Below are 72,089 nucleotides of genomic sequence, written 5' to 3'. Positions count from 1 at the left end.
AGTCGATGATTAACGCCATTATTAGTATAAAAAAATTCCAGTATATTCCATAGTTTGTAGGTGCTATAACTTTCACGCAAACCAATTGCCACTTTTTGGGGATTTTTCTTTCTGTCAAAGACATGTAGCAGAATATATTTTAGGCAAAATGTATGAAGACACTTTTATTTATTTTTTTAATTTTTATTAGATATGTTTTATAGCAGAAAATAAAAAATATTGTTAATTTTTCATTTATATCGCAAAAAAAAAACACAAAACCGTGGTGATAAAATACCACCAAAAGAAAGCTCTATTTGTGTGAAGAAAATTATATAAATTTTGTTTGGGTAAAGTAGCACAGCGGCAAATAGCAAAAAATGACCTGGTCATGAATGGGGTACAGTCTTCAGGAGATCAAGTGGATAAAAAAGAATATAAATGTTCGGGAAGGTTTTTTCAAGGCTCGCTTCTCCTGGGACTTCTGCTCCTACGAAGCAGCCTGTGCTACTGAAGATCTGCTGCCGTTAGGCCTTAGCATTTGCTTGGTTGAGGGCCTCAAAGACATCTGCTGGATAACACCTACCTTAGAAAACTAGGCTGGAGAAGGACTTCCTTTCACTTAAGAATTTTCCAGGGAAGCTGGTTGGAGAGCTGTCTCCGGAAATTGTGAGTAGACCTTTTCCTAGAGCTTCAGGTGTACCTGTGCTTTGAGGGTTAGAGCTCAATGGTAGCTACAACTGCTTTTACAGACTTTCAGATGGTCTGGCTGTCTCCTGTACCTCTAACAATATCTAAAGTGTCACTAAACCCACATCATAAAAAACTATCGATAAATGGTGTTTAACATGCTTTTCATACTTTTTTAGTTACTATGAGATTTGTTCTCTGTATTCTGAAAAAAAAAAACAAAAAAAACAGTTTTATACTGCTGGTCTCTAACTCCACTTTCTGTTCATGTCCCCAATTCAGCTAGGAATTTTGCAGCTGTGTTGGCAAATCTGCACATGCTCAGTTTTCATTGTATTTTCTACCCTGAGCATTTCTCCCCATCACATCTAAACAGCCCCAGTGACTATAGAGTCACACATGTGGGAGTTTATACAGTGATAAATGAGAGCCCACTCCCTCCCTCCTCCTTCATGGCAACTAACCAGCTAAATACAATAGAGGCAGGATTTTACATGTAGATTGATGGAGGCTTCACCTCTCTTATTCTAAGACACAGGCTGGAGGGGTGTGACACAGCCTATGGCTGGAAGATATCCATCCAGTCCATGTTATTGCCAAAAAAATAATAAAGATTTGATTTCAAATATATATTTGTCTGACTACTTTAAACATTTTATTGATATTACTTATTTTTACTCTGTATTCCAAAGGCTGTTTTTTAATATTTTGAATGATGTGACCAGCAGCAGAGGACTAGAAGCTCCTTCTGCTTATATTTTCATGCAGACAGGCTAGAAAAGAGTTCTGTCATGTGACAGCTGTATATTGATTAGGAAAAAGGTACTTAGATGTTTTTTTTTTAATTAAATAATTACAGCGCCATCATCTATATAAAGAAATAGAAAGGACAATGTCAATTAAACAGTGTGTTTTAAGTATCACTTTAAAGGCTTCTGCTAAAAAAGTATTCTTTAGAATCTGTCCTCCTGTACCTGCTTCAGTTATTGGAGTTTTGTGCACCCTTACCCCTCTTTCTTGTTCAAGTACTGCAATAAAATCCAAAAAGACATCTCCTAAACTGTGTTTGTTGGTGCACTCTGGAACTGGTATCTGTGCCTGACAGCCCCTGAACAGGTAAGGGAGACCTAGTTTATTTCCAGTGGCCTCTTAGGAGGTAAGCACTACATAATGCAGATGCAACATTTAAGTAATCTCTATTCAAATAAGCATGCTGAGAACTATAGATAGAGATGCCTAAAACTTGGGACATACTGGCCTGCAATCGCCCACAATTGGACTCCTGGTTATTCAGAAGATAAGGAAAATATAGAAATGTAACTAGCGGAGAAGCCCGATGCCAGTTTGGAAATAAGATCTGTGTCCCCTGAGTAAACCTTAAATGTATAATGATCACGTTTGAATGGAATGTTCATTAGGAGAGTAGCAAATGATCTAGTGTTCTGAGAAAAAGCTTTATAAATGTACAGAACCTATAAAGTATTATTACAGCGCTGGTTAGCATTTGACTGATGTGCACATTTTATTGCGAGTTAGTTTTGCTAATTCCAGCTTTAGCTGAGCCAGTTAACAGCCATAAGATTCCCTCATGTTGCAGATTCAGTTTAGATAACTCAGAACAGTTTCACTCAAGTGGTTTTCATAATGTATGCTTCTAAGCTGCCTTCCAATAAACACTTTACATTAAATGCTCTGATTCCCCTGTGTATGAGTGAAACGGTTCAAGTATGATGCTAGATAAATACTACTTCAAGTATTTATTTTTACTTTAAATTTAGATGAGTTTCAAATATATACATTATATTTAACAGGAACTGTATTTTTATTGCCCCCTCCCAGTATTGGTATTCATGTTATAGTTTGAAATAAAACAGACCTTCCGTGTCAGAGAAATGGACCTTCCTTTAAGCATGAAATGTCCACCTTAAAGGTACACTCCTGTCATAGTTGAATAATTTGCATTTAAATTCATACAGTGTACCAATCAAGTGGCTATGATTTATTTCTCACTCAGAAATACCTTCCCTATTCTATTGTCAGGGATAGTTAAGCCCCTTACACACGCAACGATTATCGGCCGACCGATCGTCCGTCTTTTGTCCAGAGTTGTGTTTTGTTGGTTGGAATGTGCTCTAGACTGCACTGGACTTTTGTTGGCTGACAGAAAGTGACGTCACTACGTCCGACGCTACAAAAGAGGAAGTGAGTTTTTGGCCGTGACCCTTCTGGGCATCTCGCTGTGATTTCGTTAGCATTTGTTTGGTTAACGACATTTCGCTAGTTTCCGAGAGATCTTTCGAGAATTAATTATGGAGACCGAGGATTCGACTCTTGCTGTAGTTTAGCTGGGAGTTCTGGCTCTGAGCCAAGTTATTAGCAAGAGCAAGAAGAAGCGGACATCCTGGACCAAAAATTGGTTGCTTAACCGTGATCAATTTTCCCACATGTCCTTGCTGAGGGAGCTCCAAGAAAATAATCCTGATGACTTCAGGAATTATTTGAGGATGACTGATCCCATCTTTCACCGTCTTCTTGCCCTGGTGTCCCCCTTTATTCTGAAGCAGGATACATGTATGCGGGTTGCAATTACTCCTGAGCAAAGGCTAATTGCAACTTTGAGATATCTTGCAACAGGGAGAAGCCTGCAGGATCTCAAGTTCACCACAGGTTTCTCCCCCCAGGCTCTTGGAGTCATCATCCCTGAGACCTGCTCTGCTATCATCAATGTCTTGCAGAAGGACTATATCAAGGTATGTTTTTTTTTTTATATTACATTCCATGTATTTGTCATATCAGTCTTATTTAGATTATTTTGGATGTACATCAAATTACAGATGTCATTATTTTGTAACTACCCTCTGTCCGCATGCACATAGTAGTAAAGCTTTATATTTTCCTAACCATTTGTAAAATGACCCGGTAACCACCCCAGCATTCTCTCCTATGTGTCCCTAAACGCATTTCCTGTTAACAGTATATTGAATCTGTGTCATTTTCTGACTTTCCCAGAACCAATTATTCCTTTACAAATGTTTTTGTACCTAGTTTATGAGTTATCTTAAAGACATCAGTCCATCCATTCCAACCTATGATTGTGTATGTTTATTTTCTGATGTAAAAACGTTCAGTGGGCACAAGCCCTTAATGATGTTTAAAGGCATAGTTTTACTTATCCACCCACCCATGCTAAATGTAAAAGTCAGCATATACCAAAGCTGTAGTTGGTGAATTACAATATTATCACATTAGGAGGTGAAAAATAAATGTATGTAGATGTCATACCCCAAAATGCTAAAGATTTCCTTCATGTTGTTTTTATCTTAAAGTTGCATAAGCATTTAACAGACAAATGTGTGTGTGTAATAATGTGATGTGCTCAAGCACTAATTGGATTTTCATTTTTTCCCCACAGTTTTCCTCCAACGCAGAGCAGTGGCAGGAGATTGCTGGTCAATTCCAGGAGCAGTGGAATTTTCCCAATTGTGGGGGTGCTATTGATGGGAAGCATGTCTGGAATAGTTCCACCACCGAATTCTGGCTCATATTTTTTCAACTACAAAGGCTTTTTTAGCATTGTCATGCTAGCCATAGTCAATGCTAATTATGAGTTCATGTTTTTGGACATTGGGAAAAATGGCCGCAATTCGGATGGGGGAGTTATTGCACTCTCAACTTGCCATCCAGGGAGCAAACCATTAAGGGGCTGAGTTTTGTCTTTCTGGCAGATGATGCTTTTGCGCTTGGGGAGCATCTTATGAAGCCCTTCCCTTAAGAGGAACCTCACTGCCGAGCAAAGGATCTTCAACTACAGGTTATCCAGAGCTCGAAGAGTGGTGGAGAATGCCTTCGGGATCATGTCGAACCGTTTTAGGATTTTCCTGACTTCCATTCATCTGGCACTCTACAAAATCGATCATGTGGTCCTGTGTTGCTGCATTTTGCACAACTATTTGCACAGGAATGCTGAGACCTATATCAGTTTGCAGCAAGTGGATACTGACCCTGCCATGCCAGGGCCAAGTGGAGAGGCACAACCACGTGTGCAAGTGGAGTCAATGACATCAGTGGAAGTCGCCCGTTCTGGATTGGCATCCCAAAGTGCCCGTGATATTAGGCAACAATATCTGGAATATTTTGTGGGGAGAGGGGCTGTTTCGTGGCAGGAATTTCTGCCTGACACATTATAATTTTGATATATATAATATTCTTTGTGCAATAAAAAAAATATTGCAATGATTCTGTATTGTGTCTTATAATATTTTGGGCACATATCAAAATCAACATTTTTTGGGTTCATCATGTGTTATATATGTGTGACTTTAGAAGGGTTAATACATTCATCAGTGTGTTTATCTACTTTTGTCTCTCCCCAGCTGTTCAAATGCGATTATGGCCATGTGTGTTTTGTTTACCAGTGGTCAAAATACAAGGGCCTTCAGCACCCCTGTTAATTTCTAAAAACCCTCTCACATTGAAAAGTAGGTCACACCCAAGGTTCATCCAATGTCACCTTACATTGGTGGTCATTGGCCAGAAGGTGCCCATACTATATATTTTTTGTAATACATTAGTGTAATAACAACTTACCTCCACCTGTTATGTTGTGTTAATTTATGACATCCTTCTCACTGCCCACCAATGTAAGGAGATGTCAGTGTTATGTGAAACTTGCTCAGTGTAGAGATATAAGTGTTATATATAGGTAATGTAAAGTGAAATAGACAAACGAAGCAGCAATACACTATATATTACACTGATCTCCCTACACTGATTGCTAGTGCCCATCTCAATGCCATATAGAATCCTAGGAGTGCTAATCCTTTAACCACTTTACCTCCGGCCACTGTGCTGCTACTGCGGCACAGTGGCTTGTTATCGTCCAGCGACGTAGACCTATGTTGCTGGACTCCTCCCCCTGTAGGCGGCGCTCGCGCGCCGCCGGAGGCGCGCTCCCGCTGTTTTCATTCACAGCGGGAGTCAGGCCAGGGGTGGAGCAGCGGCGATCGCCGCTGCTCTTCCCCGATCGTCGGGAAATCTAGTTTGGAGAGCAGCCCGCCTGTGTAAACAGAGCGGGCGGATCTCCTAAGTGACAGGGAGTGACAGATCGGAGTGTTCAGCATAGCTGAACATCCGATCTGTCCCTGGCTCACTCAGTCACCTCCCCCCCCACACGTTAGTAAGCACCAGGCATACATTAACCCCTCCCTCTCCAATAAAATTAACCCCTTCCCTGCCAGTGTAATTTTTACAGTAACAGTGCATATATATAGCACTGATTACTGCAGTAATGTCACTGGTACCCCCAAAAGTGTCAAAAATGTCAGTCAAGGGTCTGATCTGTCCGCTACAATGTCGCAGTCCCGCAATAAAAAATCGCAGAACGCCGCCATTACTCCTTAAAAAAAAAAAAACACCAAAAATGATAGAAATCTTTCCCTTAGTTAGTAAACGCAATAACTTTTGCGCAAGCCAATCAAAATATGCTTATTGTGATTTTTTTTACCAAACACAGGTAGCAGAAAACAAATTGGCCAAAAATTTAAAAAAAAATTGATTTTTACATATTTTTTGGGAGGAATTTCATATAAAAAAATGTTAAAAATATTGTTATTTTTTCAAAATAAATGCTCTTTTTTTGTTTATAGCGCAAAAAGTAAAAATCGCACAGGTGATCAAATACCACCAAAAGAAAGCTCTATTTGTGGTAAAAAAAGGACGTAAATTTCGTTTGTGTACGGTGACGCACGACCGCGCAATTGTCAGTTAAAGTTGCACAGTGCCGAATCGCAAAAAGTGGCCTGGACGTAAGACAGCAAAATCCTCCGGTGGTAAAGTGGATAAATAGAACCTGTATATTTGTAGACTGATTGCCACTCAGTTCACAGATATCTTTGTGCATTCAGTGTACTAGTGAATATCACTTGTTAGATGTCCACTGGTCCTGAAGGAACAATCATTTTGGCCGGCTGATAATTATACACACAATCAAAATGCTTTAATTAACATTCAAATATGTGAACAGGACAGCCATCATACATTTTGTGCTACTTTACCCAGCTTTAGACCTGCCTCCGCCCACTGAAAGTCAAAGAAAGATTCAAACACACATTGTTGAGTGTAAACATGTTTTAATAAAACACATTCACAGGGTTAGGTTTAGGGTTAGGGTGTTGTAAAGTGCTTCATATGCATAGGAGCCCTGTATAAAACAGTAAAAACTTGGGGACACCTTTTGCAGATGATGATGTCTCGGCCAAAAAATAGGCCATAAAATGTTGAACGATCATCGGGAAAACCAAAAGATCCCAATAAAAACCCCAAAAATATATACATAAATAAGATTAAAATTTCTCTAGCATGTCAACAAAGTCGCGCATTTTTGTTTGTAATGCTGTAGCAGCCTCTTTCATTTTCTCCAGCTCAGAGCAACATTGTAAAGCCTCAACTGTCATCCTGGCTATTGTGCAACTAGGAATAACATGACCTGTTAATAAAAAATAATATATTAAGTACATGCCAAGCAACTAGATGAGGTCATAATATCTAAACATTTGGGGTCAAGTTCATCTTAAACTAATGAAGAGTTAATACCTACCCTGCGCATTGTGTGTAACCAGCTTGCCCTCATGACACCAGTGGCGTCACTAGGGTGGGGCCAGAGGGGGCCACGGCCCCTCCAAAATTAGTCTGTGCCCCTCCATGTGCCCCCCCAATTAATACGAGCACACTATACTGTACACACTGACAGGGCCGCCATCAGGGGGTACAGCCGATACAGCTGTAGGGGGCCCGTGCACAGGGTTGCTATTGCCGACTGTGTGTCCGAGTAGGAGTGGGCCAAGCACGGAGCCAGTGATGTCATGGCACTGCTCTGCTCGGCGCCTTTTACAAATAGTTGAGGACTGAAGGGGGCGTGGCCGAACACGGCATGAGAGGAAGAACCGGAGCTCCAGTCCCGCTGTAGCCTGTAGATCTTCTTGGCCGCAATACTGCCTGGATATGCTGCTCCATCCTCTGCCAGTCTGCCTGCAGCTGCTCTCTGTCCCGCTCTGACCTCCGGTGCAGTCTCCTCCCACCAGCCCGACATCCCGAGGAGACTGCACCGGAGGTCAGAGCGGGACAGAGAGCAGCTGCAGGCAGACTGGCAGAGGATGGAGCAGCATATCCAGGCAGTATTGCGGCCAGGAAGAAGAGAAGAAGATGGAGGGGTTGTCCCTCTCTATGCTCTGTATGTCCAATGTGGAGGGTCTGCAAACACTGCACCCCAATGATCTGTACAGGCCCAGATCTATGTGCAGAGGTGACAACTCACTCAGGTCCTCCCTGCTTCTGTGATGTGACCAGCCTGGCAGTGGCACGGTGGAAAGACACAGCACCAGCTCAGCACTGGCACAGAGGACACACCACACTGAGAAGATGGACACAGTGAGCAAACAGGGCAAGTCTGCTAAACCAGTCTGAAAATCTCGTGTCCTATGTCTCTGCTAATCTCTTGCACCATGTCTGCCATCTCTGACCATCTCCTGTACAATATCTGCAGTCTCTAAACCGTCTCCTGTAGTATGCCCGCTGTCTCTAAACCGTCTTCTATAGTATGCCCGCAGGCTCTGACCATCTTCTGTAGTATGCCCGCAGTCTCTGATCGTCTCCTGTACTACGTCTGCAGTCTCTGACCGTCTCCTATAGTACCTCTGCAGTCTCTGACCGTCTCCTGTAGTATGCCCGCTGTCTCTGACCGTCTTCTGTAGTATGTATGCAGTCTCTGACCGTCTCCTGTAGTATGTCTGCAGTCTCTGACCATCTCCTGTATCATGTCTGCAGTCTCTGACCGTCTCCTGTATCATGTCTGCAGTCTCTGACCATCTCCTGTATCATGTCTGCAGTCTCTGACCATCTCCTGTATCATGTCTGCAGTCTCTGACCGTCTCCTGTATCATGTCTGCAGTCACTGATCATCTCCTGTATCATGTCTGCAGTCTCTGACCATCTCCTGTACTACGTCTGCAGTCTCTGACCGTCTCCTGTAGTATGTCTGCAGTCTCTGACCATCTCCTGTATCATGTCTGCAGTCACTGATCATCTCCTGTATCATGTCTGCAGTCTCTGACCGTCTCCTGTACTACGTCTGCAGTCTCTGACCGTCTCCTGTAGTATGCCCGCTGTCTCTGACCGACTCCTGTCGTATGTCTGCAGTCACTGACCATCTTCTGTAGTATGCCCGCAGTCTGACCATCTCATGTAGTATGCCCGCAGTCTCTGACCATATTCTGTAGTATGTCTGCAGTCTCTGACCTTCTCCTGTAGTATGCCCGCAGTCTCTGACTGTCTCCTGTAGTATGTCTGTAGTCTCTGACTGTCTCATGTAGTATGCCCGCAGTCTCTGACCGTCTCATGTAGTATGTCCATAGTCTCTGACCATCTCATGTAGTATGCCCGCAGTCTCTGACAGTCTTCTGTAGTATGTCTGCAGTCTCTGATCGTCTTCTGTAGTATGCCCGCAGTCTCTGACCATCTTTGTAGTATGCCCACAGTCTCTGACCATCTCCTGTAGTATGCCCCCTGTCTGACTTTCTCCTGTAGTATGCCCGCTCTCTCTGACCATCTCCTGTAGTTGGCCCGCTCTCTCTGACTGTCTCCTGTAGTTGGCCCACTCTCTCTGACTGTCTCCTGTAGTTGGCCCGCTCTCTCTGACCGTCTCCTGTAGTATGCCCGCTGTCTCTGACCGTCTCCTGTAGTATATCTAATGGGAGAGAGGCAGAGGGGATAGAGGCTATGAGGAGATATGAGGGACAGAGACTGCCTGTGAAAAGATGGAAGCTCCTGAGGCGACAGAGCTTTTATAAAGCAGTGTGTCCTCCCCACAATGTCCTCCTCTCTCTGAAGGTGGGTGCACTGAAGGACTCAGTGGGACAGCCAGTGGGCGGGCCTAGGGAATGTTGGTGGTCAGCCCAGGGGGGGCCTTGGCCTAAAGCTGTGTAAGGGGCCCCAAAATTTCTGATGGCTGCCCTGCACACTGACACTGTCTGTGACTGTCACAAAATTGTCCCGCCGCCGCTCAGCGCCTCTAACACACAGCAGGACAGCGAGCGGGCTGGGCGGACCGGCACCCCGACGAGCGAGCGGAGGGGGCGGTGCACAGCGGAGCGGCATTAAGTCAGGGAGAGATGCGCACCAGCCCGCCCCAGCCTGGCCGAAAGCGCGCGCGGGAGTGGCGTGACTGGCGGCGGGTGCGGGCTGTTGTCCAGTGTGTGTGTCCACAGTGTGAGAGTGTCTGTCCTGTCGGGGACCAGGAGTCACTGTCCGGGACGGTCGGGACTCGGGACCAGAGTGGACCACTGACCAGACGGTGAGGCCGCGAGACGGCCAAAGGCAAGACACACTGGGCCAGGCTACTCTCTGGACTGGAGTCTGAGTGGAGTGGACTGGCAGCCAGCAAGCATAGGCCTTAAGGCCTAAGACCAGCCCAGCAGCAGTGAGTGACCAAGAGCAAGCCAAGGCCAGAGGAGGAGGAGTGGAGGATTCTTGCAGACTGTCTGAGGAGCAGTGGAGCACGCAGGAGGAGTGACTGAGGAGCCGACTGAGGAGCCAGCCAGGCCAGCAGCCATCAGCACTGCAGCAGCAGGACACCAGGAGCAGCTTAGAGGTGGCACTCTGCCTGGGAGGTGAGTCAATGCCCAGCCCAGCCATTTGTAATGCATCATACCACCCTCAAGCAGGGCCGATCCTAGGGTCACAGGCGCCTGGGTGCAGACATTTTTCTGGTGCCCCCACATGGGGGGGTTAAGAGCACTGAGGGGGGGTTAAGAGCATTGAGGGGGGGTTAAGAGCAATGGGGGGGTAGGAGCACTGAAGGGGGGGGTAAGGGCACTGAGGGGGGGTTAAGAGTACTGAGGGGGGTAGGAGCACTGAAGGGGGGGCTGGAGAGCACTGGGGGGCCAGCAAAATAAGTTGTATAGGAGGGGGATGGGGCAGCTGCATATAGATGAATTTATCTTTCCCTATTCTTCCTGCAGCCACTGAGAGGAGGATAATCAGACATTCTGCGGCTGCAGAAAGAATAGGGAGAGATGAATTCCTCCATATGCAGCTGCCCCATCCCCCGACATGCCTCATGTACCCTATTATTAGGCTATATGGGACACGTCCCCTCACACATTGAGGAGCAGGGCACGGAGGGCTCAGGGCCCCCCTCATTCCAGGATGGGGTGGGAACAGGGTGCATAGGACATGTCCCCTCATACACATGCCTCATGTACCCTACTATCAGGCTATATGGGACATGTCCCTTCACACATTGAGGAGCAGGGCACAGAGGGCTCAGGCAGGGCCCCCCTCATTCCAGGGCGGGTGGGAGCAGGGTACATAGGACTTTCATGTCTCCTCATTCACATGCCTCATGTACTCTGCTATGAGGCTATACAGGACTCGTCCCCTCATAAAATGACTCACGGTACATGGGACTCGTTTCCTCACACAGAATGGGAGCAGGTGCAGCGCAGCGCAGTGTGCACATCCTCGGGCCTCTCCTTGTAGACATTGTAGAGCGGGGATTCATGGCAGCTGTGAGGGGGCCTGTGGCGGTGTGCCTGCTGTATATGAGAGGAGGTGGAGGGCCAGTTGTGGGAGCCCGTACGAGGGAGGTAATCTATTCCGAGTGTGTAGAGCGCACAGGAGGGAGGAGAGCAGCATCCTGCCAGGTACAGTGATATGATGGAAGGAGGGAGAGCGCGCTGTGCATGTTCTTCTATGTGCTCAGTGCCATCCATGGATGTGCAGCAGCAGAGAGGTGTACATAGGAACACACACCACACACACAGAGCACCTCAGTGAGGAGGCGAGCCGTGTACAGTGTGTGCTGTGTTATCCTACAGCACACACACTCGAGTTGGGCACTCACCTTCTTCCCGCTGCAGCTCCACCCCCGCCCCGCGAGCAGCGTGGACTGAAGGAGCTGCCTTCTCCTTCACACCGGCTGTACACACCGCCCGCCCACCACTGCCACTGGAGGAGGGGAGGACTCTGTCACTGGAGCTTCGGCGCCCCTCCTCCGCCTCAGCTCACGGCGCCTGGGTGCGGTGCACCCCGTGCACCAGCCCAGGATCGGCCCTGCCCTCAAGCACATCCAACAATTGTCAATGTGGAGGGACAGTGCTTGACTTGCCAAGCTGACATAATTTTACAGCTGAACAATGCTGTAAAATTCTGTCAGCATGTCAGCCCACATTGTCATTTTCAGGGGTATGAGGGTGGTATGAGATGCAAATGTGCAATGGTCTCACATTGAGTCCACTGCACATTTGCATCTCATACCACCCTCACCCCTGAAAATGACAATGTGGGCTGACATGCTGACAGAATTTATTTTACAGCTGAGCTGAACTGCTCCACTAGTGTGAGTGCCACCTCTAAAACCAATGTCCCCGGGCTTGCTTCTTGTGTGCTGGCTCACTGTGTTTGGTTCCATTGCTGCGTACTGCTGCCTCGCCTTACAGGTGACTCCTCTAATCCACTGTCCGCATGCTCTGGGCCTTCAAATATATAAACATGAAATATTCGTGACTGATGCCCATGGTCAGGAATATTTCATGTTTGTTTTTATTTGGCCAATTTTTCACAAATATTTCATGTTTTATGCTATTGAAGGCCCAGAGTGTGTGGACGACATCAGTGGAGTCACCGGTAAGGCGAGGCAGCAGAGGAGCTAGACACAGACAGCACACAAGGAGCAGGCCCGGGGACATCGGTTTTAGAGGTGGCAGGTAAGTGGAGCAGTGAGTCCACTGCACATTTCCTTTCTCGCACCGCCCTCACGCCCCTGAAAATGACAATGTGGACTGATCCGCTGACAGAACTTTACAGTTGAACATGGCAAACATGTATAATACATGTCCGTAAGTTTGCTATGTCCAGCTGTAAAATTCTGTCAGCGTGTCAGTCCACATTGTCATTTAATGTTTATGCTTTTATTATCCATTGTCAGTAATATTTCATGTTCATGCATTTGATGCCCATTGTTAGGAATATTTCATGTTTATGTGTTTTGATGTCCACTGTCAGCAATATTTCAGGTTTATGCTTTTGATGCCCATATTGGGGGGTATATATATACATATATATATATATATATTGTGTGCATATGTATATGTATTAGGGATGCACCGAAATTTCAGCCACCGAAATTATTGGCTGAAAATGAGCCTATCCCATTTCGGCCGATAATGGGTTAACATGTGTATTGTATTTTCAACAAATAAAACAAAGTGAATTTGTAACAAGGCCTCTGGAGTGCATTCTAGATAGATAGATAGTGTGTGTGTATATGTGTATGTATATATATATATATATATATATATATTGCGTTTTATAGTTGGCCCCCCTACTTTTGTCCCTGTCCCCATATGTGCCCCCCCTAAATATGAAAGCTGGAGACGCCACTGCATGACACCTATACTACTATGAAAGTACACATTGCAAACATTATGTTCTCTTTACACTGGTGTCTGTGGCTCATAAACGATTCCACCTGTTGACACAAATAGCTCACTACCTACACCTCTTCCTCCCCCATGTTAATGCACTTTCTAATATGTACATTAGCACTGTATGGTTTCACACCTTGCTAATGTAGCAAACAGTGATGTTGTGTGAAGAAAGTGTGCATGAACAATAAGAAAACCTGCAAACGTTGAAAATATACAGTATGTTAGGTAGAAAATGTGAATCAGGTGCGCAAAACTACTAAATAATGTGTCAAATATATAATCATATAGTGACAAACCTACACAAATGGAGTAAAATTTTGATGATTTGTTACTATATGATTACATATTTGACACATTATTTATAAGTTTTGCCCACCTGATTCACATAACAGGTAGTTCCTTTGAAGCATTACATCAAATACACCAAACGAGAAATACACTAGAAACATTATTTTAAAAATACTTACTTGGGCACTGCTGGCTCCCCAACACTTGTTTCATGTTCTTGATTTTGTGGAGACGCACTTGCAATTATGGTTGGAATGCTGGCAGGGGATCTTGTATCCGAAATTTCGACATCAGATCCGGCTGGAGGTGACACATCCCATGGATCAAATGAGGGAACCTCTGCAATGTCCATTTTGTCTGAAATACAACAATAGAAGGTTACACAATCATCGCAAAAAACATATTTTTTTTATCCCACTAAAAAAAAATCTGTGCCTACCAACCTTGCTGTTGCTGTGGTGGTATGCTTCTTTGCTGCACACTTGTTGTCTCCACCATGCTGCACTCTGGACTACTGTCCATTTCCTCCCTAGTGGTAACAGTGGGTTTTCTTGGTTCTTTATCTACATAATAATAAAAATGTTGCATGTAATAAAATTCACAGGAGGGAAATTTTCTAGGACATGGTGCACTGCTTGACAGCTATTTTCACATAAAATATTCAGACATGTACATGGTTACCTCCTAAAAAGTAGGGACATTAATGTTTGACTCAGCTTAGGAAACAATTACCTTTTTGGGAATGTGTCACAGCATCTGGGCCCATGTCCTCTGGTTCTTCATCCAATGTGGATGGAGCAGACACTGTAGCTTCACTTCTTCTCATCTTTTGACGTTCTTTTTGTTTCATTTTTCGTTTTTGCCCTATTTAAAGGTTACAAAAAGATTATGGAACAAATATGAGTTTTTTTTAAGAAAATTCTTTGCAATAAAGAAAATTCTTTGCAATAAAATGCATATATAGTTTACTGTGGATTCCTGTCTTTTAATGTAATATACAAATAAATCATCAAAATATCAATAAAATCAAGACATGACCAATAAAAAAAAAAAGGAAAGTTTTCATATACATTATTATCTATACATTTCTATACAACATACACCAAATATACCCAAAACATATTGCTTGAAAAAAAACTTTTGCTTACTTTTTCTCAGGATATGATGGATGTGACCAAGCTGTTCTTGCTCCCGATGTTTCAAATCTGACCATCTTTTTCTTATTTGGTCCTTTGATCGCTCCACCCCATAAATCTTGTTTAAAGCTGCTATCACCTTATCCAGAATTCGGTCTTTTCTGGAGTTGGGCCTTTCATAGTTCTGCAGCCTGCCATCATATTCATTTTTTTCAAGAATGGCCACCATCTCCACCATTTCACCCTTGCTCATAGGTGTGGCTTTTGTTTTTTTCTTTGCCCAACCACTTCAGCCTTCACTTGAACTCACATGTGTGTGTGTCGCATGCAGCTTAATATTCGGCACGCACACGCCCCTGCGTCAGCGCGCCACTGGAGGCGGAGTTGATGCATGCGCTGTATTTAAAGGACGCCAGATTGTTTGCTCGCCGATTCGCCATCGGACAGATCGTTTTGAGGAGCACGATCGATCGGCGAACCACGATTCTTCACCACAAACAAAGATATGACTTTTGATTCAAAAACGGGTGTTTTGGGCCCTATACAGCTTATATTGGGCCTATCTTTATTATGTGACAAAATACATGCTCTTTGACTATGTTTTGTGTTGTGTTGTGTCTTGCAGACATATATACATCATGGTAGATAAATTTACATCTCCAGATTTTCTACAAATATTCATTGATGAATATAGAAAATTGCCTTGTTTGTGGAAGGTCAAGAGTAGGGATTACTCTAACAAACAAAAGAAAAACGAGGCATATCTAAAATTGGTGGAATTATGCAAACCAATTTGCCATAATGCAGACATAAATTATGTAAAGGGCAAAATCGGTAACCTCCGCACCACGTACAAAAGGGAGCTGAACAAAATAAAAAAGTCGGAGAAGTCTGGAGCTGCTGCCGAGGACATCTACATACCAATGCTCTGGTACTTTGAGAGCCTGCGGTTCCTGACGGAACATGCAGAATCCAGGCCATCCCTGTCAACGCTCCCTTCCACATCGGCAGAGAGCTCATGTGGTGCAAGCCAGGAGGAAGATATCCTGGAGCCAAACTTGACACAGGTATAGCATTTCACAATATATTGTCTGCAATAAACATAATGATGCAATAAAAATATTATCAAGACAATAATTCACCCTTAATGTAAAGTCTGCTATTTGGTTAAAATAATCCAACAAACATGACTTTTTATATACACTATAACATTATAATAAATTGTTCATTTCATCAACAGGAAAGTGTCACTGTGGAGGAGGCAGGTGGCAGCCAGAAGTCTGTGGAGGAGTCTGGATCCACACAACCTCCTGCAAAACGCCGCATGAAAACCAAAAACTTGGAGGATATAACAACGACTTTTCTCAGCCAGGCCTCTATAGCCCTCAAGAGGAAGCCTGATGAGGAGGAATCATTTGGATCGCTGACCACAAACAAACTTTGCCAAATGAAGTTGCAGCAGCGCCAAAGGGCTGAGCTCCTCATCCTGCAGGTGCTCAATAAAGGGGTGTTGGAGGAACTTCAGGAGCACACCCACCTCTCTGATTCTGACCCACCCCCTCCACCTCCACCTCCACCACAGCAACCCCAGCCACCACCTCCACCCCAGCCACCACTGCAACATGGCAGTCAGTGGCAATATGCCCCTGATCCCCACCTACCCTCATGGTCACATGATTACACTTATTGACAGTTATAAATGCCCCTAATTTATAACCTGTTTTTTCTGTTACCCCTTTTTATTTATTTATAGTTTATATGAGGAGGAAATGCCCTTTTTATTTTAATATTTTGAGAGTATTTCTATATTTATGTTGGAATTTCTTTATTTATAAAATAAATATCATGATAAACAAACTACTTGCCTATCTTTATTTTTTAAAATGTAGGATATTGGGAGTAAGCAGCAATATATGTTTTAGACATTAATTCCAAAATGAATAAAGGGACACATCAATAGTTAGATATTTGCAGTCCTAAAACAAAGAGAATGGTGAAGAGTTTTAAATATTTTATTTTAAAAATACATGCACCATATAGAATAGCCAAATGATTATCATCATCATAATAGAACACATGCCTCTTTAATTGTAAAGTATAGAATTATGAGCAGCAGCTTCCTTCTTCTCACATTAACCAAGATGAGCATGTGCTCCTCATTTCATATATTTTTTTGACTGCCGCGAGACGAAAGTTCTTTCTTGATACAATGGCTAGTTTTCTTCAGAATATTCTTCAGGGTCGTTATTTGCTTCCGATCATGCGTGTTCCGATTAGTAGATTTTTGTCTGGCGAAATCTGTACTGACTGACGGAAAATCGGCCGTTGTGTTGACGGGCAACAAAAATTTTATAGTCTGCACACCAGATTCTTTTCGGCCGAAAAGTCGGAGTCGGTTGTCGGAAGCATCATACTAACAAGCCGAAAATCGGCAGATCGGACGTCGAACGAAAATTCCCTGCCAATTTTCGACGCGTGTGTACGAGGCTTCAATCCACACTGCAAAAAGAGCTATATTTCCTTCCTTCCTCTGATGCCTATAGATACAAGCCTACTGTGCCCATTGGTAAATATGGTAGTTCAACCACACCAGAATCCTAAGTAAAAGTGGGTCTCTCTTTCTGCTGTTCTGTATGTTGTTCCCATTTATTTACAGACAAACATTTGTCTGAACTGGCAAAACAGACTTCTCTTGGTAGGAAGATCGCTGCATTCTTGTGACTTTATGCTTGGGACAAACAGAAATTTTCTAAATTAAAATGGTAAATAAAATAAAAATAATCAAAAAATGAAAGAAAAACCTTGATGGGCCACTTTTTCTGCGATTTGCCGTCTTTGTTTTTATATATTCACGCAATATATATGGTAGGATATGTTCTTCTGGGTAATAAGGGTGAAAACTACTTCAGCTACTTTGAGTCAGTCTGGACTTCAGGTGTGTTGCTTTATTAAGGAGGATGGGGCTAACACCAAGGCATGCCTGCTTTCAATTTATGGCCTCATGCACACAGATATGGTTAAGCATAAAAAATGCATACTGTAAAAAATATGTAATTTTCCTGCAGCATTGAAAATTTACTGACTGAGCACATTTTTTACTGACATCCTGAAATATGACAAAAACTCCTGTTATAAACCAGGGCAGTTGATATTTAAACAGTATAAACAATATGTAAACGATAACAATACTGCCTGGCTATAAAAATAAAAACTCAAAACAGTGTGACAAAATGTGAGCATGATTAGAATTATGAAAGACCTGGGGCACCCTGGGATAAAACAGAAAAATAGGTTCTGCGGTGTGTGTAGCATGGTGCAGCAAACGGTATACGTATTAAGGTACTTCAAAGGGAATCATTATAAAAATTATAATTCAAAATATTCCTAATTACTGAAACACAACTGTCAGCCTCACAGACACAAATAAACCTCAGGACAAAGTATAATTTTGAAGAAAATAAATGTTTCCATTACATATGATTTTATACACAGAAAAAGACTATCATTTAGTTTGACTGAGCCTACCTCGTCACCAGTCACCTCCACATCAGAGTCTGCAAAGTAAATACACTATGGTGAGGGGGGACACTGATGTAAGATGGGTGTGAGGACACTGATATAAGAGCAAACCTTTATATCAGTGTTACCCCCTTACTTTAGGATCCCCACTCCCCTCTTACCTCAGTGTCCCCTTTTAACATAGTGTATTAACTCCCCCCTTACAACAGTGACCCCCCACAGACTCTTTTCCCCAGGGCAGTCTCTCTGTGGTGTAGAGTCAGACAGGGACCTCTGTAGCAGTAAATTATCCCTTTGAGACCAGAGAGAAGGCTCCTCCTCCCCTCCAACTCCCCCTCCTTGCAGTTTATTTTCAAAATTTGTGAAAAAGGTGCCAAGCGCCATGACGTTACCATGCGTCCAAACCCGTGGCTCACCCCTCCCAAGGCTAAGCCCAGGCTCGAGCCAAGGCCTCAGCCTACTAATAATAGGGACAAGAGTATTTTTTACTGGCAGTTATTTGCTATTCACGCACATTTAAGCATAGCAGAAAAGTGCCCTTATTTTTACAAACTGTCTGTATATTTTCCATTGGTTGGCATTGTAGGACGTACAGCGAGCATAGAAGTGAATGGCTGTACACACCTGTACTTATGTAAATGCCAATGCTTCCCTGCATAAGCATGCACTTGTGCATGCACGTACAGCGTAATTTACTGAATAAGGAAGAGTTGTATTTGGGCGTTTACATTAGTACAGGGGCCTACAACCATTTACATATGTGATCGGCTGTGCGCTCCAGCTGCAGCCACCTTGCCGTGGGAAAATTACTTTTTTTTTTTTTTTTTTACACTAGGCATATTTTATACTTAAACACATCCATGTGCATATAGCCTCAATAAATCTATATATATATATATATATATATAGAGAGAGAGAGTGCCTTGCGAAAGTATTCAGCCCCCTTGAACTTTGCAACCTTTTGCCACATTTCAGGCTTCAAACACAAAGATATAAAACTGTAATTTTTTGTGAAGAATCAACAACAAGTGGGACACAATCATGAAGTGGGACGAAATTTATTGGATATTTCAAACTTTTTTAACAAATAAAAAACTGAAAAATTGGGCGTGCAAAATTATTCAACCCCTTTAATTTCAGTGCAGCAAACTCTCTCCAGAAGTTCAGTGAGGATCTCTGAATGATCCAATGTTGACCTAAATGACTAATGATGATAAATAGAATCCACCTGTGTGTAATCAAGTCTCCGTATAAATGCACCTGCACTGTGATAGTCTCAGAGGTTCGTTTAAAGCGCAGAGAGCATCATGAAGAACAAGGAACACACCAGGCAGGTCCGAGATACTGTTGTGGTAAAGTTGAAAGCCGGATTTGGATAAAAAAAGATTTCCCAAGCTTTAAACATCCCAAGGAGCACTGTGCAAGCGATAATATTGAAATAAAAGGAGTATCAGACCACTGCAAATCAAAGAAGACCTGGCCATCCCTCTAAACTTTCAGCTCATACAAGGAGAAGACTGATCAGAGATGCAGCCAAGAGGCCCATGATCACTCTGGATGAACTGCAGAGATCTACAGCTGAGGTGGGAGACTGTCCATAGGACAACAATCCTGTATACTGCACAAATCTGGCCTTTATGGAAGAGTGGCAAGAAGAAAGCCATTTCTTAAAGATATCCATAAAAAGTGTCGTTTAAAGTTTGCCACAAGCCACCTGGGAGACACACCAAACATGTGGAAGAAGGTGCTCTGGTCAGATGAAACCAAAATCGAACTTTTTGGCACCAATGCAAAACGTTATGTTTGGCGTAAAAGCAACACAGCTCATCACCCTGAACACACCATCCCCACTGTCAAACATGGTGGTGGCAGCATCATGGTTTGGGCCTGCTTTTCTTCAGCAGGGACAGGGAAGATGGTTAAAATTGATGGGAAGATGGATGGAGCCAAATACAGGACCATTCTGGAAGAAAACCTGATGGAGTCTGCAAAAGACCTGAGACTGGGACAGGGATTTGTCTTTTAACATAAAGCAAAATCTACAATGGAATGGTTCACAAATAAACATATCCAGGTGTTAGAATGGCCAAGTCAAAGTCCAGACCTGAATCCAATCGAGAATCTGTGGAAAGAACTGAAAACTGCTGTTCACAGACGCTCTCCATCCAACCTCACTGAGCTTGAGCTGTTTTGCAAGGAGGAATGGGCAAAAATTTCAGTATCTCGATGTGCAAAACTGATAAAGACATACTCCAAGCGACTTACAGCTGTAATTGCAGGAAAAGGTGGTGCTACAAAGTATTAACTTAAGGGGGCTGAATAATTTTGCACGCCCAATTTTTCAGTTTTTTATTTGTTAAAAAAGTTTGAAATATCCAATAAATTTCGTTCCACTTCATGATTGTGTCCCACTTGTTGTTGATTCTTCACAAATAATTACAGTTTTATATCTTTATGTTTGAAGCCTGAAATATGGCAAAAGGTCACAAAGTTCAAGGGGGCCGTATACTTTCGCAAGGCACTGTACATATATATATATATATATATATATATATATATAAAAGTTTAAACAATTGATATCGGTATTTTTGTGCTGATTAGCAGGATAGTGGGTTGGGGGTTGGGGATTTTTATATTGCAAGAAGGAGAAGGATTTTGTGTATCTGTGAATTGCCGTGTTCATAATATGTGTCCTTTAGCTGACATATGGGAGTGGTGCAGTGGTAGATATTAATGAATTGTCAAGCAACGCTACACCCATGTCAGCAGAAGTCCTGTGCATTAAAAGTTTACATAAAAAACTGACACTTGCACATGAGGACAAGAATGTAATTTGAACGAGTTGTCAAGAATCCCTGCCACTGCCAGCCTTCTTTCTGACAAATTAGGTGTATTGCAGAAATAGGGACCCATTTGGTTGCTGCATGGAAGAATCTAATGAGGGGTGCACTTTTAGAGTAAGGTGGACAAACTCTTTATTTAACATGGTTAGCAGCAGAATACATATAATCCGTGCTAAACTCTAATAGTGGTTAAATAAACTTGGTTAAAAGGACAGTATTGAATATATACATGATCAAAAGCAAAAATTTATATTTTTATAAAGATACCAATATTTGTAAAGTAACCTACATATAAATCTATTACAGTGCTAGTAATAAATTCCAGGTACAGTAAGTTAGTAAAAATGTTTTAGTACACTTTCTAATAGTATACACAAGATATGCTATAATCCATATCAAATGAATTTTAGAATACATAAGCATAAAAAAAGGAGTTTGCCTATGATCTAAAAGAAATTAGTACCCTGCTGGTACCAAACTCGTGTTTTGATGGTAGATCAGATGAATGTTGGATGAATTGTTTATTCTGGCTGAGAGATGAGTCAGAAAATTAAATAGGAGATGAGCTGAGTTCTGCAACTCAAGAAGGCAACGATCAGTGGGTTTCACTGAACTTCAGACCCAGTTATACCGTGCTCTGCAGCCATGCCACTTACATCATGCAGCGCATGATTGCTTACTTTTGTTTTGACAGGATTAGTTTGCAGGGATGAGGACATCCTATTACTGGTGACAGCTATTGTTTATGGAAATTATTAGTTGAATAGTCTTAGGGAATTTTATGTAATATTCATAAAGCCTGATTTTGTTTTCATTTTTGCATCCTTGATGTGCGTATAAGAGATGTGCAGTTACACTGAGAATATCTGGTCTTCACTTGTCTCCTAGTGTCTTTGGCAGAACTGGAACATCTCTATGTATGTTCAAAAATTGGTACTATCATACATTAGAGCAATGTTTCTTAACCTTTTCTTAGCTGAGACACCCTTTAGAATTATGCACAATCTCGGGGCACACCAGTCTTAGGCTCCATGTACACGGGACGTTGTTAAAAGTCCCTTTGAATGCTGGAATTTTTAGGACGTTTCAAATGTCCGTTCGGTCGCGTTTGTACCTGCGTTTAGCAGGCGTTTGCGTTTAGAAGCGTTCCTAGAGGTCAAAAAATTTTATCCCCTTTAAAATGGAAAAACGCGAACGCTAAACGCGGGTCATCGCGTTCGGACGCGTTCGGATGAGTTCAGGCGCGTTCGGACGCGTTTGTGCGTTTGGAACGCCGGGAAACACACTTTCGAACGCAAATAATTGCGTTCTAAAAACAGTCTCTGAACGCAACTGCCTGCAAATGACTGTAAACGACCTGGTGTACATGGACAGATAAGATAAAATGAAGATGGGTTCAGGGGCTTCTGAAAAAAACGCCCAACTGCTCCTAAATGGCCATTTCCAGCGTCCCGTGTACATGGAGCCTAAAATGTCATTTGTGACGCACAGTTCAGTGGTCAGTATGTTGTAATACAGAGTTTAGTGGTCAGTATGTTGTGAGGCAAAGTTCAGTGCTCAGTAGGTTGTGTGGCAGAGCTCATTGGTGCAGAGTTGCCTGTACAATACTCAAATAAGTGAGCAGTATGTAGTGTTAAGGTCAGTCAGTGAATGGTAAGTAGTGGTTGGGAGGTCAGTGTACAGTATGTAGCGGCAGATCGGCCAGTGAGCAGTATTTAGCGGCAGGGTGGTCAATAAGCAGTGTAAAGCAGGAGAGAGGTCAGTGACCAATTTGTAGTGGCAGGGGAGTCAGTGATCAGTATGTAGTGGCAGGGAGGTCAGTGATCAGTATGTAGTGTCAGGGCAGTCAGTGAGCAGTATGTAATGACAAGGCAGTCAATGAGCAGTATGTAGTGACAGGGCAGTCAGTGATCAGTATGGAGTGGCAGGGCAGGCAGTGAGCAGTATGTAATGGCAAAAAAATTCAGTGAGCATTATGTAGTGACAGTTAGTGAGGAGATGCATGGAATTCCTGCTGGAGAAGCCTCTCCCTATCAGCCAACTTATCACATCATTGGAGATGTGTTGGAGTACATAGTTTTTTATTTTATTTTATGCAACAACTACATCAATAACAGTATTTAGTATATATATTCATCAGCCGGTAGATGGCATTGTTTATAAGTTTTTAGCTGACTCTATGGTTAAATGCTATGTCTTTTCTCCAATTTTCACTGTTTGCAGTTTAGCAGCAATGCCCATGTTGACTGTACACTGTCTGTTCTGTAGGGCTATATACAGAATTTCTAACAGGTTATGTGCCCAGACACCCGGAGAAAAGCTAATATCCCAGTCATAGCAAGCTACAGCTACAGTGCAAGATACTGCAACGTAAAGAAAACTAAAAAAGAATAAAAGAAATAGGCCAGTAACACAGCTGCAACAAAGCTTTCATTTGCAAATCTGACAAACCAGAACTACCAGCCTTGGAAATCCAAGATGAAAATACTGTAAATAAGAGAAGATAAGTGGAAATGTATAAATTAAGTCAGGTCAGAAAACCCTTCAGATGAGTGTATAAAGATAGAACAAAAAGCTCAGAGCACAATCTCTCTTAGCACAGAAGATGATCAAACCATTAATACGTGTAAGTGTGAAACTGCTAAAAAAAATTAGGGAAGGATTACAAAAGGTGCACTAAAGAGCTAATTATTATTATTATACAGGATTTATATAACACCAAGAGTTTACGCAGCGCTTTACAATATAAATGGGGATAGTACGATTAAATTACAGTTCAATATAGAAAGAATAGGAGGGCCCTGCTTATGGACCTTACAGTCTAAAGGGAGGAGGAGGTGGTGGTATAAAAGGTAATAGCTGCAGGGAATGATCTCATAGAGGTGACTCGGGTACAGTTCTTATGTGGAGGTGGGGTAGGCTTCCCTGAATAGGTGTGTTTTAAAGAAGAACCTAAAGGAAGACAGGGTAGGAGCTGACCAGACATACTGGGGCAGGGAGTTCCGGTGGATGGAAGAGAATCTGGAGAAGTCCTGGGGGTGAGCATAGGAGGAAGTAACAATAGAGCTAGAGAGCAGGAGGTCTTGGGAGGAGTAGAGAGGTTGATTTGGGCGATATCTGCAGATGAGGTTGGTGATGTAGCTGGGGGCAATGTTGTGGATGGCCTTATATGTTGTGGTTAGTATTTTGACTTTTATACGAAGGGGTAGGGGAAGCCAGTGAAGAGATTTTCAGAGAGGAGCAGCAGTCACGGATCGGTTAGTAAGATGTGTTAGTTTAGCAGCACCATTCATAATAGACTGAAGAAAGGATAACCTGTGTAAAGGTAGGCCATTGAGGAGGGAGTTGCAGTAGTCAAGGTGGGAAAAAACCAAGGAGTGAATTCGTTGTTTTGTGGTGCCCTTAGTCAGAAAGCGGCAAATTCTGGAAATGTTGCAGAGATTAAGGTGGCAAGATTTAGTCAGTGATTGGATGTGGGGGCTGAATTAGAGATCAGAGTCTAGGGGGCATGGCCGGATCATCCATGTGACAAGAAGTGCTTCAGCTCAGCTCCGCTATCCTGTCAGCTCCTATCCTGTTGTGAGACTATTTGTAGCAAAATAAAATTGCCTGTGCACTCCGCTCCCGCCTCCCTCTCCCCTCGGTGACAGTCTACAGTCCCCGAGGCGGCTCCGCTACCATGACCAGGAAGAAAGAGGACGCGGGGTTCTTCCGGACAAGCAGGCCCAACATGGTGGCCCCCCACAGCGCGCGGGAAAGGACTGGTCAGCCTCTACCCTTTCTAAACTGGAGAAGTTCGCCCATGATCCGTCTAAGCCCAAGCCGTCTCAGAAGTCATCACTATCACCTCCAGGACCGTGGGCCAGCACCCCACCTTCGGCAGCCGGTCTTGCACTTCCACAGGGAGAGTTGGACTTCCCAACATTGGAGGCCGCTGTGAGTACTCAGGGTGCACCTCCTTGCGAGGCAAGGGATATGGCGAATATTCCCCAGAGTGAGCCCACGTTGCAAGACATCCTGACTGTGGTTCACACGTATGGTGGCTCCCTTCATGACCTTTCTGTGGAAGTCAAAAGCATGAAGGAGGGTATCTTACATATCCAGCAGGATATGCAGAAGATTAGAGAGCGGGATACAGCTTTGGAGGGCCATGTGAGCGCAGTGGAGGATGAAATGCCACCACTAATACAAGATGTTCGTATGAACTCAGCTGCAGTGTTAGATGCCATGAATATGCTAGAGGACATGGAAAATAGGCTGCGCCGCAGTAACCTGAGATTGGCATTCCTGAAAAGGCTGAAGGCAAAAATCCTGTGGATTTTATTGAAAAATGGTTACTAGACACGTTTGGCAAGGATAACCTCACCCCCTTCTTTTCTGTGGAAATAGCACATATGGTGCCATTCCGGCCTCCTCCACCAGGGGGCCCTGATCATCCATTTTTACTCAAGCTCCTCCATTATAAGGATAGGGACATTATCCTGCGTTTAGCCAGACAGCAACCCCGTATGGAGATCCAAGGCACCAAGGTCTCCATTTACCCGGATTTCTCCGCTGCCTTGCAGAAATAGCGTGCAAGATTTATTGATGTGAAGAAGCGCCTGTGGGCCATCCCTCTGGCTTATTCCATGCTCTATCCGGCTAAGCTGCTGGTTGTCGCTAATGATTCTGTTCATTTCTTCGAAAGCCCCGCCATGGCCGCTAATTGGCTGGACAGGGAGGAGAGGCAGCTGCGGACTGCGGCTGAATGATTCATAATGTTCTATGCGGAATTAAGTTGATCTACAAGAGTCTCTACCTACTATTCCAAGGAGCTTCTGAGGAACTATCACCCTTCTGTTGCTGGATTGCTCTTTCCTTTTTGCCTGCTTCTCCCTTATTTGGGTAGGGGTTCTATGGGTTCTGGCCCTCATCTATACCCCCCCTGTATAGGTGCTTAGTACTGTCCCTGCGGGGCATAGGTGGGTAGGTGGGTGATGCCCATCCGGGTTTTCTACCCACAGCATTCATGTGGTTACTGTTTATGTGTTGTGTGTCTTTTTTTCTTATTTTTGTATTTTTTGTATTTTTCCTTTTATTCCTTTTGATGCCCCTACCTGGTACGTGGCCATGTACCCTAGTATTGACTGCCTTGTATCTCTGCCTTACAATTCTCCTTCATTACTGCCAGTGTCCTCTAGTACGGTGCTGGATTTTTACTATGCTGGCGCTGATCCAGTCTGGCCCATCACTTATCCCCGGTCTTGTATGGTCTTGTTATTACTCATACACTCTAACTCATGGTTCCAACAGAACTCTCCTCTCCTGGAATGTGAGGGGGTTGCAGGATGCGGAAGAGGACTACTGTTTTTACCTTTCTCTCCCATTATGCACCCGCTTTTGCTTGTATTCAGGAGACTCATCTGACTGCCTCAACGTTGGGGTTGCTTCGTTCTGCGAAGTACCCCGTGCAATTTCATGCTACGCATACACAATATTCTAGGGGTGTATCCATTTTGATTTCTGCTGCAACCAGATTTGAAACCTTGGACTCCCTAGTGAACCCGGATGGGAGATTTATTTTTTTATTTGGTATTTGGGACTCCTGTAAATGTCTGCTTGCTAATGTTTATATTCCACCGCCATTTACATTTGAGGTGTTTGAATGTCTGTCTCAGTTTGTTGTCAAACATCCACAAGTTCCGGTTCTGGTTCTTGGGGATTTTAATAATGTTTTCCACCTGTCCCTTGATATTCATAAGGAATTTGCCCCACAGGGCCCCCTTTGCCAGATGTGTGTGGGAGATGGGACTGTTTGATTTGTGGCGCTGTAAGTTTCCCTTGGAGGTTCAGTTCTCCTGTCACTCCCCGTCTCATTCGGCCTTGTCCCACATAGATCTGTCCTTGGGTTCTGATTTGCTGTTTCCCTGGCATCCGGAGGTTTCCTACCTAGCGCGGGGTCTATCTGATCACTCCCCTGTGTGTGTTCAGTTGGTCTTATGGATTACTAGACTCCCTATGCATTGGAAACTAAACCCCTTTTGGCTTCCACTTTTTACTAATATTGATCTTTTTCAAGCTCAAATTGCAATTTTTCTAACTGACAACAGACATTATACTTCTCGGGGTGTTGTATGGGATGCATTGAAAGCTTTTATAAGGGGCCTTTGTATAAAATAAATTTTTGGTATAAAAACTAGGAGTAGGCAGTGGGCCGTGGACACTGGCGCTGCAGTACTTAAGGCTGAACAAGCCTATCTGCGGGACCCCACGACCGACAATCAAAATGGCTGGCTGGCCGCTCAGCGGTTTTACCGCTCGGTGCAGCAGCAACAGGCAGATAACAGTTCAGTTCTCAGGCCCACTTTGAGGAAGGGGAAAAAACCTGCCATATGCTCTCCATTATCTCTCGAGCACAACGACCTTCTTCGGTGGTACATAGGTTGGCTTTGCCCACAACTCAGGTGGTCACGGACACACCTTCCATTTTACAGGGGTCCCATGCATTCTTCCAAGACCTGTATACCTCCAAGGTGTCCTATGACCCAGAAGACCTTCAGGAATTTCTTGGGGGGTTGCATCTCCCCACTATCTCGGCTAGGGACAGGGTACGTCTAAATGCCCCTATCACGTTAGAGGAACTTCAGACAGCCTTGGCTACCATCCCTAACTCTAAGGCTCTGGGAGTAGACGGGATTCCTATGGAATTGTATAAAATATTTGGGGGGATGCTTCTGCCTGAACTCCTTGCCACGGTCACTGCTTCACTGGAGGGGGGCTTATTACCCGCTTCCATGTACGAGGCGGTGGTGGTGGTTCTCCTTAAGCCTGGGAGGGACCCGGATCACCCTGAGTCTTACCGGCCAATCTCACTTCTTACTACGGACTTGAAATTGCTAACCAAGGTGTTGGCGATGCGCCTTTCTAAGGTGATTGCCAATATTGTACATAGGGATCAATCAGTGTTTATACCTAATAGGTCCACGGCCATCAACCTCCGCAGGTTGTACCTCAACATGCAAATTCCCCCAGATAATTGTGGTCATAGGGCACTGCTGTCCCTGGATGCCCTAAGGCTTTTGATAGCGTTGAGTGGCAATATCTATGGGTGGTGCTTGAGAGCTTCGAGTTGGCTGATACCTTTATCTCATGGTTCAAGCTGCTATATGGGGCTCCTACTGCTTGTGTTCGGGTAAATAATGTACTCTCTCCTCCATTTGCTTTGCATAGAGGTACGAGGCAGGGGTGCCCTTTGTCTCCGCTCCTGTTTGCACTGGTGGTGGAGTCCCTTGCGGCAGCTATTAGAGGGGCTGGGGGGAGGATAAGTTAGCATTGTACGCAGATGATGCTTTAATTTTTCTGGGTGACACTGCCAGGTCCCACATTGATTTGATGGCGTTGATTCATAGGTTCGGGTCCTTCTCAGGCTTCCAAATTAATTGGGATAAGTCGGTACAAATTAAGATTGTTGACCAATTTCGTTATTTGGGCATAACTATACACGCCAATCTTGCTAAATATGTTTTGCCTAATGTATCCCCGTTATTGCAACAAATTAAGGATAAATTGTCTAGCTGGACTAAATTACCTTTGTCTGCAGTGGGGAGATGCAATCTTATAAAAATGATTTGGAACCCGCAATTATTATACGCCATACACAATGCCCCTGTCTGGATTCCCATTCATATTTTTAAACAGTTTAATACCGTTTTCCGCTCACTAATTTGGAAAAAGCAGACGCCCCGTATCAAGCTAGAAAAGCTGCAGGAGGCTAAAGCTGGCCATACATGTTCAACTTTTGTTGTACAATTTTCTGTTAGATCTACCACAAACCACATAATGTGAGGTCAAAGCTAAACAACACATTCACTTGAATCTAATTAGGCATGCCTTCGTACTACATACTTGAAGGTAAAGTTCAAGAAAATTGGACAGAAAATTGTAATAAAATTGTATCATGTTTGGCCAGCCTAAGGAGTCTGGTGGGTTGGCGGTTCCGAATCCCTACTTTTATTATTTAGTGGTCCAGTTGCAACATATCACGGGTTGGTCCAACCGGGATGATTCAGATCCCATTAGGACTGTACTTGCCACAGTTCTGTCCACCGGCAACCTCTTAGAGGCCCTGGAGGCGGGGGAACTGAGTTCTTTCCCTAGCTGTCCTATGATTTTGCTGCTGGACAAAATTTGTCGGAAAGCTAAACAACACTTTGGTTACGAAGGGTACTCCAAATACTCTTGCATTGTCAATAATGCGAATTGCCCCAAACTGGCTAAATTAAAAAACTTTGTGGAATGGGACAGGTATGGGGTGTCGTATATGACACAGTTGTATCGGGGCGGTATCCCTAAAGTTTTTTAAACGCTTAAGGGGAAATTTGACCTTCCCAATTTGTTGTTTTACCAATACCTGCAACTGCGTCATGCTCTAATGGCCCAGGCTAGGGATTCCTCCTGGAGGTTACAGCATCCTACTCTTCTTGCTCAATTAGCGTCATTCGCGCTTAGAAGGGGACAGATCTCCTCCCTGTACACCTCTCTTCTAACTCTAACTAACGCTCCAATGCTATGACTTTCAAATGTAGAGCTGGGTGGTCGGAGGACGTAGGCCTCATCTCCTCGGAAGAATGGGCGGGTATAATTGACAATCTTCCTAAAGTGTCCCTATCCTCATCACAGAAGCTTACTCAATTGTTTATTTTACATCGCACCTATCACACCCCACAAAAATTGTATGATTAGCATAGTAGAGACTCCCCTTTGTGCTTGAGATGCAAGATACACACAGGTACTCTATTGCACATGTTATGGAAATGTCCGAAACTGACGCTTTACTGGACGGAAGTGTTGCACTCCGTCAATACGATTTGGAGTGTCACTCTTCCTCTGGATCCGAAATTGTGCATCCTGGGTTGGTTAGATGAGGAGCTGTATTCCCCGGGTGTGCATACTGCCATCCTTAGAGTGCTGTTCCTTGCAAGGAAACTCTTGGCGCGGAGATGGATATCACCTATTGCGCCTACACATGCAGAATGGGTCAAAGACGTTAATGCCTTATTGTTGAGAGAAAATCTTACTTATAAACATAGGGTGAACCCACAAATATTTGAGCGTATTTGGGCAGAGTGGATTGACGTCCCTGATTTTGCCCCGGTACAGTTGGTTTCTAATAGGATATTGGGTGGAGTTAACACCTCTTCCTGCTAATGCGAATGGCATGAGTGGCTCTTGTACATTGACTGGGCAAGGAGATCAGTTAACTGGTCTTACGGAGCTGGCACTCTACATCTGTAACTAATCCCACATGATGAAGGCACAGTTAGGCAGTCATCCTCCCCCTCCTTTTTTTTTTTCTCTTCTTTTTTTGGTGTTGTTGTTCTCCCGCCCATCCTCAGAGGCCAGTATGTTCCTTGCTTTCTGAGGTTAACAAGAACCAAATTTATACTTACTTTGTCAATTTGGCTAGCGGCCCATGGGATCCTGTGTTTAACTTTGGCCTAATGTAGTTCTGTACTAGGTTAACATATGAATGTGTTGGGGTTTCATGGCTGTTAAGGGACTGGTTCTGGGGTCTTCTGATCTGACCTCGGTCACTACTGTCCCCTGACGGTTTTTGCATTTGACACTGTTTGATCCACGGTGTTAATATGCGAAACTGCACTACATTCCTCTACTGATACTGTTTAGTACCTACTGAAGGCGAATTTTGATACTGTTTACATGCCTGTTGAATGATGGTGCAGTAGTGACATGGATGCATATTACATGCCATTAGGTACTAAGTTGTTTTTTTTCTTACTGTTCTTGTTTTTTTTTTTTTGCTGTTTGTTTGTATTGTTAAAAGTTTTTTCTTCAATAAAAATGATCTGATAAAAAAATTAGAGATCAGAGTCTAGGATTACAACCAGCACCCTGGCGTGTGTGGATGGACCAATGGCTGTGCTGTGGTTCTCAATGGTAAAGTCATGGGGGGGGGGGGGATCAGGGAGAAGGAAATATTACAAGCTCCGTTTTACAAATATTGAGTTTTTAGGAAGTGGTCTGACATCCATACTGATATGTCGCTCAGTAAGTTTGTGATAAATAGGGAGATTGAGGGGGTGAGTTGAGGAGTCCAGAAATAAATCTGTGTGTTGTCAGCATTAAGGTAATATTGGAAGTCATGGGGGGGGGGTTTAACTGGCCCAGGGAGGAGGTATAGAGAGAAAATAGGAGGGATCCAAGGACAGAGTCTTGGGGTAACCCCAACAGAAAGAGGGAGAGGAGTGGAGGAGATGGCGTTGTATGTAACACTGAAGGTGCGCTGAGATACGTAGGAGGAGGAGAACCAGTTAAGAGCAGAGTCACGGAGGCCAAGAGAGTGGAGTTTGTTGGGACTGGGTGGTCAACTATGTAAAAGGCAGTATAAAGGTCTAAGAGTATGCGTATGGAGTACTGGCTGTTGGTTTTAACAGGTAATAGGTCATTGGTGAGTTTTAGTAGGGCAGTTTCAGTTGAATGTTGTGGGAGGAAGCCGGACTGTAGTGGATCAAGAAGGTTGTTGTCAGTGAGGTAGCAGCTCATACGGTTGTGGACAAGGAGTTTAAGAAACTTGGAGGCAAACAAGAGCAGGGAGATGGGTCTTAAGTTATTCAAACAAGTGGGGTCCAGTGAGGGTTTTTTAAGTATGGGGGTATCCAGTGCATGTTTGAGCAGGGAGGGCAAGGTGCAGGAGCAGAGGGAGAAGGTGAAGATGTGGGTTAGAGAGTTTAGGATAGAGAAGGAAGGTAGTCGCATTAAATATAAGGGAACAGGGTCCAGGGGACAGGTGGTGAGGTGGGCCATGGAAAGGAGTTTGGCAACTTCCTCCCTGGTAACAGGGTTGAAGGAGGAAGTATTGAGTGTGGTGTTGGACCTGGTGTGTCGATTGGGGGAGGAAGCTGGACACTGGATATCTCATCATGAATTGTGTTGATTTTGTTTTTGAAATGATTGGCAATCTCCTGGGCAGTAAACAAGTTGGTAGGTGGATGCAGCGTGGGATGAAGTAAGGAATTAAGGATAGAAAAGAGTTAACTAGATTTGGAGGAGAGGGTTTTGATGAGAGTGGTGCAGTAGGTTTGTTTAGCAGTGTGGAGGCAGGAGTTGTATTTGAGAAGGGCAGAATTGTAGAGGGTGAAGTCCTGCAGGGATTTAGTTTTACACCACTGTCGCTCAAGAGTATGGCTGCATCTCTTGAGACTTCTGGTGTTGTCTGTTTGCCAGGGTTGTAGCAGATGAGGCTTAGTTCTGCATGTAAAGAGAGGCGTGAGGAGTAGGAGACAGGGAGAGTGTGAAACATACAAGGTTGTGATCAGGTATATGAAAAGGGGTGTTAGAGAGGTTGCAGAGAGTGCAGAGTAGGGAGAATATAAGGTCTCGAGTGTGGCCAGTGAGTGGTGGCTTTTTTCCATTGTGTTAAGTAAAAGAGGAGGTTAAGTTTAGTAGTTGAGAAGTGGCTGAGGTGTTAACATTGAATGGAATGTTAAAGTCACTGAGGATGATGGTGGATACTTCAGAGGAAAGAAAGTAGGGTATCCATGTGGAGAGGTGGTCAAGAAAGCATGACACTGGGACTGTAGGCCAGTAAATTATTGCAATCCCCAGAAAAACTGGAGAAAAAAGATGAATGCAGTGCACTTAAAAATAACAGAGGCAAAGAGAGAGAGAGGTATAGAAAGAACCAGGAAGATGCTTTGTGGGGAGAGGAGAAGTCAAACTCTGCCTCCTTTTTGTCAAGCTGGATCAGGGTGAGTGAGTCCAGAGGAGGCCACCATAAAAGATGGCAGCTGGAGAAGCATTGTTGGATTCCTGGAGCCAGGTTTCGGGAATAGCAAGTAGATTGAGTGAGTTGGTGATGAAAAGGACACTGACAGAGGCAAGTTTGTTAGAGACTGAGCGGGCATTCCAGAGGACACACAGGGAGGCTTACTTGTAGAATCAGGGGAACTGAGATAAGAGAGCGGGAGTTACGGCTACTGTCTGAGAAGGTAGACTACCAATTCTGGGGTGAGAGTTAACTGGAGGAAGGCCAGGGTTTGGGACAATATCCCCAGATGTTAGGAGTAGTAGCAGGGTGAGGGCAGTAAGGTGGGAGTGGAATTTATACAAAGGCAGGTGCTGCAGTGAATTGTAAGATGTGACATTATGTGGGCTCAGAATGAGCAGGAGGTGATAAGTGGTGCAGCAATATTGAGAAGGCAAAAGTGAGGGAGATATGTACAGGTTGTGGGGTGGAAGGGGGGGGGCAGTAAAGAAATAAGAGTTTGAGGATAGAGGAAGGTATTGTCAAAAGAAGATTATTATGAACATGTTGCAGGGTGGAGAGAGGGGGAAAAAGAAGGATGAGGGAAAGAGAAAAGATGGAAGGGAACTTCCAGACAACTTGGTGTGGAGCACTAATGTTTGTACTTGCTTTTGTAGAAGTGCCTTAACTAAAGTGCTGTGTTGAAAGTGCCAGGCACTTACTGTAAGGTCAAAGTGGCACTTTCAATCAGGAAATTGACCAGAAGCAATAAAGGTATCCCAGCCAAACATCTGTCCTATGTTGCTTGTGTAGCATTAAAATCAGAGCCAGATTCATAGGAGGAGATGCAAAGACTTCCAACTCATAAATCCCAGCCAAAAATCTGTCCTATGTTGCTTGTGTAGCATTAAAATCAGAGCCAGATTCATAGGATGAGCTGCAAAGACTTTCAACTTATAAGAAACAAAAGAGGATCACAGCATTTGACAAAACAAGAAACAGATTAATAGAACTGAGACCTGAAATGGGATTAATATAATGAGTAGTTGCTGAGTGGGGGTGTTGAAATACAATGTTCATTTGTATTTTATGCAACAACTACACCAATATCAGTATTTAGTGGAGGCATAATCATCAGCCAGTAGATGCACCTATGGTTAAACTCTATGTCTTTTCCCTGATAATAAAGTTTGTTTCCTGTTTGCAGTTAAAGCAGTTGTAAATCACTGCATTAAAAAAAACAACAACAACTTTCCTCTGTAAGACAATTGCATAATGTGCTAGTATACATCGCATGCTAGCACATTATAAAATACTTACCTTGGAACAAAGCCCTCCAGCGGCACGCTGTCACACTGACAGGGATTCCACCTTCCCCTAGTCTTCCTTTCGGGATACAAGGACTCTGGCTGTGTGAGTGGCAGGAGCCGCGATGACGTCACTCCCGCGCATGTGCGTGGGAGACTTCCGTACCGGCACGGTGCTCTGAAGGTCCCGCACGGTATGCCAGACCTTCAGAGTGCATGCGCCAGTGATATTACAGTCTGCATCAAGTGCAAATATCTTCTAAACAGTGCCTGTTTAGGAGATATACATTTTACCTACAGGTAAGCCTTTGTTAGGGATACAAGTGGTAGCCTGATGGCAGAGGAAGGCCCCACGTGTGCTGGAGGGCGGAGCTTAGACGGGACCCCCCAAGGTAAGTGACACAGGCTAACCTGAGGTGCGGAATCTAAGTATCCACCGGTTTTCGCCAGGGCCTCTAGTGGTGAGGATGGACTTTGCTGCGTGTGGATACCAGGTCGCAGTCCTCAGGGTCGCCCCACCAAGGGAGAAACCGGTCAAGATCCGAAGGCAGATAAGCAGACAAGGGAGATCCGAGAGAATGGTCAAACAAGCCGGGGGTCAGGACGGGCAGCAGGTCAACAAGGTCAGGAACAAGCCAAAGGTCAAACGGATATCAAACAGGTAACAGGAAGCAGGCTTCAGGAACACAGGAAGAGCTGCAGACAAGACAGCGAAGACACAGTGCTTCTGAGCTGTTTAAATAAGGCAGCCTGTTTGCCAATTACTGCAATTAGTCTGCTCTAGTTTAACCCTTTGGATTGCAGAATCATGACAGCACATCAGTGTGCTCAGGAAGCATTCCTAACATTGCCCCCCCCTTAAAGGCAACCTCCGGGTGCCCAACAAACTGCTTTTCTGAGGATGGGCAAGAAAAAATGCCTGGATCAGGTCTCCGGCATGAATGTTACTCTCAGGTTCCCAGGAATTCTCTTCCGGCCCATAACCCTTCCATTTAATAAGGAACTGAAGCTGGTTACCTCTTTTCCGGCAATCAAGTACAGCCTCAACTTCGTACTCCATGTCGCCATCCACCATCACTGGTTCCGGAGGTCCAGGGCTTCTGCCGGGGAAGGCGTCGGGAACTACGAGTTTTAAAAGAGTGACATGGAACACAGGATGGATCCGTAGGGTATCAGGTAAGGATAACTCATAGGACACGGCATTGAGTCTTCTTTTAACGGGGAATGGGCCGATAAACCTGGGAGCCAACTTCTTGGATGGGCATGCCAAGCGGAGGTTAGCTGTGGATAAAAAGACCTGGTCACCTGGTTGGAGAATCAGTTCTCCCCTCTTTTTCCCATCAAAGATTCTTTTGGATGCTATCTGAGCCTTGGCCAAGGTGTCCTGCAGAAGTTTGTTGTTACTCGTGAAGAAGTCAATGGTGACCTGAACTGCGGGCACTCCGGAATCAGATGGGAAGTCGGGCAGAAAGGAAGGATGAAACCCATAATTGGCAAAGAAGGGAGATTGGCCGGTGACAGAATGTCGTGAATTATTAAAGGCAAATTCCGCAAATGGTAGTAATGCTACCCAGTCGTCCTGGACGAAGGTGGTAAAGCACCGGAGATATTGTTCCAGGGTCTGGTTCGTTCTCTCTGTTTGCCCGTTCGTCTGCGGGTGGTAAGCTGAAGACATAGATAATTCAATTTTTAGTAGCTTACACAAGGCCCTCCAAAAGCGTGACGTGAACTGTACCCCTCTGTCCGAGATAATGTTCTTGGGTACCCCGTGGAGTCGCACGATCTCCCTAATAAAGACTTCTGCAGTTTCTTTCGCAGAGGGGGTACCTTTGAGGGGTAGAAAGTGGGCCATCTTAGTAAGCCGGTCTACAACCACAAAAATGGCGGAGCACCCGGCCGAAGGTGGAAGTTCCACGATAAAGTCCATGGCGATAGTTTGCCAGGGCCGGTCAGGGATGGGGAGTGGTCTGAGGAGACCCCACGCCTTATTTCTGGTGGTTTTACTCCTGGAGCAAGAAACACAGGAAGACACATAACTTCTGCAGTCTTTTTCCATTTCAGGCCACCAGAAGGTGCGTTGCATGAGGTCAAGGGTCCTATGAACGCCAAAATGGCCAGCCAGAGGGTGGTCATGGCAGGCAGCTAGAACCGAAACTCTGACTCCCTCCGGGACAAAGATTTTGTCCTTAGCCCACAACAAACCATCCTTGCGTGACAGGGGTATCCCAGGAGGACCGGAAATGTTGGCAGAGGCTTGCTCAAGATGGGATTTCAGGCTAGTGAGCAGGAGCAGGAAGTTTTTCTCTGACAGGATAGTGTCAGGTACCAAATCTTCTTTAGGATTATCAAACATCCGGGACAGGGCATCCGGTTTGACATTTTTCGACCCGGGACGATAGGTAATATGGAACGAGAATCTGGAGAAGAAGAGTGCCCATCGGGCCTGGCGGGGTCTAAGTCGTTTTGCAGATCTTAAGTATTCAAGGTTCTTATGATCGGTAAATATAAGAATCGGGTGTGATGCTCCTTCCAGTAGATATCTCCACTCTTCGAGAGCGGCTTTGATAGCCAGGAGTTCCCGGTCCCCGACATCATAATTTTTCTCCGCGGGAGAGAGTTTCCGGGAAAAGAAGGCTATTGGGTGAGTTAAGTCTTTAGTTCCCTGTCTTTGGGAGATGACTGCCCCGACCGCAACTTCCGATGCGTCTACCTCCAGGAGATAGGGTAAGGCAGGATCCGGGTGACTCAGGATAGGGGCAGAGGTAAAATGTTTTTTAAGAACCGAGAAGGCGGACTGAGCCTCTGGGGTCCACTGGAAGCGGACATTCTTCTTAGTAAGGTGAGTAATAGGGGCTATGATGTTGGAGAACCCCTTAATGAACCTCCTATAAAAATTGGCGAAGCCAACGAAGCGCTGTACTCCCTTTTTGTCTGATGGAGGTGGCCAGTCCAGAATGGCAGAGACCTTCTGAGGATCCATCTCTATTCCATCTGTGGAAATTATTAACCCCAGAAACGGGATACTGTTCTGCTCAAAAACGCACTTCTCGGCCTTGGCGTAGAGACCATGCTGGCGAAGGCGACCAAGGACATTTCGAACGTGCTCGCGATGCTGCTCTAGGGATGTTGAGAAGATTAGGATGTCATCCAAGTATACGATGACGAAGATATCCAACCAATCCCTGAAGATGTCGTTCACAAAGTGTTGGAACGTGGCAGGAGCATTACAAAGGCCAAATGGCATTACCAGGTATTCGAAATGTCCGAATCTAGTGCGGAAAGCAGTCTTCCATTCGTCGCCCTCCCGGATGCGCACCAAGTTGTACGCCCCACGAAGATCCAGCTTAGTAAACAGGACGGCAGATCTGAGTCTCTGAAAGAGTTTGGGGACTAGAGGAAGGGGATAACGGTTTTTAATAGTAACTTTATTTAAATCCCTATAATCAATGCATGGTCGGAGAGTGTGATCCTTCTTCTCTACGAAGAAGATACCTGCCCCTGCTGGAGAGGTAGAGGGACGGATGAACCCCTTCTTCAGACTTTCGTCTACATAGTCTTTTAAGACGTCCAGCTCACGTTCAGAAAGTGGGTAGATCCGGCCGAACGGGATTTCGGCTCCTGGGAGCAAGTCGATGGAGCAGTCATATGGACGGTGGGGGGGCAAGGTCTCTGCTCCCCGTTTGCTGAATACATCCAGGAAATCATGGTATGCTTTGGGCACCACAGAACATACATCAGGTTCAGATTCAAGACAGAACAGAGTCTTGGGGAATTCAGGAGGAGCGGGTAGACAGGAATTCTTGCAGTACAGAGATGGGAACTGGATGGTGCCTGTGATCCAATTGACTTGTGGGTTATGTGCTTGCAACCACGGTAATCCCAGGATAATGGGAAATAAGGGGGATTTGATAACATCCAAGATAATCAGTTCCTTATGGCCGGAGGAGGAGACCATAGGAAGGGGAAAAGTTTCTTGGGTCACGGGCCCGGATTTGATGTGGGAGCCATCAGCCAGGAAGATGGTGAGGTCCTGGGTCTTGAGCCGGAGAGGTACGCCATGTTGCAGGGCGAACGAGCGATCAATGAAACAACGGCAGGCTCCCGAGTCAATGATTGCTGTAACTGGGACGGGTCCTTCCGGAAGCTGTAATGACACAGGAAAGGCTAGGTGGGAGGAACTGGTAACAGATGCCACACAACTGGATGGTGAGGCCTGCAGGAACTTATGGTATTTTGCCGGGCAGGAGCGCACATAGTGGCCAGCTTCACCGCAATACAGGCACAGGTTACCCAACTGGCGACGGCGTCTCTCCTCCGGGGACAAAGCAGGCCGTATGATCCCAAGTTGTATAGGTTCGGGCGTATCTGAGGCGACTCCAGCAGGAGCGGGGTTGGTAGGAGCTGACCCAGCGGAAGAAAAGTATGCAGGAGGAGCAACTGGTAGCGTCCAGGCTGGTCTGAACTGCTGCGGAGATCGTTCTGCTCTGCGTTCCCGTAGCCGCTGGTCGATTTGAATGGACTGGGAAATCAAATCTTCCAAGGCGTCGGGGACACCTACCCGTGCCAGCTCGTCCTTCAGTCCTTCCGACAAACCGAGACGGAACTGATACCGGAGTGCTGCTTCGTTCCAGGACGTATCGGAACTGAGGCGGCGGAAGTCAGTAACGTAGTCTTCTACGGGCCTGCGACCCTGCTGAAGAACATGAAGCGCAGCTTCTGCGGTGGAGGATCGCTGCGGGTCATCATAGAGCTGTGCCATGGCCTCAAAAAATGACCGTAAGGAGTTTAAATGGGGGCTGCCCTCTTCAAGGAGCCGATGAGCCCAGGACTGGGGTTCACCTAGGAGCAGGGAGATAACAAACCCCACCTTGGTGGTCTCCAAAGAAAAGGTTTGAGGTTGCAGGGAGAAATACAGCTGGCAGGCGTTGCGAAATGCCCGGAATTTACCACGATCCCCGGAATATTTTTCTGGAGCAGGAACTCGAGGTTCTGGTGACAGCATCACTACGGTAGGGCCAGAAGCAGGTCCAGAGGGTGCTGCAGCAGGAGAGGAAGCAGATAATACAGGAGAACCCCCCTGAAGTGTCGTAGAGCGCAACCGTTCCTCTAGCTGTGTGTAGCCGTCTTGAAGCGACTTTACGGCTTGAGACAGGGTTGCGAGGTGTTGGCAGATCTCTTCCAACGGTGAGGCTTCTCTTGCAGGCTCCGTCATGGCTGTCTTGTACTGTTAGGGATACAAGTGGTAGCCTGATGGCAGAGGAAGGCCCCACGTGTGCTGGAGGGCGGAGCTTAGACGGGACCCCCCAAGGTAAGTGACACAGGCTAACCTGAGGTGCGGAATCTAAGTATCCACCGGTTTTCGCCAGGGCCTCTAGTGGTGAGGATGGACTTTGCTGCGTGTGGATACCAGGTCGCAGTCCTCAGGGTCGCCCCACCAAGGGAGAAACCGGTCAAGATCCGAAGGCAGATAAGCAGACAAGGGAGATCCGAGAGAATGGTCAAACAAGCCGGGGGTCAGGACGGGCAGCAGGTCAACAAGGTCAGGAACAAGCCAAAGGTCAAACGGATATCAAACAGGTAACAGGAAGCAGGCTTCAGGAACACAGGAAGAGCTGCAGACAAGACAGCGAAGACACAGTGCTTCTGAGCTGTTTAAATAAGGCAGCCTGTTTGCCAATTACTGCAATTAGTCTGCTCTAGTTTAACCCTTTGGATTGCAGAATCATGACAGCACATCAGTGTGCTCAGGAAGCATTCCTAACAGCCTTATTATAGAGGCTCTGAGGAAGAGGCTAAGCCTCGAAACGAGCAAGCCTTCAAGCTCCAGAGGACGATACACCCTTTGGTTCCTATGCTGATGGCAATACATCTATTTGATATGCTTGTACCAAGAACTTGTTTGTGAGTATTTTTATATCTTTTATCAAAAAAACCTTTGTGGAGGATAATGCACTAGGCCGGTGCGCCCTTGTGTTTGTTTTTCGATTTTAGGGGTCTCAGACTACCCTGGTCTTGTAAGGGGCTGCAAGCCCGAAGTATCCAAGAGAAGCCATGTAGAAGGTCTTCGTATGCCACAGGGGTGTGGCTGGATGTGGTTAGAAGATTACCTCTCAGAGAAAAGGAGATAGGTGCTTTGCACCAAGTTTTTGGTTTGGTCTTCTGAACGCCTGCACCAGTGACGTTACAGGCTGCATCGAGTGCCAATATCTCCTAAACGGTGCCTGTTTAGGAGATATACATTTTACCTACAGGTAAGCCCTATTATAGGCTTACCTGTAGGTGAAAATCACAAAGCAGACTTTACTACCGCTTTAGGCAGCATTGCCCATGTGGAATGTGCACTGTCTGTTCTGTAGGGCTATATACAGAATTTCTAACAAGAAAAGATTGGCAGGGCTGCTATATTTGCTCCTCTTCTATTTTTAGCTTCTGGATCAGCCATTACAGCCACCTGTGCAAGGAAGGAAGGAAGGAGGTGGCTACATCCCTGGTCCTGCCCACTATCCCCAGCTGCCTGGGGTGAAGCTAATGAACATCCCCAACTTTTTGGGATGCTTCCTAGGTTACTCTACAAAGGGCATAGGAAGGAGAAATCCTATATGAACTCAAGGAAGAGGAAAGGAGAGTGCCAAATTCCCCCCCACTCCCCCTCCCCATGCTGACCTATACCTTCCAGCTGTGAAAGTAAGTGGGGAAAATCAAGGACGCTGTGTGGGTGCCTAACGTACTGCTTAAGAAAAAAATAAAACAGAACACATTTCTGTACTGCTATGCTGGTATAGATGTCTCATAATTATAAGTAGCTCACATACACTGAAATGTGATTCACACATCATTCATAATCAATCAATAAAAATGTTGTAGTGCTCCTTTAAAACAATAAAATACAGTATGTGACTGTATAAATATTCTCCACCGTGTGAAAAATGTTTTAATACACATTATATTTTTCATGTGTTCACACAGAAACAAAGATGTAAATCCAACAGGAGATCCCCTCATGAACTCATGTGACCTTGACGAAATGCATAGCTATCACGTACCTGGAGGTGAGCCTGAACGGTGAGGAAGGCCTCTTACGCCTCCGACTCGGGACCCCTGATAGTGCAGACAGGAGGTGCCGAGTATAGAGTAGCACGAGTGCCTGATGTAGCTGGAAGCAGGCTGATGTCCACAGACAGGGATAGCCGGGTAGGTCCAGAGCAGGTATGCAGGCAACTGGTGCTGGTGGCAGGAGCGTAGTGAGACAAGCCGGGTCAGAAGCCAAACGGTCATATAGGAGCCAGAAGGAGCAGACTGGAGCGGAGGTCAAGGGACAAGCCGAGGTCGGTGCAGGAGGAGAGCAGAGGATAGTCAGGACAAGCTGGGTCTGGTACTGGTAAACAGGTAGCAGGTTCAGGTCAACAAGGCTGAAGACAAAGCAGCCCTGGAGCTGAGCAATGGCTGAGTTTAAATAGTCCATTTGGCGCCAGCATCTGTCACATTGCGTGTTTGCGTGCTCGCGTGCTTGTGTGCCCGCGTGCGCGCGTTTGCGAATTCGCGCACGCGCATTCGCCAAGTCCCGGCGGGATTGAACAGAAACACCACTCTGAACAGCAAACCTCTTCTTACAATAGGGCTAAGCTCGGAGACGTCATTGCACATGGACTAGGAAGTGACTGGGATTACATGATTGTTATACCAGTAAGGCAGTATATTGAGCAGAGATGACTCACTGAGAAATAGTGCACAGTATAATGTGAGTGTTTTTTTTTTTTTTTTTTAAAGGATTTTAATAAATGTGGTTTTAAACACAGAAAACACTATGTAGTGTTTTCTTGCTTATCCGTAAGTGATGGTGCAGTTAAATGGACACTATCTGGTACCTGGGGACCCCGAGAGGAGAAAAAAGCTGTCTTATGCCCTCTATAATGTGCAGGTCATATGGATAAGGTGAGAGTACATCTACATTAGAACATACTTTTGTGGTGGAGGAAGAGTGACTTGAATCACAGAGGGGATTGACGCAAGAGATATCAAAAAATGTTCACATTTGCTTCTTAGCACATGGGACTTAATATGTGGATGCTGGATTTATATGTTTGTTTTTTTATGTGAACACATTGAAAAATGAATGTGTATTAATTACATTATTACATAGGGGAGAACATTTTCACACAGTTCTTTTGTCACATACTCTATGTTATTGTTTTAAAGTAGTGCTGCATTTTTTTAATTCATTGATTGTGCGCCTTAGCAAGCAATGTTGTCATTGGTTGGTAGGGTGTGAGAGGGTGGCCCAGCACAAGATCAGGGCTTGCATCCTTTGAATTTGTGTAAAATAAGGCAAGCTTGGATAAAGCTACTTGATCTGCCTGCCTTTTTTGGTATATTTTTTTAGCATTTTGCCACCTAAGTCCAAGAAAGGCTGCATTAGAGTACTAATCAAAGACATACATCTAACCACTTTTTCCAATGAACTATACATTTAGTCTTTCTTACCTTGCAAAACTTTGTGCTCTAGACACTATTCTTCATAACAAAGTTAATGTCTGACTTAGTTAAACTCCAGCAAACTACTACATACATAGGCTGGCAACCAGACTATACTTTGCTGCAGTTAAGCAAAAAGCTAGGTCACTTCTCTGCCCACGGCATTACCATGGATTTTCTTTGTGGTCTGTCCATGTGCACACAGCAATAAGGGGCGGTGCATTACTGTCGGTGCCTACTATAGGCTTGGAGGCCATGTATCAAGTTCCTCCTTGAAGAACAATAGGATTATTAAAAAATGTACTAAAGTTGTAACAAATAACAGTCTAGAAACAAAGAACATCTTCAGTAATACTTTGAGAGTTTGTGGCTACCCAGCTTTGGCAAATCACAGAGCAATATAATTATTTCAAATGTGGTTAGAGTGTCATAAAAACTTAAAAGGTTTTTAAAAAACATTGCATCCCTGTGTTTTTCAAGTCCAGCAATAAACGGAGACAAACATTTGTAAATCTAAATTATCCAATGCCCAAGTACTAGAAAAAAAGCTTGTTATATGCAGTCCAGTGTAACGGGATTGCATAGACCTGTATGCTGAAAAGACTAAATGACCTCTAAACAAATGCATGACCAAATGTATGAGGGCAGCTCTGCAGGTCAGGACTCAGCAGGCTTCCTGCATCTTAAATAGGACAGTCTTTTGGTGCCACCTGAGGTGCACATTGTGGACGGAGAGGACAACTGGTTTGTAAAAGGCTTAAAAAAGCAGTTACCCTAAGGCAGAGGTAGGCAGCCTTTAAGAGGTGGAGATCTAAACAACATGAAAGAGATCAACGATAACCAGGGTTTGGCACCCTTTTTAAAAAAAAATGAAATGAACTAGCAAGACCTAGCTAAATAGTAAGGAAAATGTAGAAAAATATAATAAAACAAATGTCACTGTAAAAATATTGTTTGCCTACCTTAAAGGTGGACAATGTCAGTCAGTTGAGCAGTGAACAGTGTCAGTAGGGTAGTAGACGGTGTCAGTAGGGCAATGCCTGGTGTCAGTAGGGCAGTGGATGGTGTCAGTAGGGTAGTGGATAGTGTCAGTACAGCAGTGGACCAACAGTGTTAGTAGATTAGTGGATGGTGTCAGTTAGACTGAAAACGGTGTCAGTAGGGCAGTGGACGTCTCAGTAGAGCATACGTTGGTGTCAGTAAGGCAGTGGATGGTGTCAGTCAGTTGAGCAGTGGTTGGTGTCAGTCCGTGGAGCTGTGGACGGTGTCAGTTTACTATTCTTCAGTTATGAATAAGCACAGTGGGTGATCAGTTACCTGTTTACCAGCCACTTCCCTTGCTCTCAATGCTGAAACTATCCCGCCGCAGCCAGCAGGAGAGGAGGGGAAGCCAGCAGCGCTATGAGGGGGGTACCAGAGAAGCCCACAGGGGAGCCCCACCAGCAGAAGGAAGGGGAACCTGGAGTGGAGGGGCAGCAGGGGTGGCATTTACAGGAACCGATCCCCTGTATTTTCTTCTTGCAGCAACTGAATGCCAGTTGGAGAGAGAGGAGGAGAAGCTGGTTTCAGCTGCAGGATGAAAATACAGGGAATGGGTTCTAGTAAATGCCACCCCCACTTCTGTCCAGGTTCCAGGGATTGGCAAGGAAGGGACACATTCTACCCTGTACCTGCCCAAGATCGACGAGTAGATCATGATCAACAGGTCGCCGACCTCTGCTCTAAGGCCCTCATAGATATAAGATATAAGGCCAAAACTTGATTCTGTCCCAACATATTCCTCTTGGACCGCCAAACATGAGGAATAAAACACCAAACTGGTGGACACAAAAGACACATTCATACAAAATAGTTTTAAGCCCGCCACATCTCTATACTGATTATGCAAAGAATCTTTTTTTCCCCCACAGGACTTTTATCAAATATTTACATAAAAAAGATTCCATGTTCTATTGATACAATGGTTAAAAAATACACAACCTAAAAAAAAAAACATAAATGCTCTGATTCATATGATTTTTTATTGTTGCCCTTAAACCCTAAAGCAGGATAGTTCACATAAATACATTTTGTGTAGAATTTCTTCCAAAGTTCTACCCTGCCAAGGAAGCCCCGACACATTTCAATATAATCCCATAGTGAATCTTCATCAGGGTACAAACAGAAAATGAAAAATATCTACATTAAAAAAACAAATTAAATGTAGTGAAATACCATATACATAGCCCACATAGCCCACATAGCCCACATAGCCCACATAGCCCACATCCAAAATGGTATGGATCAAGTGGTCAATATTATCACTTACATCTCAATTATATTGTCATCAACCTTAGTTCAGAGCGTACTTAAAAGGCAGGAGCCGTTATCCCAAACTTCTGAATGCCGAAAGGCATGTCAATAGACCCATCAATTGGAGGGGAGCCTATACAAATGATGGTCAAGAAAAATGAATATGAAATATAAAAATAAACTGTCTAAATATCCCATTAGACATCTTAATAAGTATGAGTAGACGTGCAATTTATTTTGGCCCAAATCTAAATTCGGACAAATTTTTGATTATTCAGGGATTTGGATGTATCTGAATCTCTTAATGACAACAGTAACAAATTTTGTTGAAATTTCTAAGTTTCGTTTTATTCATTCATTTTCTAATGAATTCCACATTTTCAGAAAAATTTGAATTTGGATCGGAAAAGAATAACTGGTTGTTAAATAGCGGGCGGGGAAGCTGGCCACCGCATCCTTAACAACCGATGACTCATCAACTGTCAGCAGGGAAACGTAAATGTAAAAAAAAGAATGACGGCAATGGAAAATTCTGAAAAAAAAAAAACCCCAGGCCATATTCTCTTAAAATGGGGATGTGGCTTTGGGGCAGGGGGGCTCCCACCTAAAGCACCTTGTCCTCATGTGGATGGGACAATGGCGTCTTCCCCACAATGACAGGTAAACATAGGGGCGGAGGTTACCGGTGACATCACCTGGTAACCCCACCCATGTATATCTGTAATTGGGGAAAGACACTTGGCCATTGAAAGTTAAACATGGGTAACCCCCGCCCCTATGTTTACCTTTCATTCAGCTGTGTCCCTGGACGGGAGCAGGTTTTTTTTCTTTTCATACAGGTTGGTGTTTTTATGTCCCCATACTCATTCACATTGGGGGGCGGGATCTGAGGGCCCCTTGTTAGAGGGGGCTTCCAGATTCCGTTAAGCCCCCTACCAGCAGACCTCCACAACCATGGAGCCAGGGTCATGGGTAAGAGGTCCCTGTCCCCATCAATATGGGGACAAGGTGCTTTGGGGGGAGCCCCCTGCCCCAAAGCCACATCCCCATGTTGAGATGTTGAGGGCATGTGGCCTGGTATGGTTTAGTGGGAGTGTTCCCTCATCTGCACCCTTTCCTGGCTTGCTGGGCTGCATGCTCAAAATAGGGTCTGGTATAGAGCTTGGGGTGACCCCCATGCCATTTATTTTTTACATTTTATGCCATGGGGTTCTGCCTAAATCCATACCAGACCTAAGGGCCTGGTATGGATTGCGAGGGGGGGAACCCCCACGCTGTTAAAGAAAAAATAATGTAAACTGGCATTTGTTTTGTTTACATTCTGCTGTCAACGCGGAATCCTGTTGACAGCAGATGAGTCATGGTTGTTAAGGATCCCAGCGGCCGCCCACTCCTTGACAACCAGCTACTCTGATTTTTGAATATACAGTACTAAAGGAATGATGAAGATATGCCTGAACGAATGCCTGAATTCCAAAAAAGGAATTGGTCCAGTATTGAGTCAATGGACCAATTCGTTTTCAGAATTAGTTTTGCATTTTTAGCATTGTTTATTCAGAATAGCATTAAATATTAAAAAAAAAAACAAAAAAAAACAAACAATGTATACCAGGCCCTTCAGATCTGGTAAGGTTTTTTTTGGGGAACCCCATGCCAAAATTTAAAAAAAATTATTTTATGAGGTCCCCCCAAAATTCATACCATACTCTTATGCCAGCATGCAGCCCGGCAGGCCAGGAAAGGGGGGGGAGACGAGCGCCCCCCTCCTGAACCATACCAGGCCACGTGCCCTAAACTTGAGGAGGAGGTTCTTTGGGGCAGGGATCCCCCTCCATGTTGAGTGTATGTGGCCTGGTATGGTTCATAAAGGGGGGAGCTTGCTGGTCCTCCCCCCCCCCTCGTTTCCTTGCCTGCCGGGCTGCATGCTCAGATCAGAGTCTGGTATGGATAGGGGGATCCCTCTTTTTTTTCCTGAATTTTTCATCGCCAGTATTCTTTTGTTTACATTTCAGCTGTCACTGACAGCTGTTGAGTCATTGGTTGTTAAGGACACAATGGCCGGCTTCCTGGCCTGCTCCTATCAACTATTCTTCACAAAGAATTCAAATTATTTAGGAAATTTGGAATTTGTTGGAAAGTGAATAAACTAAACAAAACTAAACTAAACTAAATTAATTCTGAAACAAATCAACGAAACAAAATTAGTAACATAACGAATGTATACGAAATGAAACTAAACAATTTTTTCCGCTCTGCACATGTATGAGTCTAATCATAAAAATCAACTTGTTGCATTACGCAGAAGCGTGTTCATGGGGTTATCCGAGTAATGAAAGGTATATTTTTTACAACTCTACTCCACAGACTCCAGAATGTATATGCTTACCGATATAATGTCCATCAGTCTGTCTCCTATGTGTAAACTTCCTGGGGTCTAATAGACCCTAGATCTTTCCATAAATGTACCTGCCACTGCCCATGCTATCGCAAGGAATGTTGTTCATCCCTTGTAATAGTAATAAAATTGATCCAAAAAAATTAAAGAGCCAGTGTAAAAAAACTATTTAAATAAAATAATTTAAAATAAAAATGTAAAAGAGAAGTATGGGTTTCACTAAAAAAAAAAAAAAAAAAAAAACGCTGATTGCTCACTTCTCGGTCTTCAGTCTGCAGAGAGCTGGAGACTGTCAGTCCGCGGCTCTCTGCTCTGCCCCTCCAGCGCTTACTGGAGGGCAGGGCTGTGGAGGTGGCAGGAGAGGCTGGCTCGGCCACCCGCTGAGAGGCTGAGCCAACTGCCGTCCAGGCATCTGGGTGGATCCTAAATGTTTTCAGAGCCTGGACCGGCTCTCTGGCATCAGCCGACAGCAGGCTTTAACCCACTGTTGGCTGAAAATGAGTCACAATTGTGCAGAACAATGTGCATTCCTGTGATCCATAGGATAAGTATAGCCAAAAAAGCTTTGGCTATATTTTGCCTTTAAAGCATCCCCATTCCCCCCATCTCATGCACAAATGTTAATGTGCATGTAGGTCCTGCACATATATGTAAACGATAATCGTAGCAAACATGTGAGGTATCACTGTGAACATCAGAGTGAGAGCAATAATGCTAGTGCTAGACTTCCTGTTTAACTGTAAACTGGTAACCTGTGGAGGCTTTTAAAGCATTGCCCATGGATAATTTATTGTACTGTAGTTTGTCGCCATTCCACAGATGTATGCAATTTCTAAAACATGACATGTTAGGTATCTATTTACTCAGTGTAATATCATCTTTTATATTTTACAAAAAAAATGTGTATCATATTGTGCTAGTGTGCATTAAAATTCTTTAAAGTATATTTTTTCCTGAAAATTAGCATTTGATAATCCACTGCGCAAATTCTCTCTGAAATGATCACAGGTCTCTATAATCATTTCACAATCCCTCCCCCCACAGTTAGTAAACACTCCTCTAGGCTCACAATTAACCCTTTGATCACCCCTAGGATAACCCCTTCCCTGCCAGTGTCTTTATTAGAGTAACAGTGCATATTTTTAGCACTAATTTCTGTAGTAATGTCACTGGTCCCCCCAAAAGGGTAAAAAATGTCAGTTAGGTGTCCGATCTGTCTGCCGCAATGGCACAGTCCCGCTAAAAATCGCAGACCGCCGCCATTACCAGTAAAAAAATGACATAAATCTTTCCCCTAGTTTGTAGACGCGATAACTTTTGCACAAACCAATCAAAATACGCTTTCTGGGATTTTTTTTTAACCAAAAATATGTAGTAGAATACAGATTGGCCTAAAAGGATGAAGAAAATTTTGGGAATGTTATATAGCAGAAAGTGAAAAATATTCTTCTTTTTTTTTTTAAGAATTGTCACTCTTTTTTGTTTACAGCGCAAAAAATAAAAATCGCACAGGTGATCAAATACATCCGAAAGAAAGCTCTATTTATGGGAAAAAAGGACATACATTTTGTGCTGAATCACAAAAAATGGCCTGGTCAGTAAGGGGCCAAATCCTTCAGGTCCAGAACTGGTTAATGTTGTAACATTACACAGAGCTGAAGTAACTTGTGTCTTTTAAATGTTCCTTGAAGTTCATCTTTTCAAATCTATATTGAATCATTGTATTTTTTGCAAAATCTAATTTCTCTGATACTGGTACATTTACCAGTTGGCAAGTGAACCAGGTTAGAGCATGTTAACCTCATGCTGTGACCCAAGTAGTCATTGAAGCCTTAATGTTGTCTAGAACAAATTTAGCAGTGACTGAATGTGTTGGGTAACTTGACAATAACTCTCTGTCTACTTTTCCCACCTAAATCCCATTTTTAATTCATTTTTTTTTTTTTTTATAAATTAATTTATTTTTTATTTTTAAGCATATACAGTATAAAGCCTTTATTTGATACAATGTGTTAATAAATATCCCGCTCATATTTATTGTTATAGGCTGCCATGTTGGTAAACATTTTTTCTTCAAAATTTTCAAAATCTTTTATTAATTATTTTTTAACCACTTCTGGACCGGAAAGGTTTTCCCCCTTAATGACCAGGCCATTTTTTGCGATTTGGCACTGCGTTATTTTAACTTACAATTGCGCGATCGTGCGATGCTGAACCCAAATAAAATTGATGTCCTTTTTTTCCCCACAAATAGAGGTTTCTTTTGGTGGTATTTGCGTTTGCAATTTTTGCGCTATAAACAAAAACAATTTAAGAGTATAAGAATATATTGATTGGTTTGTGCAAAAGTTATCTCGTCTACAAACTAGGGGAAAGATTTGTCATTTTATTTATTATTTTTTATTAGTAATGGCGGCGATCAGCGATTTGTAGCAGGACTGTGACATTGCGGTGGACAGATCTGACACCTAACTGACATTTTTGACACTTTTGGGGGGGACCAGTGACATTACTACAGTAATCAGTGCTTAAAATATGCACTGTTACTGTACTAATGACACTGGCAGGGAAGGGATTAACACCAGGGGCGATCAAAGGGTTAAATGTGTCCCTAGGGCATGCTTTCCAGCTGTGTGGGGGATGTACTTATGGAATGAACACAGGGACCTGTGTTTCTAAATAGGAGGAACACAGGAGCAGACCGCTGTTCTGTCTTAATGGGGAGCAATCGTGGGTACCCGGCAGTAATTGTGGCCGCTGGACCCACAGATCACCTGTGATCGGTCCCACGAAGCGACGTACAGGTATGTCGTTTCGTGAGACAGAGCTAACCTGCCACAGTATATGTACTGCTGGCAGCCAGCAAGTGGTTAAACTTTGTATTGTCTTTAAAAATGAATTTAATTACCTATGCTTTGCAAGTTTACAGAAAAAAAAGTGCACTGACTGCAAGGCTAGTTTACTGATACTCATGTGATCACCATTTTGTAGCTGTCATGGTAAAAACAAAATCTGGAACCACACTGGTTTGTTCTAGTTGTTAGTACAGACCATGAACTGTTATGCCATCACGATGCATCGAGCAACAGAATATCAAAGTATATCTAAAATGTAAACTTTTTTTTTTTGAGAACATGAATGGGTAAAACTCCAAGGTTTTATTTTTGCCATTTGTGTCAACTAGAATTAACAGAATGTGGGATACAATTTCTCTAAGATCCTGTTCACATATTCTATATCCATTTCTGCTGTCATGTAATTTTTTTTGTTTACGTTAATTTTTTCACTCTAACCACTTACCCACTGGCCACTTAAACCCCCTTCCTAACCAGACCAATTTTCAGCTTTCAGTGCTCTCACATTTTGAATAAAAATTACTCAGTCATGTAACACTGTACCCATGATCATCCTTTTTTTACACAAACAGAACTTTCTTTAGGTGGTATTTAATCATCACTGGATTTTTTATTTTTTGCGCTATAAATGAAAAAAGACCGAAAATTTTGTAAAAAAATAATTTTTTCTTATTTTCGGTATAAAAATTTTGCAAATGTATTAATTTTTCTTCATAAATTTTGGCCAAAAGTTATACTGCTACACACTGTATCTTATGTAAAAATAACCCAAATAAGTATATATTATTTGGTCTTTGTGAAGGTTATAGAGTCTACAAGCTATGGTGCCAATGGTACCATGGGTACTGATGGCACATCAGGTGTCCCATTTTTTGAGACACTTACAAGCCAGGAAAGTACAAATACCCCCCAATTGACCACTTTTAGACATTCTAAGGTATTTAGGAAAAGGCATGGTGAGTTTTTTGAAGTTGTAATTTTTCCCCACATTTCTTTGCAAAATGAAGATTTTCTTTCCACAAAATTGTCATATTACCAATTTATTTCTCACACACTGTATAGGCATACTTGCAACGACACCGCAAAATACATTCTCCTCCTCCTCCTGAGTATGGTGATACCACATGTGTGAGACTTTTACACAGCCTGTCCACATACAGAGGCCCAACATCCAAGTAGCACTGTCAGGCGTTCTAGGAGCAAAATTTACACATATAATTTCCTGACAACCTATTGCACTTTTGAAGGCCCTGGAACACCAGGACAATGGAAACCCCCACAAAATGACCCCATTTTGAAAAACCAAACACTCCAACACATAATCTAGGAGGCATTATGAGTCTTCTGAACATGTCATTTTTTTCCACAAGTTTTTGGGAAATGTGGAAAGAAAATGAAAACATATTTTTTTTTTTACACAAAGTTGTCCATTTATAAGATATTCCTAACACACAGCATGTACATAGCAAAAATGACATCCCAAAATACATTCTGCTACTCCTCCTGAGTATGGCGATACCACATGTGTGAGACTTTTACACAGCCTGGCCCAACATTCAGGGAGCACTGTCAGCTGCTCTAGGGACTTAAAATTACAAATCTAATTTCCTGACTACTCATAACACTTTTGTGGGACACTGTAGGGCACCGATATGCACTGTAGTGGCACAGATGTGGCAAGGATGAGCACTGCTGTGGCATGGATGTGGCACGGATGAGCACTGATGTGGCATGGATGTGGCATGGATGAGCTCTGGTGCGGTATGGATGTGGCACGGATGAGCACTGATGTGGCATGGATGTGGCATGGATGAGCACTGATGCAGTATGGATGTGGCACAGATAAGCACTGATGTGGCATGGATGAGCACTGATGTGGCACAGATGTGCACTGATGTGGCATGGATGTGGCACAGATGAGCACTGACGTGGCATGGATGGGTCACGGATGAGCACTGAGGTGGCAAGGATGAGCACTGATGTGGCATGGAAGAGCATAGATGTGGCACAGATGAGCCACAGATGAGCACTGATGTGGCATGGGTGGGCACAGATGAGGCATGGGTGGGCAAAGATGAGGCATGGATGAGCCATGGATGGGCATGAATGAGGCATAATTGAGACAGCCTGGCTCCACCCCACCGAGGAAGTCAACGCCTGAAGCAATGCGTATGGGGGCGTAGCCTGTTCATTGATGTCACATCACGGCCACAAATACGAGTGTACATGCTGGAACAGCTCGCACTGCTGAAATGCTTGTCTTGTGAGTTATCAACTTTTTAATAAAACTTCTAAAATTTAAACGGAGAGCACTAGATTTCCTTTTTCCATTCCCCTATATGTATGACCCACTACGGAATGAGATCAAGGTCTTGAAAAGCCTGCCTTATAGCCTACAGCCAGAGCCAGAGAGTTCCATCAGACTACTATTATCCTCAGAGGGAACTGCGTATTCTGATCCACTGGTAAGACAGGGGTCAGGATGTAAGGTGAGAGGCTCATCAGCACAGGTGCTGAATCTGCACAGAGCACTGAATTTTTTGTTTCATGCACAGAAGGGGAATTTGTGTGTTATTCGGATTTAACACTCCTAAAATACTTATGGACTTTTTCATTTTGCATTAGTTAATTGAGATATCTAGCGCAGCACTGTTTCTATTGATTACTGGTATATTTATGTGTGGTGGAAAACAGGTTATTAGTAGTGTTGAGCGAACACGGACTGTATTATTTGTGTTCGTACCGAATAATTGTATTTTTGTTACCGGGTTTGTATGTATTGACGCGCTTTTAATGGCGGGCTTTGCCTACAAATGTATTAGTAGCTGTGATTGGCCATCTGAAGCATGTGACCAAGTCTTTATAAGTTCGAGACCGAGCGCCGCTGCGTCATTCTGCTGTAGTACAGGGACAGAGCACACATCATGCGTGCTGGCTGCTGATTAGGGACAGACAGGCAAAAATCATATTGTGTCCGAAAAGAATTGAGGGACAGGTCGGAGTGCTGCAGGCAGGGCGAGATATTAGGGCATTTTAGGGAGAGGCTGGAGATAGGCAGGTTCAGAGTTCTACAATCGATTTTGCTGTGTGTGGGGGGGGGGGGGTTTGCAGTGCCGGCAGTGACCGATCTTATTGATCCTTTTAGGGAGAGGCTGGAGATAGGCAGGGTCAGTGTTCTACAATCGATTTTGCTGTGTGGGGGGGGGGGGGGGTTGCAGTGCCGACAGTGACCGATCTTATCGATCCTTTTAGGGAGAGGCTGGAGATAGTCAGGGTCATCGATTTTGCTGTGTGTGGGGTGGTGTGAACACAATCTTTTTGCCCGCTGAGGAGGAGGGGGAAAAAAGTATTTTTTATCAGTCAGTTGTGTGCAGCGTTTTTCCTTCAGTGCTGCTGTGCTGACTGTGATAATACACTGCTGTGTTCACATGTGCTATTATTGAGTGATTTCAAAAGTTATACACTTTTTTCTATTCCACTATTCAATATACACCCTTGGGTTAAAAAATTGAATTGCGGCATAGTCTGTACTAATCTAGTTAAAAATTACAAACTTAAAAGGGGAATTTTCTTTTTTTTTTTCCCTCCATAGCCTGCAGCAGAGCTGACTGATATAAGACACTGCTGTTCACATGTGCTATTGATAAATCACCAATTTTATATCATATTTTCTATTCCGCTATTCAATCTACACCTTTGGGGTAAAAACAATTAAATTGCGGTATAGTCTGTATCGGTACGTGTGAGATACACCTTTCCAATTTTTGGGGCGCATCTCATACTGCCGAGGATTGCACGGTGCTTCAGTGTGCCTCCTGCCTGTTCCGAACTCCTCCTACTCCTCATCCTGCCTTTGGGGGTACAAAAAATAGTAATTTGGGCCTAGTCTGGTTCTGTACGTGTGAGATACATACACCTTTTGATATCATATTTTCTATTCCGCTATTTAATGTACACCTTTGGGGTAAAAACAATTAAATTGCGGGATAGTCTGTGTCGGTACGTGTGAGATACATACACCTTTTGATATCATATTTTCTATTCCGCTATTTAATCTACACCTTTGGGGTAAAAACAATTAAATTGCGGGATATTCTGTTGGTACGTGTGAGATACATACACCTTTTGATATCATATTTTCTATTCCGCTATTCAATCTACACCTTTGGGGTAAAAACAATTAAATTGCGGGATAGTCTGTATCGGTACGTGTGAGATACACCTTTCCAATTTTTGGGGCGCATCTCATACTGCCGAGGATTGCACAGTGCTTCAGTGTGCCTCCTGCCTGTTCCGAACTCCTCCTACTCCTCATCCTGCCTTTGGGGGTACAAAAAATTGTAATTTGGGCCTAGTCTGGTTCTGTACGTGTGAGATACATACACTTTTTGATATCATATTTTCTATTCCGCTATTTAATCTACACCTTTGGGGTAAAAACAATGAAATTGCGGGATAGTCTGTGTCGGTACGTGTGAGATACATACACCTTTTGATATCATATTTTCTATTCCGCAATTCAATCTACACCTTTAGGGTAAAAACAATTAAATTGCGGGATAGTCTGTATCGGTACGTGTGAGATACACCTTTCCAATTTTTGGGGCACATCTCATACTGCCGAGGATTGCACGGTGCTTCAGTGTGCCTCCTGCCTGTTCCGAACTCCTCCTACTCCTCATCCTGCCTTTGGGGTTACAAAAAATAGTAATCGGGGCCTAGTCTGGTTCTGTACGTGTGAGATACATACACCTTTTGATATCATATTTTCTATTCCGCTATTTAATCTACACCTTTGGGGTAAAAACAATTAAATTGCGGGATAGTCTGTGTCGGTACGTGTGAGATACACCTTTCCAATTTTTGCGGCGCATCTCATACCGCCGAGGATTGCAGGGTGCTTCAGTGTGCCTCCTGCCTGTTCCGAACTCCTCCTACTCCTCATCCTGCCTTTGGGGGTACAAAAAATAGTAATCGGGGCCTAGTCTGGTTCTGTACGTGTGAGATACATACACCTTTTGATATCATATTTTCTATTCCGCTATTTAATCTACACCTTTGGGGTAAAAACAATTAAATTGCGGGATAGTCTGTGTCGGTACGTGTGAGATACATACACCTTTTGATATCATATTTTCTATTCCGCTATTTAATCTACACCTTTGGGGTAAAAACAATTAAATTGCGGGATAGTCTGTCGGTACGTGTGAGATACATACACCTTTTGATATCATATTTTCTATTCCTCTATTCAATCTACACCTTTGGGGTAAAAACAATTAAATTGCGGGATAGTCTGTATCGGTACGTGTGAGATACACCTTTCCAATTTTTGGGGCGCATCTCATACTGCCGAGGATTGCACGGTGCTTCAGTGTGCCTCCTGCCTGTTCCGAACTCCTCCTACTCCTCATCCTGCCTTTGGGGGTACATAAAATTGTAATTTGGGCCTAGTCTGGTTCTGTACGTGTGAGATACATACACCTTTTGATATCATATTTTCTATTCCGCTATTTAATCTACAACTTTGGGGTAAAAACAATTAAATTGCGGGATAATCTGTGTCGGTACGTGTGAGATACACCTTTCCAATTTTTGGGGCGCATCTCATTCTGCCGAGGATTGCACGGTGCTTCAGTGTGCCTCCTGCCTCTTCCGAACTCCTCCTACTCCTCATCCTGCCTTTGGGGGTACAAAAAATAGTAATCGGGGCCTAGTCTGGTTCTGTACGTGTGAGATACATACACCTTTTGATATCATATTTTCTATTCCGCTATTTAATCTACACCTTTGGGGTAAAAACAATTAAATTGCGGGATAGTCTGTGTCGGTACGTGTGAGATACACCTTTCCAATTTTTGGGGCGCATCTCATACCGCCGAGGATTGCAGGGTGCTTCAGTGTGCCTCCTGCCTGTTCCGAACTCCTCCTACTCCTCATCCTGCCTTTGGGGGTACAAAAAATAGTAATCGGGGCCTAGTCTGGTTCTGTACGTGTGAGATACATACACCTTTTGATATCATATTTTCTATTCCGCTATTTAATCTACACCTTTGGGGTAAAAACAATTAAATTGTGGGATAGTCTGTGTCGGTACGTGTGAGATACATACACCTCTTGATATCATATTTTCTATTCCGCTATTTAATCTACACCTTTGGGGTAAAAACAATTAAATTGCGGGATAGTCTGTCGGTACGTGTGAGATACATACACCTTTTGATATCATATTTTCTATTCCGCTATTCAATCTACACCTTTGGGGTAAAAACAAATAAATTGCGGGATAGTCTGTATCGGTACGTGTGAGATACACCTTTCCAATTTTTGGGGCGCATCTCATACTGCCGAGGATTGCACGGTGCTTCAGTGTGCCTCCTGCCTGTTCCGAACTCCTCCTACTCCTCATCCTGCCTTTGGGGGTACAAAAAATTGTAATTTGGGCCTAGTCTGGTTCTGTACGTGTGAGATACACACACCTTTTGATATCATATTTTCTATTCCGCTATTTAATCTACACCTTTGGGATAAAAACAATTAAATTGCGGGATAGTCTGCGTCGGTACGTGTGAGATACATACACCTTTTGATATCATATTTTCTATTCCGCTATTCAATCTACACCTTTGGGGTAAAAACAATTAAATTGCGGGATAGTCTGTGTCGGTATGTGTGAGATACACCTTTCCAATTTTTGGGGCGCATCTCATACCGCCGAGGATTGCAGGGTGCTTCAGTGTGCCTCCTGCCTGTTCCGAACTCCTCCTACTCCTCATCCTGCCTTTGGGGGTACAAAAAATAGTAATCGGGGCCTAGTCTGGTTCTGTACGTGTGAGATACATACACCTTTTGATATCATATTTTCTATTCCGCTATTTAATCTACACCTTTGGGGTAAAAACAATTAAATTGCGGGATAGTCTGTGTCGGTACCTGTGAGATACATACACCTTTTGATATCATATTTTCTATTCCGCTATTTAATCTACACCTTTGGGGTAAAAACAATGAAATTGCGGGATAGTCTGTGTCGGTACGTGTGAGATACATACACCTTTTGATATCATATTTTCTATTCCGCTATTCAATCTACACCTTTAGGGTAAAAACAATGAAATTGCAGCATAGTCTGTATCGGTACGTGTGAGATACACCTTTCCAATTTTTGGGGCGCATCTCATACTGCCGAGGATTGCACAGCAGTGTTAATTTTGGCAGCAAATTTCAATTTAGTTTTAGTCTTAGTCTTAGGACTAAAATGGCATTTTAGTTTTAGTCCTATTTTAGTCTTCTGCAAGTGTTTTAGTTTTAGTCGTATTTAGTCGACTAAAACTCCAGTATATTTTAGTCGACTAAAACGCCCTACATTTTAGTCGACTAAAACTCATTTTAGTCATCTATAATCAAATGGGTGTAGTTCAATTGTAATTTGTAATGCATTATTTAAGCATTTCTCTACAATTTCCAAACTCATTATATACTACTGCTGGTCCTGGAGTGAAAAATCTAATATGTTATTATTTATGCTTTGAGCATGCACCAGTGTTAATTTTTGGCAGCAAATTTCGATTTAGTTTTAGTTATAGTCTTTTGACTAAAATGCCATTTTAGTTTTAGTCGTATTTTAGTCTTAAGACTAAAATGCCATTTTAGTTTTAGTCGTATTTTAGTCATCTGAATTGTGTTAGTCGACGAAAACGTTTTAGTCGGTTTTAGTCGACGAAATTAACACTGTTGCACAGTGCTTCAGTGTGCCTCCTGCCTGTTCCGAACGCCTCCTACACCTCATCCTGCCTTTGGGGGTACAAAAAATAGTAATTTGGGCCTAGTCTGGTTCTGTACGTGTGAGATACATACACCTTTTGATATCATATTTTCTATTCCGCTATTTAATCTACACCTTTGGGGTGAAAACAATTAAATTGCGGGATAGTCTGTGTCGGTACGTGTGAGATACATACACCTTTTGAAATCATATTTTCTATTCCGCTATTCAATCTACACCTTTGGAGTAAAAACAATTAAATTGCGGGATAGTCTGTGTCGGTACGTGTGAGATACACCTTTCCAATTTTTGGGGCGCATCTCATACTGCCGAGGATTGCACGGTGCTTCAGTGTGCCTCCTGCCTGTTCTGAACTCCTCCTACTCCTCATCCTGCCTTTGGGGGTACAAAAAATAGTAATCGGGGCCTAGTCTGGTTCTGTATGTGTGAGATACATACACCTTTTGATATCATATTTTCTATTCCGCTATTTAATCTACACCTTTGGGGTAAAAACAATTAAATTGCGGGATAGTCTGTGTCGGTACGTGTGAGATACACCTTTCCAATTTTTGCGGCGCATCTCATACCGCCGAGGATTGCAGGGTGCTTCAGTGTGCCTCCTGCCTGTTCCGAACTCCTCCTACTCCTCATCCTGCCTTTGGGGGTACAAAAAATAGTAATCGGGGCCTAGTCTGGTTCTGTACGTGTGAGATACATACACCTTTTGATATCATATTTTCTATTCCGCTATTTAATCTACACCTTTGGGGTAAAAACAATTAAATTGCGGGATAGTCTGTGTCGGTACGTGTGAGATACATACACCTTTTGATATCATATTTTCTATTCCGCTATTTAATCTACACCTTTGGGGTAAAAACAATTAAATTGCGGGATAGTCTGTCGGTACGTGTGAGATACATACACCTTTTGATATCATATTTTCTATTCCGCTATTCAATCTACACCTTTGGGGTAAAAACAATTAAATTGCGGGATAATCTGTATCGGTACGTGTGAGATACACCTTTCCAATTTTCAGGGCGCATCTCATACTGCCGAGGATTGCACGGTGCTTCAGTGTGCCTCCTGTTCCTAACTCCTCCTACTCCGCTTCCTCATCCTCTACCGACTCCTCATCCGGTCAGCGTAACACCTTCACCACCAACTTCAGCACAGCCAGGGGTAAACGACAGCAGGCAGTTTTAAAACTTGCCTGTTTGGGGGAAAACCACACACAGCGCAGGAGTTGTGGAGGAGCATGGAACAGCAGACAAATGAGTGGTTGCTGCCAGCGAGCCTCAAGCCCGGCCTGGTGGTGTGCGATAACGGGCGAAATCTAATAGCAGCTCTGGGCCTAGCCGGTTTGACGCACATCCCTTCCCTAGCGCATGTGCTGAATTTGGTGGTGCAGAGGTTCCTTAAAAATTACCCCGATATGTCAGAGCTGCTGCAGAAAGTGCGGGCCGTCTGTGCGCACTTTCGGCGTTCTCACCCTGCTGCTGCTCGCCTGTCAGCGCTGCAGCGTAACTTCGGCCTTCCCGCTCACCGCCTCATATGGGACGTGCCCACAAGGTGGAACTCCACCTTGCACATGCTGGAAAGACTGTGCGAGCAGCAGCAGGCCATAGTGGAGTTTCAGCTGCAGCACGCACGCGTGAGTCGCTCTGCGGAACAGCACCACTTCACCACCAATAACTCGGCCTCCATGCGAGACCTGTGTGCCTTGTTGCGCTGTTTTGAGTACTCCACCAACATGGCCAGTTGACGCCATTGTCAGCTTAACTATCCCACTTCTATGCCTCCTTCAAATAACGATTCGGGCGATGATGGAAGAGGATGTGGCACAGGATGAGGAGGAGGAGGAGGAGGATGAAGAGGTAACATTTCCAAGGCTTTCAGGGCAGTCATTCGCAAGGGGCTCCGAGGGTGGGTTCCTGCACACACAAACACCAGGGACACAATTGTCCAGCAGGGGCACAGTTCTGGAGGATGAGGTGGATGAGGAGGAGGAGATGGAGGAGGAGATGGAACCATGTTCACAGCAGGGTGGCACCCAGGCCAGCTCATGGCCATCACTGGTGCGTGGCTGGGGGGATACAGAGGACACAGATGATACACCTCCCACAGAGGACAGCCTTTCGTTGCCTCTGGGCAGCCTGGCACATGAGCGATTACATGCTGCAGTGTCTCCACAATGACCGCCGAGTTGCCCACATTCTAACTTGTGCTGATTACTGGGTGGCCACGCTGCTGGATCCCCGTTACAAGGACAACGTACCGTCCTTAATTCACTCACTGGAGCGTGATCGCAAGATGCGCGAGTACAAGCGCACGCTGGTAGACGCGATGCTGCTGGCATTCCCACCTGACAGCGGGGCCGCAGTGGAAGCACAAGGCCAAGGCAGAGGAGGAGGAGGAAGAGCTCGCCAACGCAACCAGGGCACCGCCAGCACCTCAGAAGGCAGGGTTAGAATGGCCGAAAAGTTTTGTCAGCACGCCACAACAAACAGCAGCACCAGCAGCTCATATGGAACGTCTTAGCAGGAGGCAGCATTTCACCAACATGGTGGAGCAGTATGTGTGCACACGCCTACATGTAGTGAATGACGGGTCTGCCCCCTTCAACTTCTGGGTCTCCAAATTGGGCACATGGCCTGAGCTTGCCCTTTACGCCTTGGAGGTGCTGGCGTGCCCTGCAGCCAGTGTATTATCTGAACGGGTATTTAGCACGGCTGGGGGCGTTATCACAGACAAGCGCAGCCGCCTGTCCAGAGACAATGTGGACAAGCTCACGTTCATTAAAATGAACCAGGCATGGATCCCACGGGACTTTTCCGTACCTTGTGCAGAATAGAGATGGATACCGACCATACCCAGCCATTGTTCTATTTTTTCTTTTTCTCACTCTTTTGGGGTGTACCCACATTTAAAATGACTGAAAAAAAGCAGTGTTGGCTACCTCGTCCTCCTCCACCGCCGCTTCCACCTACACCGCCCATAGGTGTGCGCAGCCTATTGCATTAGGGTGTGCACCCCAAAGTTTAAATACACATGCATGTGTTTGCCTACATGTACATGGCCCCCGATACATTACTCTCCCTGCTGGCAAAGTGAAATAGAAGTGTGTGGCACTTCTCTTATGGCAGAGCAGGTCCGAGGGAAATCTTTCCCATCTTCTCACTGGCAAACAGAGCGATAATGCTAATGTGCCCTAGGTGATTAGGGTGTGCCCAGGCACACCCGGCACACCCTGTGCGCACGCCTATGACACCGCCACATCCACCACCACCTCAACCTCACTCCTACTCCATATGGGCCTGGTCCTTCACAGATGAAGAACATTGTTTTATTTTTCTGTTTTTTTTTTGTTGTTTTAAGTTATTTCCCTATCCACATTTGTTTGCAGAGCACTCGCCATGCTCTTAACTACGTTTTGCTGCCATTTGCAGCACTCTAGCCCTTTCCATTGGTGTTTTAGAGCCATTTTAGTGCCTGAAAGTTCGGGTCCCCATTGACTTCAATGGGGTTCGGTGTCCGGGTAAAGTTTGGAAAAAGTCTGGGACACAGACCCGGACTTTTTTTTTCAAGTTCGGCCGAACCCGCCGAACACGGACATCCAGGTGTCCGCTCAACTCTAGTTATTAGTGTTAGCAGCCAGATGTGTTTTATACACATCAGTGGTGATACACGTGTTGAGGTATAGTTAATTATATGTATATATTGTATTTCATTTTTTGTTTTTGATATTGCACTTTTAATTTTTAATGAAGGGTGCGCTGATTGGACTTTTGGTTTATGATTGATGCATTAATTGGCATGATTGAGGCACAGAGTGGCATGATTGAGGCATTGATGGGCATGATTGGGGCATGGATGGGCATTATTGAGGCACGATTGAGGCATGATTCAGGCATGAATGAGGCATAGATGAGGCAGGGGTGAGCAGTGCTGTGGTCTCCTTCCTCTCCTCACATGCTGTACCGATCGATGTGTACAGCGTGCGAGCAGAGAACTGAACTGGACATGCGCCGGTTTGTTCACAACTGATCCCTTCACAAATGGACTGAGTGTTCATGTGGTAAAGGGCCGCTGTCGTTAGCCCTTTACCATGATACGTGATGCACCAGGTCCTGTGGACTCAGTGAGCATGGAAACTTCCGTGTGCGTGCCCCAGGGGGCCACGGGAAGCGTGATTCTGGGAGGACGTCATTTTACGCCCTCCCAGAATAAGCTGACCGTGCTGTAGCCATCATTCGGCAAGTGGTTAAATGTGTTTTCATAAATGTGGAAAAACACTGCGCTATCTATCCGATAGAAGCTGCCAGCACTACAATTGACATATGAAATTGTTTATAAATCGCATGAAAAAAATGTGCACCACTCAATCAGTATGCATTCAATGAATTGTGCATATAACTGTGAAAATCAGTGACATATAAAATGCATTCTTGTCACCATAAGTGAGTCCATAGTTCATACAATAATATAAAAAGTACTGGAAAGCCAAATGTGAAGCTAAAGTGTTCAGATTTCCATAGTTATTAGTGAGAAAAAACCAAGCACCAACATAGAAGGCATATGCGCTCACCAGAGAAATATGGACTCAGGTACCTTTTAGTAAGTCGGTCAAGCAGGCCATGTAATCCTCATAGGAGAAAGTAGTCCAATCGTGAGGGGTGGTCAATCAAGCTGTATCCATATACTTCTGGGTTGTGATGGCTTTGTCTCCCGGCAGCAAACCGATATATAAAAACAAGCCAGAGTGCTTAAGGCGCAACATGATTTTTTTTGCCACTTAAGTTTGGGACGCACTAGTGATGCATCTGTGTGGTGTATGTACTCTCTGCATGTACGCTATTTGTGATTAGGTCCACTTCCTTATTCAGATTGAGGCTTAAAGTGCAGATCGACGTCAGCTCGGTCAGTATGTGCCACTTGTCTGATGAAGGGGTGGTATCAGTAGTCCCCCAATAAGTTTCGACATTGAGGCCTGGTTTGTTTTGAACTCCATCCCGCTAAATTATCCACAAAAGGGTTAATCAGAGCGTAGTCTGTACCACAAACCCTGGCCACATACTCCTTACATGTCTCCCCGGGATTGGGAGGGGGGTAAGTCTTACTCTGAGGAGTGCCCATATCACAATCTTATCTTATCATAAACAATCAATGTGGATCAACTGTGGTCTCACCTTACAACAGCTGTTAGCAATCAAGTTTATGCAGGTATACAGTTGATCTTAACACTCTATAATATGCAATATGCAGCGAAAGGAAGAAAAGCAAAGAGGTTTGAGGGCCCCACTGGTCATCCAATGCCCTACCAAAGCCCTACCAAAGGACCCTGTAGCCAATCCTTGCCCAAAGGAAGCTTATTACCGGTTTTCCGAAACCATAATCAAATTAACATTGTCTGCCTAAGACACAACCCAATTTAGTACTTTACCAAAAAATACACTTATGTTTAAAAACTACTTTATGCAGAAATCAGTTTTAATCAGAGCCAAGAAGTAAGTTAAGCAAGCGTCAGTATAGACACAGAGCTACTTACCTCTTGGATGATTTACTGATCCCACCGCTGCCACCAAACTGTTGATAATGAGTTGTTTCCTAGATGACCAGTAGAGGGCCTCAGTCAGCGCTGGGAACACGGAGTGACAAGAAACGAAGCTCACACAGCAATCTGTCACAAACATGTCCGATTTTATTCTGCGTCACATTCTCTTTTATAGAGGCAATGACGTAGTGAGATAAAAGCTTTTAGCAAATCACAGTAATCAAAAAACATCAGTAGAATAATTTTAACCAATAATATCATTACAGCAAAAACCTGCCTATAAAATGTATTTCCAAATATCGCTTGATACAAGATATTAATCAGTAACATGGTTTGAGATTGAACTTTTGAGGTTAGCGTGACACTGAAAGTCAACATTGGCATATTGACTTAAGCCTTGCAAAATTATCATTACCTTTAGAAATGAGATAAATGCACTATTTTCTACAGAGTGAATTTAAAGTATTTTGTGAGGATAAAAAGTTTGTGATTAACCCCTTCCTCACAAGGCGCACGCCAGAGCTGTTTTGGGTCACTATGGCGATGTACAGCTCCAGGGCCGCTGTTGACAGGTGAAGTACATTTGTTGATATTTTTAATGGTATATATATATATATATATATATATATATATATATATATATATATATTTGGAGGGATTAGTAAGGGCGGCAAGTCCTATGAATAAGTCATATATGACGAAACACGTCAGGGACATTTTTTCCTGCCTGTAATCACTCTATTTACTACAAGCTGGTTACCTGCGGATGTCTATAAGTGTTTTTGACCATTTTAATAAATTTATATTGAAGCAGTTTTACACTATGTATAAAAGTGCAGAAAGTAGTTCTTTGCTGCCTCTCAAAACGTGCAATACATTAAAATGAATAAAACAAGTGTGTCTTCTTATAAATAGTAAGTAATATAAGAAAATAATATAAAAGACTTGCAATTTCAGTGTATCAGTGTGGTAGGATTACTTAAAACACCATGAAAAAAACATGCGTATATATTGATACAGGTGGAAAATAGTGTATTGATAACCAATAAAGTGCTTAAGCAGGGTACACACTAGTAGAAAATCTGCCGAAAATTCCCGCCCGATGTGAAATCGTCCGATTTTCGCTTAGTGTGTACACAACTTTCAGCAGCCGATGCCGACATTTTCAACGAAAAAAAACGGAGGGACAAACACCAAAATTTTTTTCGTCCGTCCCCAGACGACCGATTTTCGTTTAATGTGTATGCAGTACGTCCGTGAAAAATCGGATACGAAAGACCGCGCATGATCTGAAGTTGCTGACAACCCGGAAGTCTAGGAACAAATGTGCCAAAAAAAAAAAGAAAAATCGGACGAGAAATTTCGTGAACATTTATGCATTGTCGACTAAAAACGGTAATGAACGCTGAGAAGTCAAGTGTGTACGGCCCTTTAGTGTCCATAAACAAGTGAAACAGTGGTGCTTCTGGATTTCATATAAAGTGCTGATATCTCCACATATATCGGTGTTATCCTTAGCGGTGCATTAAATAAGTGAAACAATATTTCCAAAATTGTGGTGGTACATCAAATAGGTGAGACAATATTTCCAAAATTGTGCAAAACTATAATGGTATAAATTCAAATATCCTATAGGAGTGATGAATGGTGAATCCCTTCACCTATACAGATCTTGAAGAAAGTGGTGGGTGATCTTCGGTGTAGTGCCATAAAGCCAGAGTGCCTAGCCTCTCACATCTCACTTTCTTGTAACCAGTCTCATGAATGGGATGATATCACCAGGGGGTCTTGAGTACCTTTAGCCCATGCGATGTTGCACTTGCTCATTTTTACTTCTCCTTCTGTTGTGTCTATCAAGCTCATAGAGATAGAGACACAGGAAGACTTCTCATGGTGTAGTATTTTAAATTTATTAAATAGAAAGACAATATACAGACTCACATTTAAAACTCTAAAAGCCGGCGCTGTGTCAGTGTATGTCGGTCTGCACGTCACTTCCGGGTACGCTCCGTCTCTGCCCTTTTTATATACCATTTACACTATATATGTTTGTTTTTATATATCGGTGTGCTGCTAGGAGACAAAGCCATCATAACCCAGAAACCAGGCCTTATACATTTGCCACCTGAACAAGTGTCCCCATTAGAATATTTCCTGTCAATTTGTTTTTTTTTAGCGTTTTAAGGACAACTTAGTGCTGTTTACAACTGCCATTAGGACAAATAGGAAGAATAAATCCCAGACATAAAAAAGCAATAAAAACAGCCAGGGATCCACTATCCCAAACAAAAAAAAAAAAAGGCTTTAGATACATTTTAATCTTCAGATGGATTTTGAATATTTAACAAACTAAACAAAAAAATGTGGCCTAAGCAGGCTTGAAACACTTTGTGAGTGCTGGTAGGAGGAGATGGGACACTAGGGGCAGGAGGTGTACCCTATCCCTAGCCCTTTTCTAGCCCTCTATTCTCCATTCCTTTTCTTTTTTCCTCCACCCACCTCTTTTTTGACACACTTTTTAAGATTGTTTTAAGTCTATATTAAAAACTCAGAAAAAGGTTTTGGGTGAGGTACATGCCCTTTTCCACATGTGTACACACTTACTGAGACATGCCTTTTGGTGATTTATACTTGTGTGTACAGTTTTCACAGTATATGTCTGAACTATACCTATGCTGGTCTCTTGGCTGGTTACAACTAATAGGCTGTCAATAAACTGTCAATTTATATGTGTACACGATGTGTGTCCTGGTATGTACTCCCTAACCTATAAATAAAGAATTTACAAAAAAAGTTAAAGAATACAGAGAGTTCCCTTGCTGCATTTAGTGGCCCTAGCCATACAGTAAAGTGACATGCTAACTACATTGACACGGCCAACAAACATGCCACTTTACAGGTAAAATTGGGATCTAGAATGCACTTGCAAAGTTATTATCCAGTCACTATTGGAAAGAATTTAGGTTTGCAAGCTTTTGTTGAATTTAGCTGATTGCATGATGTGCTTAGCGCTTGCTGTTTTTAGCTTTCCAGGAACCCTTTATTCACAAAAAGCAGCTTAGCTGAGTATAGATTATGTAGGAAAAGAGACTAGGCCTATCAAGTTCAACAGTTTAATCAAAATATTGCCCTGCTATTTTAATCTTTCAGTTTCTATAATTTGCAGGTGGTCTTTTTCTTGGAATCTCAGCTAGAAGTAAATGTTTCCCGTAATTTTTATTAACATTGGAATATGCCCCGTTGTGTACAATAAAACGAACTTATGGTCTGTGTATTCTCTTCTTTTTAAATAGTATTTTTCTTTCACTTACTACATAATTATTGTGCATTTTCACAGTATTTTTTTATACATACCTATAAATGGAACCATCTGATAAATTATTATTATAACACTTTGTATGGCAAAGGGGAATTCCTTATATATTTGGTTGACTTGGTGTCTTTGTTAACATAAAGTAATTGCTATTAATATATTTATTTTATTACAAGTATTTGATATTTATAATAATGGTTTATAAAAATATAACTCCAACTTAAACTTTTTCTATATTTTTAAATAGAATGTGAAGGTTTTTTTTAATATGCCAGTAATCCGATCAATGTGAACTCTCTGCACTTGATATACCCAAAGACACAACAGCAATTTCTCCAAAATATGAGTGTCCCTAGTGCAAGCCATACCCTTTTCTCGGGTTCTTGTGACTGACAACTGTAACATATTGCATTGCATACTTAGGTCAGGGGTTTTAGAATGGCCAATAATAGAGCTTCTTGATTTTTTAGTCCCCTATCCATAAAAAGTAGGGCTCCTAGCAGCCATATTGACAATGTGCTTAACTGTGATAAGGAAAGCATTGGGAGCGCTGCTTATAAAGTGCACAAGGACAGATTAGTGAAGGGCTTGTATGCACTAGTCTGTTAAAGTAGATGTAAACTCTTTTTCCTGAATGTCCTTTAGGTTGTAAAATGCTGATGTGTGTTGCAGATTCTACATTCATAACAGTGCCAGGAGTGTGTAAATGCTCCTGTTCTTTGACTGCTGCTGGTCTCATTCCAACATCCTGGTTTTGGCTATGATGCATCCCTGTCTTTCAGCCTGTGCCCTGATTAATGTGGCCAGTCTCTGGGTGGAGACCAAACCTGATTTAGGTCAGCCAAGCTAGCTTCTCATGCCTGTGATTGTGTTTGTTTTACGTGTTTCAAGCTCCCTGTTTGTCTGCCCTGCTCTGCTAGACTGGATTCGCTCATTGATGACCTTGGATCGGATATTGACTATTCTCTAAACCACTCTGCCTGTCTGCCAGCTGCAAGTATATGTTTCCTTTGCTCAGTTCATGCATGCCCTTGGCGTAGAAACCAGGCACTAAAGCAATGTGTATAAGTCCTGGGGGCAACCGAGTACCGGGAGGCCTACTTGCCTCATGGAAAAGAGGCTGCTATAGGTGAAGAACACAGAAGCCAGCTATAGCGTCTACCCACCTGTGTTAGGGGTAAGCGTGATAAACAGGCTGTATGTGTTTTTTTAATGGGGAATAGTTCCTAGTTTGCTGGCTGCTGACATTGACTGTTTTTCACAGGCTATTTCTGTCCACATGCACTGCAGTCATATCAGACTGCATTTGTTTTTTCACAGGGCATATGTCCTCAGTTTTACTGGCTGCATTTTGTTTTCTGTCTGTCCCTGCCAACATTCACTTTCCAGATAAGGAGCTGCATTTGTTCACAGGACTTTCCTAATTGTTGTTAGCTGAAACTTGTAAAGGCATTTTCTTTAAAAAACAGTGTAGTTTTCAAAGTGCATCAGCACAGAATAGTATTTTGTCTTTTGAGAAAGCATGTGGCAGGGAGATTAAGGGCAGGAAATTGTAGAAGAGAGCAGAGCAGAGAATTGTCACCTCACAACACAAGTGCCAAAACAAGGACCTATATCTTAGTACAATGAAGATTATATGAGATTTTAGTAGTTGGGTTTACATCTACACTATTTAGCTATGCTTGAGGTCTTTGTTTTGCTGTGTTTGGGTACATTTCTTGCCCTGCCTTTGTGCACAAATGCTCCTTTGAAAAAACAGGATCTGTATGAAACAACAGATTGATAGCTAGCTCTTCAAACAACAACATATTAGCTATTTTTTTTTCTATTAACTGGGGTCTTTTCATTTATGTTTTTTCTTTTTTTTTGCATCATCTGAAAATAAAAGAACGTGCAAGAACAATGTGCACCTAAATCACATTGCATTGCATCTCTTCCATTGACCACATCCATCCCCCTATCCCCATAGATAAAAAATGTAAGCCTACAATGGTTAGGCCTATTATCCCTAATTTAAAATGTCCTGCTTCTGGACATTTGTACGCTGCTGTAAATAAACTGTAAGTTATTTAGTAGCTGACTAAACACTCTTAGGCTGGCCAAATCGGTTCCTGCTGAAACCATTAATGGGCAGGCTGAGTGTATCCAGCCTGTCGGATTCACTTTCGATTATTGCAAGCGGCTGCTTTAGCCACTAGGGATAATCACTGTCTTCTCCTGGTGGGTACAACTTCCCCCGCCTGCCCCTACCCCCTGCCGGGAGCAGGCAATAGCCCGGCAGGAGGGATATCCCTGTCAACACTGTCTGTGTCATTAGGGGAATCGTGCAAATTTATTTCCTGCAACCCATGGTTACAGGAAAGAAATCCGCACCATGCATGGCCTGCCTTAGGCCTCACACAATGTGCTGCATAAACAGACAAAGATGACTATGCCACAAGCATTGGATTATTTAGGAAAAGATGGCTTGCGCATTCACATCAAACTATTACTTTTTGTGTTTCAATATTCAAAAATTTTTATTGAAAGTAATTTTAACCCACACCCGGCGATCGTTCGTGAGAGAGGCAGAATGGCAGTCTGCCTATGTAAACAACGGCCATTCTGTGAGAGGGTAAGATGGAGACCTTGTGTTTCTGCTAAGCAGGAACATGGATCTCTTTTTTCTCCCAGTCAGAGTACCCCCACACAGTTAGCAAAAACCCCCAGGGAACACAGTTAACCCTTTGATCACCCCTGTTGTTAACCCCTTCCCTGCCAATGTAATTAGTACAGTGACAGTGCATTCTTTTTTAGCACTGATCACTAGGTATGAGCTTTGAGTTAAACGTAAGTTCGACTCAAACATTGGCTGATCGCTAGTTCTTTGAATGACAAACAAATGGGCTTCTTTGCGGGAACTTTGAGTTCCTGCATTATCATGGACTCTGACCTCTTATTTCAATTACTTGCTGGCCAGAGAATTGAACCCACAGCCATCTCATTGCAAGCCTGATATTCTACCACCTATGCCACTGTCAAGCCTGCTTAGCTCCCTAACTTTTATCTCATCCACTATGTTTAGGGTGAGATAGGATAGGAGTTAGTTAGTTAGGCAGAGAAAGTGTGGGCAGCCTAAGCATGCTTCATGGTGGCGTAGCTGGTTGAATACCAGGCTAGCCAATACAAGGTTGTGGGTTTGAATCCCTTGGCCAGCAGGTGAGTTTTAAGTGGAATTCTATGGTTAATAATACATTGCTGGCAGGGAGAGTGATTTTTGCTTTTTACAGTTTGTGAGGCACCTTGGGTCTGACATGGATTTTAAGGGGAACCCCGCGCCAACAATAAAAATGAAAAATTATTTTAAATATCGTGCCTGGGGGGCCGGCCCCCTTAGTGTGCCTGTAAAGTGACGCATTTGTGCGAAGTTTGTAGCCTGCTGCAGTAATATTGACATTTCTAAAGGAAAACATTTTATTCAAATTTGCTCGCGGCTGTAATGTATTGTTGGCTCCCGGCAATACAGATAAAAAAATGAAAAAAAAAACAGCGTGGGCCACCCCCAAAATCCATACCAGACCCCTCGGGTCAGGTATGGATTTTAACCACTTGCCGACTGCTCACAGTATATTTACTGCGGCAGTCAGCCCCTCACAGGCAGAGCCCGTGAGGCTCTGGGGAGCGAGCGAGCGCCGTGCTCCTGCTCCCGTGCGGTCACGGACCCCCCCGCGCGTGTGACCGGCGGACCCGATGTCCGCCGGTCACTCAGCGATCGTCGGGGGAGAGGGAGAAAGGCAGGCGACTAGTGTAAACAAGCCACCTGTCATTCTCCCCTGTGTAGAAACAATGATCATACGGTTCTACTATGTAGGACCGTTGATTATTGTTTCTTACACCTCAAGCCACAGCCAATCACAGTTAGAATCACGCCCCTAGGGACACACACCACCCCTCCCTCTCAAATAAAGTTAACCCCTTCACTGCCAGTGTAATTTTACAGTAACAGTGCATATGTATAGCACTGATTACTGTAGAAATGTCACTGGTAACCCCAAAAGTGTCAAAAATGTCAGTCAAGGGTCCGATCTGTCCGCCGCAATATCGCAGTACCGCAAAAAACATTGCAGATCGCCGCCATTACGCAGTAAAAAAAAACAACAAAAATGACAAAAATCTTTCCCTTTGTTAGTAAACGCAATAACTTTTGCGAAAACCAATCAAAATATGCTTTTTGCGATTTTTTTTACCAAACATATGTAGCATAAAACAAATTGGCCGAAAATGTAAAAATAATTTGATTTTTACATTTTTTTGCGGAATTTCATATAAAAAAATGTGAAAAATATTGTTATTTTTGCAAAATGCACGCTCTTTTTTTGTTTATAGTGCATGATCAAAAAATCGCACAGGTGATCAAATACCACCAAAAGAAAGCTCTGTTTGTGGGAAAAAAAGGACGTCAAATTCATTTAGGTACAGCGTCGCACGCCGCGCAATTGTCCGTTAAAGTCACGCAGTGCCGAATCGCAAAATACCCCCTGGTCAGGAAGGGGGTAAAATCTTCCGGGGCTTAAGTGGTTAAGGGGAACCCCACGCCAAAATAAAAAAAAAAAAAACGGTGTGGGATTGGCCCTAAAATCTATACCAGACCCTTATCAGAGCACACAGCCTAGCTATCCAGGATGGGGGTGGGGGCAAGTGAGCGCCCCCCCTCCTGAACCATACCCGGCCACATGCCCTCAACATGGGGGGTGGGTGCTCTGCCCCCCCACCCCAAAGCTCCTTGCCCCCATGTTGCTCCTTGCCCACGGCCTTGCTCCTTGCCCGTGTTTAACAAGGGGACCCCCAGATCCCGCCCCGCAATGCGAATGGATATCGGGTACATCGAACCCCTACCCATTCACCAAAAAAGTGTAAAAAAATAAAAATAAAGACAAAAGCCAGTTTTGGAAAAGTCCTTTATTAAAAAATTAAAAAATAGTGTCCCCCGATGATCCGTCGCCTGACAGCCCACCTGCAAAAAAAAAAAAAAAGAAAAAAGAAGCTTCTGCTTCTACAGACGCTTCCCGCGCTCTGAGCTGCTTTGATTTTGACAGCTCTTTTATAGGGACCTGACGTCACAAGCCACCCCACAATGCACTGCTCAGGTGCAGTGAATAAATTACTGACGTCATTGGGCCAATAACTTGCACTTAAGCCTTTAAAATGAGGACTTTTGATTTTGATTTGATGTTCGTTCCCATAGACTTTAGTGGAGTTTGCATGTTCACTAGAACATTTCCGCTATTCGAGATGTTCTGGTGCAAACTGAACAGGGGGGGTGTTCAGCTCATCACTACTGATCACTGTATTGGTGTCACTGGTCCTCAAAAAGGGTCATTTAGTGTCAGATTTGTCTGTCGCAATGTCGCAGTCCTGCTAAAAATTGCTGATCGCTGCCATTACTAGTAAAAAGAAAACCCCCAAATCCC

Source organism: Pelophylax lessonae (genome assembly GCF_965119305.1).
Source record: "Pelophylax lessonae genome assembly, chromosome: 2".
NCBI classification, from domain to species: domain Eukaryota; kingdom Metazoa; phylum Chordata; class Amphibia; order Anura; family Ranidae; genus Pelophylax; species Pelophylax lessonae.
This window is presented reverse-complemented; position numbering follows the sequence as displayed.